The 65,382-nt window shown below is 44.2% G+C and overlaps 2 protein-coding genes across 2 annotated transcripts; both read left to right on the forward strand.

The window, feature by feature from the left end:
- Positions 1 to 1,240: 1,240 nt before the first annotated feature.
- LOC139028273 (uncharacterized) lies at positions 1,241 to 3,647 on the forward strand. Its single transcript, XM_070445283.1, has 2 exons — positions 1,241 to 3,188; positions 3,520 to 3,647. Exons 1-2 carry the CDS (start codon positions 1,241 to 1,243, stop codon positions 3,645 to 3,647), a joined length of 2,076 nt encoding a protein of 691 aa, XP_070301384.1.
- An 8,266-nt stretch (positions 3,648 to 11,913) lies between these two features.
- Positions 11,914 to 42,047, forward strand: LOC111969020 (latent-transforming growth factor beta-binding protein 2-like). The gene is made up of 3 exons (XM_023994998.2): positions 11,914 to 12,833; positions 21,158 to 21,231; positions 41,767 to 42,047. The coding sequence occupies exons 1-3, from the start codon at positions 12,370 to 12,372 to the stop codon at positions 42,045 to 42,047; spliced, it is 819 nt and encodes a 272-aa protein (XP_023850766.1). The 5' UTR covers positions 11,914 to 12,369.
- Positions 42,048 to 65,382: the final 23,335 nt, after the last annotated feature.

Raw genomic sequence — 65,382 nt, forward strand, 5'->3', positions numbered from 1 at the left:
GTTACTCCTCCCATCCCACAGCACAGGCACTCCCCCATCCACAGCACAGTGCACTCGCCCCATCCCACAGCAATGGGAACTCCCCCAGCACAGGAACTCCCCCATCCCACAGCACAGTGCACTCCCCCCATCCCACAGCAATGGAACATTCCCCAGCACAGGGCACTCCCCCATCCACAAGCACAGTGCACTCCCCCCATCCACAGCACAGTGCACTCCCCCATCCCACAGCAATGGGAACTCCCCACAGCACAGGGCACTCCCCCATCCCCACAGCACAGTGCACTCCCCCCATCCCACAGCAATGGGAACTCCCCACAGCCAGGGCACTCCCCATCCCACAGCACAGTGCACTCCCCCATCTCACACACAGGGCACTCCCCCCATCTTCACAACACAGGGCACTTCCCACAGCACAGGGCACTCCCCATCCCACAGCACTTCCCCCATCCCACAGCACAGCGCACTCCCCCATCCCACAGCACAGGCACTCCCCCATCTCACAACACAGGGCATCCCCATCCACAGCACATTTTGCAATTTTTGAATTGCAAAAATCTCTGAAGTTGGAGACTTTTATCTCCCTCAACAACTTTAAACATCTGCTATCCGAGCAGCTACCGATCGCTGCAGCTGTACATAGTCCATCGTATATAGCCCACCCAATTTACCTACCCCCCCCCCCATACTGCTTTTATTTCCTTTTCTGCTTTTTTTGCACACCATATCTTACTTGCACATGACCATCTGATGATTTACCACTCCAGTGTTAATCTGCTAAATGTAATTATCTGATTTATTGCCTACCTCCTCATGCCTTTTGCACACATTGTATATAGATTCTTTTTTTCTTTTTTCTACCATGTTATTGACTTGTTTATTGTTTACTCCATGTGTAACTCGTGTGTTTGTTTTCTGTTCACACTGCTATGCTTTATCTTGGCAGGTCGCAGTTGCAAATGAGAACTTGTTCTCAACTAGCCTACCTGTTAATAAGGTAAAATAAAAATAAATAAAAACGGGAACTCCCCACAGCACAGGGCAACTCCCCATCCCACAGCACAGGGCACTCCCCCCACCCACAGCACAGGAACTCCCCACAGCAGGGAACTCCCCACAGCACAGGGACTCCCCCATCCACAGCACAGTGCACTCCCCCATCCCACAGCACAGGGCACTCCCCATCCCACAGCACATTGCACTCCCATCCCACACACAGTGACTCCCCCATCCCACAGCAATGGGAACTCCCCACAGCACAGGGCACTCCCCCATCCCACAGACAGGGCACTCCCCATCTCACAACACAGGGCACTCCCCCATCTCACAACACAGGCACTTCCCACAGCACAGGGCACTCCCCATCCCACAGTACTCCCCCATCCCACAGCACAGCGCACTCCCCATCCCAAGCACAGGGCACTCCCCCCATCTCACAACACAGGGCAATCCCCCATCCCACAGACCAGGGAACTCCCACAGCACAGGGCAATGCCCCATCCACAGCACAGGCACTCCCCATCCACAGCACAGGGAACTCCCACAGCACAGGAAACTCCCCACAGCACAGGGAACTCCCCCATCCCACAGCACAGTGCACTCCCCCATCCCACAGCACAGCACTCCCCATCCCACAGCACATTGCACTCCCCCATCCACCGCACAGTGCACTCCCCCATCCCACAGCACAGGGAACTACCCCATCCACAGCACAGGGAACTCCCCCCTCCCACAGCAAAGTGCACTCCCCCATCCCACAGCACAGGGCACTCCCCATCCCACAACACAGGGCACCCCCATCCACAGCACAGGGAACTCCCCATCCCACAGCAAGTGCACCTCCCCATCCCACAACACAGGGCAATCCCCCATCCCAGCACAGGAACTCCCCACAGCACAGGCACCCCCCATCCCACCGCACAGTGCCCCCCCATCCCACAGCACAGGAACTCCCCCATCCCACAGCACAGTGACTCCCATCCAAGCACAGAACTCCCCCCATCCCACAGCACAGGGACTCCCCATCCCGCAACAGGCCTCCCCCATCCCACAAGCACAGGGCACATCCCCCATCCCACAGCACAGGGACCCCCCCATCCACCACACAGGGAACTCCCCATCCCACAGCACAGTGCACTCCCCATCCCACCGACACAGTGCACTCCCCCATCCCACAGCACAGGATCCCCCCAATCCCACAGCACAGGGCACTCCCCCATCCACAAACACAGGGCAATCCCCATCCACAGCACAGGAACTCCCCACAGCACAGGGCACTCCCCATCCCACCGCACAGTGGCACTCCCCCCTCCACAGCACAGGGAACTCCCCCATCCCACAGCACAGTGCACTCCCCCATCCACAGCACGGGAACTCCCCCCATCCACAGCACAGTGCACTCCCCCATCCCACGCACAGTGTTGCACTCCCCATCCACAGCACAGGGCACTCCCCCATCCCACAGCACAGTGCACTCCCCATCCCACAGCACAGGCACACCCCACCACGCCAGGGAATCCCCCCATCCCACAGCACGGGCACTCCCCCATCCACCGCACAGTGCACCCCCCAGTCCACAGCACAGGGAACTCCCCCCATCCACAGCACAGTGCACTCCCCATCCCACGCACAGGGAACTCCCCCATCCACAGCACAGTGCAGTCCCCATCACATGCACAGTGCACTCCCCCATCCACAGACAGGGCACTCCCCCATCCACAGCACAGTGCACTCCCCCATCCCACAGCACAGGCACACCCCCATCCCACAGCACAGGGAACTCCCCCATCCACAGACAGTGCACTCCCCATCCCACAGCACAGGGAACTCCCCCATCCCACAGCACAGTGCACTTCCCCATCCACAGCACAGGCGCACTCCCCCATCCCACAGCACGGGCACTCCCCATCCCACAGCACAGGGCACCCTCCCCGGATCCAGGCCCACAGCACAGGGTCCATTCCACAGCACTCCCCATCCACAGCACAGGGCACTCCCCCATCCCACAGCACAGGCACTCCCCCATCCACAGCACAGGGCACTCCCCCATCCCACAGCACAGGCACTCCCCATCCACCAGGCACAGGGCATCCCCCATCCCACAGCACAGGGCACTCCCCATCCCCACAGCACAGACAGGGCACTCCCCATCCCACAGCACAGGGCACTCCCCCACCCACAGCCAAGAGGCACTCCCCCATCTCTTCTTCTTTTTTCCCACAGCACAGGGCACTCCCCCATCCCACAGCACAGTGCACTCCCCCATCCCACAGCACAAGACACTCCCCCATCTCACAACACAGGGCACTCCCCCCATCTCACAACACAGGGCACTCCCCCCTTATTTACTAGTTTAGTAAAGTCATTTCTCTATTGATTTATGCTTGACTGATTCTATGTGAGTATGAGAGGAAGGCCTCTCATATATGGAAAATGTATACTTGCTGGAAAGTTATGTCAGCAGGGTCTTTCTTGGCCTAATTGGCTGCCAGCGTGATCCGCCCTTTGAATTGGTTCCAGTGGCATTTATCAACAAGGGCCAAGACATCATGCAGAGCTTTGTTTATAAAGTGGACACTTCTAAATCAAATTTCCAGAGGCATGAGGACTGTCTGCCTTCCCCACCATGTGCAGCAGAGACAAGATGAGGTGGTGACTTAAGAACCCATTCACAATTAATGTGTTTGTTTATTTCCTGCCTGGCTAGAATGGAAATGTTGATCTGAACAGAGATGTTTTAAGGACCCACCTGGGTTGCCATGGACAAAATAACTCTGATGTGATAAATCTGAGACAACTATGAAACAGTCCTCTTCATGTTGGTCTGGTCTATGTCCGAGGTTCTGCTGCCCTTGATCCAAGTCCCCTGGCCCAAATCACACTTCACTTCAGCAGCTGAACCAAAACCAGATGAATGAGGAGGGCATGGAGCTGGGCAATTAAATTTCAAGCACCTTAACATTGTGATTTATGCTAATGAGAGGCAGATGGCCTGATCACATTTCAAATTTCAGTCGTTATGTTTGGTAAACGAGCTTCTCGGAGTTGGGCCGACAGAGCTGGATGGGACCGGCGGGAGACCCTGTTCACCTTCAGCCCGTTGCATTCCAGCTTACAGATGAGTTCAATCTCTGCAGGGAAGGGCCGGCAGGCGGCCCTCATGGGGCTCTCCATGCAGACCGCTCAGGAGGGAGAGTGAGAGAAGAGAGTCTATGAGGGAAGCCTGGCTTGTTGAAACACGGGCTCCATGTGTTAAAATATTGGCTTCCTCTGATTTCAGAGTAAGGGCCCCGTCCACTATAGACACAGTTTATTGCACGGCCAGAAGACACACAAACAGAGTCGCTGAGCCCCTGCCGTGTAACCCCAAACATCAGAAACAAGACAAAAACTCTGAGCGCTATCCACACAACACATAGTCCCCCTCAAGTCCCCCGCAGAGACCTTACTGATCAGCCTCAACCAACACTGGACCCTGGATGGTCAGTAGGGTCATTGAGTCATACGTACGTATACCTAACAAACACAGACTCATAACACATGGAAAAATAAAGTTTGGTGGGATGAATTGAGTCCTTTTGTGCTGCAGAAAGGCCCTGACTTCAGGCCTTACCTCATTTGCTGCAGCTGGCCCCTGGATCCCTATAACACTGCCAGGAGTCATCCATATCACACACTTTGCTGTGGGAGTAGCATGTGCATTATGTACTGGCAGTGCCTTTGCCAAGAAGATGTTAAGAGCAAGCACTTGTCCAGTGATGAAGGTTTGGGAGGGTCAAAGGGGTGATTTTCATTAAGAGGTTGTGGATTTGAGGGAGCTCTACTCGGAAGTTCTTAATCTGGTCACGTCATCTCTGTGTGGCTAGTGCATGAAGTCTTTGTTAACCTTAAACAACTCATACCCGCAAATGAATGAAACAATCATTCAGCTGTGAAATAATGCAGTGTGGATGTAATGCTAGTACTGGATGACATACTTGAAACTCATTGCCAAGGGTGCTGAGTTCTGTGTAACTTTGAAGTGTTACTAGACTCCCACTCTCATTTTAACAGAGTTGAGAAATGTTTCCACTTCTTCTCCACAATCCAGGAACTGAACAATGACACACGCACACAAACACAAAGTCTATATCGGTGTAGTGTAGTGCTCTCTCAAGCCAGTACTCGCAATTCCACATAAAACATTTAAAAAGCCAAGTATGAGTATCATGAAAGGAGAAGTGGCTGTCTTAAAGGCAGGTTACCGTTTTTCGTCTTATATCTTGTTCTGGAGGCAGCTCTGCAGAGTGGTCACAGGTTGGCACAACCACAAAGTCATACAATTTTGACTTTGCTGCTGGCCCATCTCGTGGAAATTGCTCTGTTCTACCTCCAGGACAAGACTCATCCCAATAAATGTCAACCTTCGCCCATGTGACCTAGTTCCATTGCCCCAATCTGACAGCACCTCATTCGTGCAGTACAAGCTGGGGAGGACACCTCAGTCTAAGCACATTACAGTTATCTTCCACCGCTTCCTTTTGGTCAGGGACTGGCTCTTTTATGTAAAGTTTTTACGATGGAGGTCTAAAATGATATCTGCTCCAAGGAGAAGCTGTAAAAAAAAAGATAATTAATAGAATGGATATTCTATTTAAGCTGTTCCAAAATGTTATTCCATCAAAACGAGTCCCATTTCTCTTTAGCTTATAAGATTTGTATTCCCTCCCCTTTTCCCCGGGTCTTGACTGCTGCCCAGCCTGAACAATATCTGTATTATGTCTGCAGTTGGGCAGATAAAAGGGAGCTGAGGACCTTGGTACAAATGGCAAAAGGTAGCTAAGAGATTGACATTCTACATGGTCTCCTCCATCAAGGGTAGTCACTGAGGCTGGTTCAAATTGAACACTTACAATTCCGGAGCCGTGGCTTAGAATGTACTGTTGATACTTGATTACAATGAGGACCCTACATTCTGAGTGTAATGATACTGTTTGGGTTTCTAATGGGAACACTTGAACTCTGACCCCAAGGCAGCACTCTAATGGTGACGGCTCATTCAGTCATTGTGCCTCTGACCAAACTAACACAAATGTGTCACTACTGGAACAGTTCCACTGACAGGCAAATCCTTCAGTGTTTGTTCCCGGATAGAATTGATTAGAAGGTGTCAAATCCATAGAATATGATGACTCAATGGCCCCACAATGCTGACACAGCCTCAATGGCCTCTCATTTCACAGCACAGAGTGATCATTCAAGGGAGGGATCAGTGAGGCCCAAAGCAAAGGCACAAAGACCAGCCTGGCCTCAGAGCCATACAAAGCATACTTTACATATTCCTGAGCACCTCCAAGACGTATGCCACCTACTAATGGTCTAGTTACTTTAGACAGAAACAAAAGTAGAGAGTTGGTCGGGGAGGATGGATGGGTGTAATCCGCGACAAGCTAGCAATCTGAAGGTTGCGTGTTCGAGTCACGTTAGGGACAGCTGTAGCATTTTAGCTAACCCTTCCCCTAAACCCTTATTCTAAACTTTACCAAATTCACCTAACCACCATGTTACGCTCGTTGAAAGATGAAGACCAAGGTGCAGCGTGGTAGACGTACATTTTACTTTTATTTAAAATTACACAAAACAATACAAAAAAAATACAAAACGAACGTAAAGCTCTGTAGCGCTAAACAGCAACTATACAAAGACAAGATCCCACAACTGAAGGTGGGAAAAAGGGCTGCCTAAGTATGATCCCCAATCAGAGACAAAGATAGACAGCTGCCTCTGACTGGGAACCACACCCGGCCAACAAAGAAATAGACAAACTAGAATGCTCACCCAAATCACACCCTGACCTAACCAAATAGAGAAGTATAAAGGCTCTCTAAGGTCAGGGCGTGAGAGTACCCCCTCCCCCAAAGGTGCGGACTCCGGCCGCAAAACTTGACTCTATAGGGGAGGGTCTGGGTGGGCATCTATCCTCGGTGGCGGCTCCGGTTCGGGACGTAGCCCCGCTCCGCACGCTGATCCCTCCGCTTCCGTGGAACCGGACTGTGGATCGTCGCCGGAGACTCCGGACCGTGGATCGTTGCCGGAGGAACCGGACCGTGGATCATCGCCGGAGGCTCTGGACTTGGAACCCCCGCTGGAGGCTCTGGACTGCAGACCGCCGCTGGAGGCTCTGGACTGCAGACCGTCGCTGGAGACTCTGGAATGCAGACCATCTCAGGAGGTTCCATACTGTGGACCGTCTCAGGAGGTTCCAGACTGTGGACCGTCTCAGGAGGTTCCGGACTGTGGACCGTCTCAGGAGGTTCCGGACTGTGGACCGTCTCAGGAGGTTCCGGACTGTGGACCGTCTCAGGAGGTTCCGGACCGTGGACCATCACTGCAGGCTCCGTGCCGTGGATCATCACTGCAGGCTCCGGGCCGTGGATCATCACTGCAGGCTCCGGGCCGTGGATCATCACTGGAGGCTCCGGGCCGTGGATCATCACTGGAGGCTCCAGACCATGGATCATCACTGGAGGCTCCGGACCATGGATCATCACTGGAGGCTTCATGCCATGGATCATCACTGGAGACTACGGGCCATGGATCACCACTGGAGGCTTCGTGCGTGGAGCAGGCACAGGACGTACTAGGCTGGAGACACACACTGGAGGCCGGGTGCATGGCGCTGGCACAGGATATACTGGACCGTGGAGGCGCACTGGAGGTCTGGAGCACAGAGCTGGCACAAACCGTCCTGGCTGGATGCTCACTTTAGCCCGGCAAGTGCGGGGCGCTGGCACAGAACGCACTGGGCTGTGAAGGCGCACTGGCGACAGTGCGTAGAGCCGGTGCAGGATATCCTGGACCGAGGAGGCGTACTGGAGACCAGGAGCGCTGAGCCGGCACAACCCGTCCTGGCTGGATGCTCACTTTAGCCCAACACGTGCGGAAAGCAGGCACAGAACGCACCGGGCTAAGGGTGCGCACTGAAGGCACGGTGTGCAGAACCGGAAAACATGGTATCTGAACCGTGACCAACTCCTCATCGTAATTACAGGGAGTTGGTTCTTGTTCCCACCTTTGCTCCACTCGCCACCCCGTGTTGCCCCCCACTTTTTTTTTGAGGCTGCCTCTCTGGCTTCCGTCGTCTCCTTGATTCCTGGTTTCGTCGCCGTTCCTCTCTCGCTGCCTCTGCCTGCTTCCATGGCAGGGTCTTGTCCCCTGCCATAACCTCCTCCCATGTCCATGATGTCCTCTACTCACTTTTCTCCCGGGCCCAGGATCCCTGCTCCTCCTGACCACGTTGCTTGGTCCTTTGGTGGTTGGATCTCCTGTTACGCTCGTTGAAAGATGAAGACCAAGGTGCAGCGTGGTAGGCGTACATTTCACTTTTATTTAAAATGACACCCCCAAAAAATTTAAAAATTAAAACGAACGTAAAGCTCTGTAGCGCTAAACAGCAACTATACAAAGACAAGATCCCACAACTGAAGGTGGGAAAAAGGGCTGCCTAAGTATGATCCCCAATCAGAGACAACGATAGACAGCTGCCTCTGATTGGGAACCATACCCGGCCAACAAAGAAATAGACAAACTAGAATGCCCACCCAAATCACACCCTGACCTAACCAAATAGAGAAATAAAAAGGCTCTCTAAGGTCAGGGCGTGACACACCATTTATTTCCCCCCCCATACTTCTTCTTTGTTGTTACAACGCAACAAGGTTCTTAATGAATTTCTGAGGTCCTTAATGATCTTCTTGACCTTCCTTTGACACCGGGTGCTGTAGATGTTCTGGAGGGCAGGCAGAGTGCCGCCGGTGATGCGTTTGGTTGCATGCACCACCCTCTGGAGAGCCATGTGGTTGAGGGTGGAGCAGGCGGTGCTGCAGCCCGACAGAATGCTCTCAATGGTGCACCTGTAGAAGTTCATGAGGGTCTTAGGGGGCATGCCAAAATGTATGATACGTAACTTACGTCATCCAATTCATATGCTATTGTACAACCAGGTAAGATATTTTACGACCGCTATTCCATTCATAATGTAACCTAACGTAACATATCATACTGAATGGAGTATTACATATTTACATACATTATAATACGAAATGCACTGAGACCATGTTGCAGAGACAGACATACTCTCACACGCATGCACACATGCATAGGTTATGTAATACATGTATATCAATTTGTATTTGTATAAAAAATAGAAACAGTTATTTATGTGTATTTGCATTTATAACATGACTCTTGGTTGCAGTCATATACTACTAAATAGTGCACTGTTTGTATTGTAATTTATGTTCTGAGTAACTGTACTGTTTGTCTACTGCCAGCTATCATTTTGTTTTCTGTTTGAAAATTGATAGGAGTGGCTTGGTTGTCATGCTGGAGTTTTTTGAGGACTCTGTGGAAAAGCTTCAGAGAGATCGAGAGACTCCCTTCTAGAACAACACACTCCTACAGAGCAGCAAAGACAGTAGCAGAGAAACCCCTCACTAACTGACCCTCTGAACTCATATCAAAGCTCAACAGACACAACACTCAATCCACCAAACTCATTGAGCGCATGTACAGTAGGCTATGTTATAGACCTAGCAATTACCACCAATGCTTTATCAGATGATAGTGGTCAATTAGCCGGGGAGTGTTTACTGCATAGACAATATAACATGTTCTATATCTATGATGTTAGGAGCAACCTTAGGAGCCTCCCAGACAATAGAGGCCAGGGGCAGGCCAACCACCCTGACGCCCAGGGCAACACACCAGGGGATCGGAATGAGCACCATCGAATCAACCCCAGAGTCATAAGACAACTGCAGCTTCCGCTTTAATTAGATTTCCCATGGGCAAGAGGAGGAGAAGCGCTAATCAGCTCCAGTATATCTCCACTACACAGCCCATGTCAGCCCTGCTCTCCTCTCCTGACACACTGGACAGTACACAGCCCTGGTCAGCCCTGCTCCCCTCTCCTCACACACTGGACAGTACCCACAGGCCCATGTCAGCCCTGCTCTCCTCTCCTCACAAACTGGACAGTACACAGCCCATGTCAGCCCTGCTCTCCTCTCCTGACACACTGGACAGTACACAGCCCTGGTCAGCCCTGCTCTCCTCTCCTCACAAACTGGACAGTACACAGCCCATGTCAGCCCTGCTCTCCTCTCCCACAAACTGGACAGTACACAGCCCTGGTCAGTCCTGCTCTCCTCTCCTGACACACTGGACAGTACACAGACCTGGTCAGCTCTGCTCTCCTCTCCTGACACACTGGACAGTACACCGCTCTGGTTAGCTCTGCTCTCCTCTCCTGACACACTGGACAGTACACAGACCTGGTCAGCTCTGCCCTCCTCTCCTGACACACTGGACAGTACACAGACCTGGTCAGCCCTGCTCTCCTCTCCTGACACACTGGACAGTACACACCCTGGTCAGCTCTGCCCTCCTCTCCTGCACACTGGACAGTACACAGACCTGGTCAGCCCTGCTCTCCTCTCCTGACACATTGGACAGTACACAGACCTGGTCAGCCCTGCTCTCCTCTCCTGACACACAGGGCAGTACACAGACTGGTCAGCCCTGCTCTCCTCTCCTGACACACTGGACAGTACACAGCCCTGGGCAGCCCTGCTCTCCTCTCCTGACACACTGGACAGTACACAGCCCTGGGCAGCCCTGCTCTCCTCTCCTGACACACTGGACAGTACACAGCCCTGGTCAGCCCTGCTCTCCTTCCTCACACACTGGACAGTACACAGCCCTGGGCAGCCCTGCTCTCCTCTCCTCACACACTGGACAGTACACAGCCCTGGTCAGCCCTGCTCTCGTCTCCTCACACACTAGACATGTTTGGGTTGGAAATTATCATGACTCTGAAGGGGAGAAGCTGAGCAGAGCATGAGCGAGCTCGGTGGGTCCAATGCTCCTCTGTCAGCTGTTACTCAGAGGAAAGACAGCTGGCTTTGCTACTCCCAAACACACAGTGAAGTTATGATGATTGTCCTGCATGTAGTAACTTCTGTTCATTAATTCCCAAGAAACTAGGTCAAAGAAAGACAAACATAGCCTACTTCACTTACGTGGGATAGAAAACAAATGGACAGACCATGCATGCTAACCCAACTAGCCATTTACTGTTGTGATTTTTGGAAGATGTGTGTAACAGTAATGGTGTTGGCATGGTGGAGACAGGAGAGGAAAGACATACTGTATAAGTGTATCATTGTGGTTTGGATGGGATGATGCGGCCAACTCTCTATTGGTTGTTTAAGATCTTATGGGAGAAAATAAATGTTGCTTCCAGACAGTCAAGGACAGGGAAACTGATGATGCAGCATGAATGAAAGGGGAAGATGAATGGGATTTGTTATATAACCTCTAGTTTTCCAAGAACTCAAATTGAGCTTTAATTATGTGTGCATTACCCATATCCCCCACATTGTGTGACACAAAGATCATATTGTTATGTCAATGTTCAATTATGAGTGTTTGCTGTTCTACTACTACTCAATAGTTAGCCGTTTATTAAGTGCTATATTATACATGCATGACAAATTGACTTAATCTAGCATAGCCTACTCAGTCTAAATTTGCCTTGATTAGAATGACCATTACAAAAGACTCGCAGAATATACAATTGTCTAATTCCAAGAAAATCTGAACGCTGTAGCCTTCTGTAGTATCCAAATTGCGTGCTACACGTGCGTTTTATTCAATGGCAGAATAGACGAGCGTATTTTATTAACACACAAGGAAATATTATATCATACTGTAACTTGGTAGAAATTGCGTGGCCGCTGGGCGCTTGGACCGAGGGGGGCTGAGCGTTTGGACCGAGGGGGGCTGAGCGTAGGCATCAATAAGACCACAAAGGGGGAGTTTCTTCTTGTAAAATGCACGCAAAGCCTCACAAAAAATCCCGGTGATTTCAGATCCAAGAAGGTGGTTTTATCCATGGGAGCACCATTCAAAGTCGAGAACTTTCACTTCGAGTAGTACTGCGGCTCCAACCCTGGAATCTCATTGCTGCGCGCGCGCAAAAAAACCCATGAACTATTACAGATGGATTAAAATGTATCTGAAACAATTTTAATAATCGATTGTTTTTGTAAGTACAGGGAAGCTTTACATTTTCGATTTTATGAGCATATGTTAAACCTGCGAATTAATATACTTATATTTAAGATATTGAATCCATTCTGCGCAATGCTTACCTGGACATTATGAAGAGCATTTTGCATGCTTGGGAAAGTATAGGCCTACATTGCAGCTACATAATTCTGTCCGCTTCAATTTAACCACTTGATATCGCGCGTGGCTATCGAAAAAAACAGAATCTTGATAAATCACCAGCGTACACGCAGCGGCAATTACATTTTTGACAAAAATATGAACCGGTTGTGTTTTGCAGTTTTAGTGGTTTTAACCATTGCAGTTGTACGAATGTGTGACTGTCGGAAGGACTCAACAGGTGGTGGACAGGAGATGTGGGATCAGCTCCGGGCGCGAGCTAGGGGGCAAGGTCACTCCGCAGGGGGAGCGAACGACGCTGACCCCGCCAGACCATCCAGAGAAAGCTCGCACAGGTCCTCTCACAATGTATCGCACTCCGGTCGCGTGGCTCCAGTGAGCTCATTATATCAACGAGATAACAGGCACACGACGGTAATTAAACCAGTTCCAGCTCCCAATACAGAAGCTTCCCACCCGGCGGACGATTCCACCGTTGCACAAGATGCTGCGCGTAGAGCCGCAAGACAGCTCGGTACCCATCACTCATCACAGTACAAACACCGAATAATTAACAGAAAAAACAACAAATCCAGCTCCACGCACACCAGGCGCCTTGCAGGGTAAGATTTTGCTTGTTATCGGTTATAAAAAATGCCTACAGTAGTGGGTTTGAGTTTGTCTACAGATGTAGGATCTTAATTTGAGCCAGTATGCTACAGCAGGAAAATAATCCTTTAGGGGTTGATACATTTTTCGTAAGGGAAAATCAAGACTGATATTTCAAAGTGGAAATTACAAACTTCTCAAGCCTTTGTAAACCTCAAATACACTACAAGTCAAATACACTCCTGCAACAGTGTGATGAAATTAAGATCCTACATCTGTACCAATCATTTAAATCATTTAAAAAAAAACATAAAACCTGCTGTCTATTCCCGGGGTTGTAAAGTGAGTATAGGGTTCAGTGAGTGTAGGCCTAGGGTAGTTATGAACACCTGTATCAAGGCTACATATTCGTCATTGGTGTTCAGAGACAGTGATTGATGTTGGTGTCCTGTGGGGAATGTCATGAATAAACACAAGTCTATTAGAGTGAAACTTTTGCTTAGTTGGTAGGCATACACTTGCTGTTACTCTGCTATACAACAATGATTGTATTATACCATCGAGCAGGGTTCCCCAACTGTGGGTGATTTTATTTGAACCCCCAAGTTTTCTGAGCAAAAAATATATGAAAACAACCCAAACATTTTTTAAACATCAAATCAAATCAAATGTATTTATATAGCCCTTCGTACATCAGCTGATATCTCAAAGTGCTGTACAGAAACCCAGCCTAAAACCCCAAACAGCAAGCAATGCAGGTGTAGATGCACGGTGGCTAGGAAAAACTCCCTAGAAAGGCCAAAACCTAGGAAGAAACCTAGAGAGGAACCAGGCTATGAGGGGTGGCCAGTCCTCTTCTGGCTGTGCCGGGTGGAGATTATAACAGAACATGGCCAAGATGTTCAAAAATTACCAGCATGGACAAATAATAATAATCACAGTAGTTGTCGAGGGTGCAGCAAGTCAGCACCTCAGGAGTAAATGTCATTTGGCTTTTCATAGCCGATCATTAAGAGTATCTCTACCGCTCCTGCTGTCTCTAGAGAGTTGAAAGACCGTAAAAACACCAGCAAATCAGCTCAGAGTGATTTACATTTTTGAAATCTGTGCCAATGTATTCCCCCACGTAATAAAGAGATGTGTGATTGTATGCAAATGTAAACAAGGTTTGAAATTATTAGGTTTTAGTCAAATGTTATATTTGTTTGGAGTTCTTGTGGTCAATTTGCAATCTAAAAATTATTTGTAATTATGTTCCAGCCCCCTGACCATCCGCTCAAGAAAAAATCGTCCCACAGCTGAATCTAGTTGGTGATCTGTAGCCTATGCAGTTGTGTGCTTGCTATCTGCAAACTGGGCGCTTATATCACACATACAGGCTGGGAAACATTGCCTATATTGCCAGTGGTGTGTATTCATGGATGTCAAGGGAAGCCAGGCTTCCCCTTTGTCTCTGTATGTGTAGGCCATCTATCTGATGCTGTCTGGTCCAAAAGAGTATGACATTGTTGCGCCTCTAGCATTGAGTGCAAGGGAAGCCAGCGAGCATTTGGCCTCCCTTGATATTTTTTTTGTATAAAATAATAGCCAATCAATGTTGAGCTAAACTGAGTGAGCTCAACTGTGAATGGCCCTGGCGCACCAAAACAAAAGTGTCAAGGGAAGCCAGTTTGTATTTGGCTTCACTCCAATCACATCGCACGAGAGCATACGTTTTGACAGAAACTCTTTGCGCATCTCGTTGTGTTGTTGGCCTCCGGTGGCTAGCTAGCTAGCTAAAATTGGCCCTTTCCTAAATTAGCCATGGATGGAGATAGGCATTTGGACTCGGCCTTAGGCCTATATATCACGGTCGCAAGGCATATGAACTAACAGGTCATAGAGCAAGTAATGCAATTATCATGACACATAGGTTGTAATATGGCATTTTTTTCTGGCTTGGCTTCCCCAGTGATTTTACCCACCCACCTCTACTGTATATTGCTCTAGTCTAATCTAATTAATGAAATAACTATATATATTGAAGAAAAATATAAACGCAACATGCAACGATTCAAAGATTTTATTGAGTTACAGTTCATATAAAGAAATTAGTCAATTGAAATAAATGAATTAGGTCCTAATCTATGGATTTCACATGACTGGGAATACAGATATGCATATTTTGGTCACAGATACCTTTAAAAAAAGGTAGGGGTGTGGATCAGAAAACCATTCAGTATCTGGTGTGACCACCATTTGCCTCATGCAGCGCGATCACATCTCCTTCACATAGAGTTGATCAGGCTGTTGATTGTGTCCTGTGGAATGTTGTCCCACTCCTCTTCAATGGCTGTGAGAAGTTGCTTGATATTGGCGGAAAGTGGAACACACTGTCGTACACGTCAATCCAGAGCATCCCAAACATGCTCAATGTGTGACATGTCTAGTGAGTACAGTATGCAGGCCATGGAAGAATTGGGACATTTTCAGTTTCCAGGAATTGTGCACAGATCCTTGCGACATGGGGTCGTGCATTATCATTCTGAAACATGAGGTGATGGCGGCGGATGAATGGCACGACAATAGGCCTCAGGATCCCGTCATGGTATCTCTGTGCATTCAAATTGCCATCGAAAAAATGCAATTGTGTTCATTGTAGCTAATGCCTGCCCATACCATAACCCCACCGCCACTCTGTTCACAACATTGGCATCAGCAAACCGTTCACCCACACAACGCCATACACGTGGTCTGCGGTTGTGAGGCCGGTTGGACGTACTGCCAAATTCTCTAAAACAACGTTGGAGGTGGCTTATGGTAGAGAAATTAACATTCACTTCTCTGGCAACAGCTCTAGTGGACATTCCTGCAGTCAGCATGCCAATTGCACACTCCCTCAAAACTTGAGACATCTGTGGTATTACACATTTTAGTGTATTTTTATCACCCCCAGCCCAAGGTGCACCTGTGTAATGATCATGCTGTTTAATCAGCTTCTTGATATTCCACATCTATCAGGTGGATTAATTATCTTGACAAAGGAAAAATGCCCACTAACAGAGATGTAATCAAATGTGTGCACAACCTTTGAGAGAAATATGCTTTTTGTGCATATTGAACATTTCTGGGATATTTTATTTCAGCTCATGAAACATGGGACCAACACTTTACATGTTGTGTTTATATTTTTGTTCAGTGTAATTTCTCTTTGGTCTCTCTCTGTGTTTTCATAATTTTCAGTCGATTCGCAAGTCGCTGAATCTCACCTGAGAAATCATCCGAGCTAGGGAAACAGCACCCCTTTGTCTCAGTATGTGTAGCCCATGTATCTGATGCTGTCTGGACCAAAAGAGTATAACATGTTGTCGCCGTAGCATTTGATTGATTGATACCAGCAAGCATTTAGCCTCCCTTGATTTTTTCTAAAAGTATTAGCCAATCAGCGTTAAGCTGAGCTAAACTGTGGGTTGCCCTGGTGCAGCAAAACTTCCCCCAAGGGAGGCCAGTTTGAATTTGGCTTCACACCAATCAAATCACTTCCTGAGCAAAATGTCATTTTCAGAAAAACGTGTCTGTTTCTGTGCTGCTTATGTTTATGTCCTGCAGTAGCTAGCTTGCTAAATCGGCCCTTTCTTAAGCCATGGATGGAGATGGGGATTTGGACTTTTGACTTAATTCTCTGTACAGGCCAATGATTATGACGGCGATTCTGATCTAACCATAAATGAATATGTTGTGCCACTGGCCAAACAGAACCACCATCGGTTGTGTCCATTAAAACCTATTTATTTTTGCTAAATGAACCCTCGTGCAGCCAACTCTGTTTGTTCCACCAGACAAAGCATGGCACACATAGGAGAGAGGTGTTTACATTATAATCAGAATGGACTTTAAAAGTTCACCTTGGGTTACAGACATTACCTGAATGTTAAATGGAATATTCTTGTTTGAGTATGTCATTACAGGGCCACTCACCGAGCCCTATAGGAATCAGGTTATATATATGGCCAATTTCTGAGGGACACTTTATTAGCAATATGAGGATCCATTCTAATTGGGGGATGAAAGCACATACACTGCTGTATAGGCATGGTGAGGAATGCCTAGCGGACTCAATGTCTGACATTGAGTGCCCTGATTTCAACCCCCGTTCTGCTTTTGATATCTTGCTCAGGTAGGCTTTGTTGCTTGGTTCCAGAAAAGCAAACACAACACATACATCTATGGTTCCCATAGCCTTTCACAGGGAGATTTAGAGACACTCAAGCACCAGTGTGTTCAGCACTAGAGGTCGACCGATTAATCGGAATGGCCGATTAATTAGGGCCGATTTCAAGTTTTCAAAACAATCGGAAATCGGTATTTTTGGACACCGATTTGGCCGTTTTTTGTTGTTGTTTTTTTTACACCTTTATTTAATCTTTATTTAACTAGGCAAGTCAGTTAAGAACACATTCTTATTTTCAATGATGGCCTAGGAACGGTGGGTTAACTGCCTTGTTCAGGGACAGAACGACAGATTTTTACCTTGTCAGCTCGGGGATTCAATCTTGCAACCTTACAATTAACTAGTCCAACGCTCTAACCACCTGCCTCTCATTGCACTCCACGAGGAGCCTGCCTGTTACACGAATGCAGTAAGAAGCCAAGGTAAGTTGCTAGCTAGCATTAAACTTATCTTATAAAAAACAATCAATCAATCAATCATAATCACTAGTTAACTACACATGGTTGATGATATTACTAGTTTATCTAGCGTGTCCTGCATTGCATATAATCGATGCGGTGCGCATTCGCGAAACAGGACTGTCGTTGCTCCAACGTGCACCACTTTATACCTGCATATTTAGCTAAAAGAAATCTAGGTTAGCAGGCAATATTAACCAGGTGAAATTGTGTCACTTCTCTTGCGTTCATTGCACGCAGAGTCAGTGTATATGCAACAGTTTGGGTCGCCTGGCTCGTTGCGAACTAATTTGCCAGAATTTTACGTAATTATGACATAACATTGAAGGTTGTGCAATGTAACAGGAATATTTAGACTTATGGATGTCACTCGTTAGATAAAATACGGAACGGTTCCGTATTTCACTGAAAGAATAAACGTTTTGTTTTCGAGATGATAGTTTCCGGATTCGACCATATTAATGACCTAAGGCTCGTATTTCTGTGTGTTATTATGTTATAATTAAGTCTATGATTTGATAGAGCAGTCTGACTGAGCGGTGGTAGGCAGCAGCAGGCTCGTAAGCATTCATTCAAACAGCACTTTCGTGCGTTTTGCCAGCAGCTCTTCGCAATGCTTCAAGCATTGCATTGTTTATGACTTCAAGCCTATCAACTCCCGAGATTAGGCTGGTGRAACCGATGTGAAATGGCTAGCTAGTTAGCGGGGTGCACGCTAATAGCGTTTCAAACYTCACTCGCTCTGAGACTTGGAGTAGTTGTTCCCCTTGCTCTGCATGGGTAACGCTGCTTCGAGGGTGGCTGTTGTCGATGTGTTCCTGGTTCGAGCCCAGGTAGGAGCGAGGAGAGGGACAGAAGCTATACTGTTACACTGGCAATACTAAAGTACCTATAAGAACATCCAATAGTCAAAGGTATATGAAATACAAATCGTATAGAGAGAAATAGTCCTATAATTCCTATAATAACTACAACCTAAAACTTCTTACCTGGGAATATTGAAGACTCATGTTAAAAGGAACCACCAGCTTTCATATGTTCTCATGTTCTGAGCAAGGAACTTAAACGTTAGCTTTCTTACATGGCACATATTGCACTTTTACTTTCTTCTCCAACACTTTGTTTTTGCATTATTTAAACCAAATTGAACATGTTTCATTATTTATTTGAGGCTAAATTGATTTTATTGATGTATTATATTAAGTTAAAATAAGTGTTCATTCAGTATTGTTGTAATTGTCATTATTACAAATAAATTTAAAAAATCGGCCGATTAATCGGTATCGGCTTTTTTTGGTCCTCCAATAATCGGTATCGGTATCGGCGTTGAAAAATCATAATCGGTCGACCTCTATTCAGCACCAATGTCTTTATTACTGTAATTGAAAGCAGCGTATGAAGCACTCACGTCAACACAACACTATGGCCTTGATTCCATCATACTTTATAACCAAAAACATCTTATTTATTGTGCTTTAAGAATGCACGTTTGGATTCATGTACTCAGCAAGCCAATGTTACAAAATGTGAATAAAAAATAAATTCCAATCCATGTGGCTGTAAACATGCTTTTTCACTGCACAAACAGCAGGTGCGCAACTTTCACTGGGGACGGGGGCATGCCCCCCCCCCCCCCCCACATTCTGAAATTGCAATTTTCCCCCCCCCGGTTTTATCATTTGAATGTGATACAAAACGATGCTGCACCGGTGTGCTTTAGGACCATGCGGACGCCTCCGAGTGATCGGGTAGGCTGTTTGAAGTGTTTATCCCACTGGATAAAAAAATAAAAATAATATTATGACCCCCCCACTTCTAAAACCAAAGTTGTGCCCCTGACAGAAAGAGTGTTATTATTTGTTTATCCAGAAACCTAGTTACTAGTTTGATTGAATAGGGCACTGTGAGTCTAAGGGGGTGTAACAGTTAAGGTGCCATAAATCTTCAGAGGCATTACCCCGTGGTAATTCCATTTTTTTTCACCTCTTTCTGATTCATTAGCTTGAAATGAATCCTCTGCTGGTCGTTAGAGAGCGTGTGTCTGCATGACACATTTCCTCTTGGAATTCCCACTCTCTCCTTACTCACCATCTGGTTTCTGGTGAGCCCTCGGGGAGAGGGAGTTTCATACGGTGTACCTGTCATGTCGTCTCCAGCAAAGTCTGTCAGGAAGACCGCTGACTGCTCCAACTCAGAAAACTGCTCAACCTGGCTGCATGAAATGGGTCATGACGAGTGCAAATATGACATCATTGATATTTATATAGCTTTTATGAATGGTTTCGCTATGAAGAGCTTGGAATACTTTTACCATGCTAGTGTACTCTCCATGAGGCTATCAGGAATGATCCATCCATATCAGGGCTCTACTGTGCGACCATTTTACTCGCATATGCGCCTAAATATTTCGCTGTGCACCCTGGGATTTTAATTTAGGAGCACCAGTGTGCCTAGAAAAATAAAGAATTGTAGCTTTAATACCTCAAATATATATTTTTTTTTCTTTGATTGCGCCTGCATTTTTCAACTTAGGCACACATGTGCTCCTTCTAAAAAAGCTCAGCGTAGAGCCCTGCATATAAGCATCAACATCCCCACAGACCTGGTCTGTTTTGTGTGGTTCATATTCATAATTTATCTTTATAAAAATGTAGGACTATTTTATGGGAGGTATTGTTTTCTAAGTATTGTGTAGTTCTTGAAAAGGTAAAGGTATTTAATTACCTTCCTAGCAACTACTTTGCTAAAATCTGATTGGTCAGATGTGTATTAATTGTCAAAAGAGAACAGTTGACTTGATGCATGTTTGTGAATGTGGTCAGTTCATCATTAAATGTGCAAAAGAGTAACGGGTCACCATCCAGTGTTTGTCTACACAGAGAGTCATCCATCCACCATCTAAAGAACTCTCAAACTAGAAAAACAACAGCTGTCTGACCAGGTGATGTTAACAGAAGGCAGACAGTCCTACTGTATCCCTGTGTTTACACTCTAACAGTTTACTAGTCATCTCCTGACTCAGACCAGATATCGTACCGTATCTGCATAAGTCATACAATCACTCAGCAAACTGCCATTAATATCTTGTGGCAAGATGATGGGAGGTCGATTTATGCAAGCACTATTGTTTTAGGTTTGAATTTGCCCTGGAGTTGCTCTTGTGGTGTGGTGGCTTTTCATGTATTTGCCTGTAAAAATTGGCCAGTGCTGTTGTTACTGATTAAAGTATGTAAAGAACCCAGTTATTACAGTTTGCCTGGAGATTTATGTAATGCTTTTCCTGTTTCTCCTCTTCCCTCCTAGGCTCAGATAACCACGTATTTGTTTTCACTCTAGACTCCATGCAACACAGAGAGAGTGGTGTGTGGCTCTACACTCATAGATAGAGTTTCATGCTTTGCCTGAAAATGTTATTGCATCAAATGCAATTATGTTCGAATCTCTAAGGTGCTCCTTCAATAGGCCAACCACATTAAGGGATGTGGAACTATAGTGGGGTCAGAATTAAATCTCAGATAGGAATGTTATGGTTTGAGACCATGAACATTCAAACCATTATTCCCCTTATGAATTATGAATTGTGGGGTACTGTACTTCCTGCATGCCAGTCCATTTTAAACATTACGTACAGTATATATTACATATCCCATTTCTGTCTCTCTCTCTGCAGGCCTAATGTATGTGGAGGTCACCAGTGCTGCTCTGGATGGGCTGTGGCTTCTGGGACCAACCGCTGTATAAAGCGTAAGTATTCATATCTGCCCTTAGGTAAACAATCATTAATGATAATCTGGATCCTTTGGCATGACTGTCTCGTGATCATCTCTCTCAATCATGTCTCAAGTTGTTAACTGCTCATTCTCAGGCTTGGCCCTGCGTATGAAACACACCAAATCCAATGCCTACTAACTGTGCAAGAATATAGTGTCAGGTGGTATTACGAGTGTGTCAATATTCCCTCCATGGTCATGTTATTCATGTAGATTTGCATGCTCTATCATGTAGAGTTTTAACATGGAAATGACCGGTGCTTAGCATTTGGCTCGCTCTGTTGGACGCAAGCACTTCATTTTGGGTGTAACTGCACTATTTTTACCACAGAAATATTGGATATCTTAACTGCCATATAAAAGTCAATGGCAGATACTGGGGGTGAGTGAATAATTGCCCACTTTTTAAAACACAATTTCGGCAGAATTTTAACAGCTTACAAGTGTTACCGAGCTTTTCATTGTAACATTCTTGACATTTGCCTTTTTACTGTTCTGTGGGTTGTTAAGTACTCTGTATGCTTCCTAGTAGGGGGCAGCAGCCTTAAATAATCTATTTTGTTGAGAGAGGATTGTGATCTACAAACCAGCTCCTGGTTGCAAATATTATCAAGGCTTTTCTACAGCCTACCAAAACATTTTGAAAATGTTTTTCCTTTTATTTTTGTCTGTCATCATGTTGCAGACTGAAATATCAGGATTTATAGAAGATGCTGTTTTATAAAGAGTTATCTTTAAGCTTTACAAGCACAGAATGTGAAACCCTCACAACCTGCATTTCTAGGCTGAAACAGTTCCCACAAAGACTAGACAGCAGTACACACACACACAATACACTGTCCCACGCTACAGAAGCTGATTGCCTGTTTGCCTATCAAGTCAGTCAATAAAGTCACCTCATCCGATTACACAGCAAGCTCAATAGCCAGCCTCCTAATTATCCCTCTCTCCCACCTCTGGTTCTGCCTCTTTTTCTCAAGCCAGCCAAAGGCACACTTACAGAGGTGTCAATTACTTAGGTTGAAGCAGATTCACCTGCTAGAAAGTAACATGTCCCTTCTAAACCATTCATGTTAAACACAGTACTGTAGACCATCTAAGAAGGCAAGGTCTCCATCCCATTACCATCTGGTATCTGTTAGTAGTTTGGCCCTCACCCAGGTGTGGCTGGAGGGTAGGGTACTATCAGCTGTGTAGTGAACCCCACACCACGACCCCGGGTCAGGCCCTGGCCTGGTGCTAACACAAGCCCATGGACCCCCCTTAATGGAGAACCTCCACCGTGGTGGTGGAAACCCCTCACTAACTATCACATTCTCGTAGTGTGTTACTGCAGACCCTAACAGGGCAGCAGTAGTTGGGGGCGGCCGCATGAGAAAACATTTTAACTAACCATGGGGGAAAGAAAAGGAACAAACATGTCTGGGCAATAAGTAAAAACATATCCTCACTGAGCCACGTCGAGAAAATTCTATGTGAAGAATTTGAAGTGGTAAGTTTCACCTGGGAAAGCGGATTTGGGACTGTGAATTTGGTGTCTTGTTGTGGTTTCTCAACAATACATGCTTGTTGAATCAGGTTGAAGTCACAGCAAACACTGTATATGGCAGGAGTTAGCATGTTAGTTGTCCAGTTAGAATGCCGACAAGGATTTTGAAATGTTATGTTTATAAAAGGTCTGGGTTTCTGTGTGTCCCCCCACACATACACAAATCTCCCTCACGCAAAATTTGGTGATGTACAGTTGAAGTCGGAAGTTTACATACACTTGTGTGAAGAGTGTGAAGGAATGTGAATGAATGTGTGTGGTGTCAATATGCGTGTGTGTGTGTCAGTGTGTGTGCTGGAGTGTCAGTGTAGTATGTGTGAGTGTGTGGTTAGAGTCCGGTGAGTGTACATGGAGCCTGTGCAAGAGAGTCAGTGCAAGAAATAATAATACAGTTGAAGTCGGAAGCTTACATACACTTATACCCTGACTACACCTCTCGCGTCGCATGCGCGCGCGTTGCAAAATAAATGTAGGAATCTATGTTATTCAATTATTGCACCCACACTGCTCGCGCGCACCAAAGAGCGTCTGCGTTGCCACGGGCTAAAATAGAAGTCAGTCCTATTTCTGACGCAGATCGCGCTGCAAGTCCTGCCTCTCCCATCTCCTCATTGGTTTATAGAAGCAGGTACCCACGTGCCATCTCCTCATTGGTTATACCCACGTGGGTGATTGTAAGATGAACTGTTTTGCCGGTTGTCGTGGTAATACTATGAAAGTGTAGATGCCAATCACCATATAAGTTCAAAGATGAAAAAGCCTGGAAGGAGGAGAGATGACTAGAAACGATTTGGTTGACCGTTTTATGTGTGGATTAATTGTCGGAGTAGAGGACCTTGTGCACTTCAGGTAAAATAACAACTCAATGTTTATATCTCATGACAAATTCGCTAGCAACAGCAAGCTAGCTAAATAGGACAAATTAGCTAACAAGTGCAAGCTAACTAGCTAAATTGCCATACATGTTTAATGCTTTTCGATCTGTCCCCAAATTAATGTCATTGGTTCAGTTTGTTTTGAAATTCTAACCTGCGTGTCGTGATCGCGTTTGGTGTAGGGGGGCAAAATACATTTATGCACAATAGCGCACGATGGCGCACACACACACCCGGTTTGGGTTCTGTGTTAGGTTGGAGTCATTAAAACTAGTTTTTCAACCACTCCACAAATGTCTTGTTAACAAACTATAGTTTTGGCAAGTCGGTTAGGATATCTACTTTGTGCATGACACAAGTCATTTTTCCAACAATTGTTTACAGACAGATTATTTCACTTATAATTCACTGTATCACAATTTCAGTGGGTCAGAAGTTTACATACACTAAGTTGACCGTGCCTTTAAACAGCTTGGAAAATTCGCAAAAATGATGTCATGGCTTTAGAAGCTTCTGATAGGCTAATTGACATAATTTGAGTCAATCGGAGGTGTACCTGTGGATGTATTTTAAGGCCTACCTTCAAACTCAGTGCCTCTTGATTTTCCCATGATGTCAAGCAAAAAGAAATCAGCCAAGACCGCAGAAAAAAAATTGTTGACCTCAACAAGTCTGGTTCATCCTTGGGAGCAATTTCCAAACGCCTGAAGGTACCACGTTCATCTGTACAAACAATAGTATGCAAGTATAAACACCATGGGACCGCACAGCCGTCATACCGCTCAGGAAGGAGACGCGTTCTGTCTCCTAGAGATGAACGTACTTTGGTGCGAAAATGGCAAATCAATCCCAGAACAACAGCAAAGGACCGTGTGAAGATGCTGGAGGTAACAGGTACAAAAGTATCTATATCCACAGTAAAACGAGTCCTATATCAACATAACCTGAAAGGCCGCTCAGCAAGAAAGACGCAACTGCTCCAAAACCGCCATAAAAAGGCCAGACTATGGTTTGCAAATGCACATGGGGACAAAGATCGTATTTTTGGGGGAAATGTCCTCTGATCTGATGAAACAAAATAGAACAGTTTGGCCATAATGACCATCGTTATGCTTGGAGGAAAAAGGGGGAGGCTTGCAAGCCGAAGAACACCATCCTAACCGTGAAGCACGGGGGTGGCAGCATAATGTTGTGGGGGTGCTTTTCTGCAGGAGGGACTGGTGCACTTCACAAAATAGATGGCATCAGGAGGAAGGAGAAATATGTGGCTATATCTCAAGCCATTGGTCGCAAATGGGTCTTCCAAATGGACAATGACCCCAAGCATACTTCCAAAGTTGTGGACAACAAAGTCAAGGTATTGGAGTGACCATCACAAAGCACTGACCTCAATCCTATAGAAAATGTGTGGGCAGATGAAAGCGGTGTGCGGCAAGGAGGCCTACAAACCTGACTCACGTTACACCAGCTCTGTCAGGAGGATGGGCCAAAATTCACCCAACTTATTGTGGGAAGCTTGTGGAAGGCTACCAGAACGTTTTGCCCAAGTTAAACAATTAAAAGGCAATGCTACCGAATACTAATTGATTGTATGTAAACTTCTGACCCACTGGGAATGTGATGAAAGAAATAAAAGCTGAAATAAAATATCTCTCTCTACTTATTCTAACATTTCACATTCTAAATGAAATGGTGATCCTAACTGACCTAAGACAGGGAAGTTTTACTCTGATTAAATGTCAGGAATTGTGAAAAACTGAGCTTAAATGTATTTGGCTAAGGTGTATGTACATTTCCGACTTCAACTGTTATACAGTGTGTTACGGTCGTCATAGTCATTCTCCTCCTCAGGAGGAGGGGCATGGATCGGACCAACACGCAGAGTGGGTATGTGATGATATTTATTAAATCGAAACCGAACACTAACATGACACAAAATAACAAAATGAATACAACCAACAACAGTCCCATGGGGCACGAATACAAACACGGAAACAAACACCCACAACACACACGTGAAACCCAGGCTGCCTAAGTATGATTCTCAATCAGGGACAACGATTGACAGCTGCGCCAACAGTTGTTGCCTTCTCACCAAGCTGCTTGCCATTGTCCTGTAGCCCATCCCAGCCTGTGCAGGTCTACAATTTTATCCCTGATTTCCTTACACAGCTCTCTGGTCTTGGCCATTGTGGAGAGATGTAGTCTGTTTGATTGAGTGTGTGTAAGTGTCTTTTATACAGGTAACAAGTTCAAACAGGTGCAGTTAATACAGGTAATGAGTGGAGAACAGAGGGCTTCTAAAAGAAAAACTAACAGGTCTGTGAGAGCCGGAATTCTTACTGGTTGGTAGGTGATCAAATACTTATGTCACGCAATAAATGCAATTTAATTACTTAAATCATACATAGTGATTTTCTGGATTTTTGTTTTAGATTCCGTCTCTCACAGTTGAAGTGTACCTATGAAAAATTACAGACCTCTACATGCTTTGTAAGGAAAACCTTCAAAATCGGCAGTGTATCAAATACTTGTTCTCCCACTGTATATATATATATATACACAGTGGGGGGAAAAGTATTTAGTCAGCCACCAATTGTGCAGTTCTCCCACTTAAAAAGATGAGAGAGGCCTGTAATTTCATCATAGGTACACTTCAACTATGACAGACAAATGAGAAAAAAATTCCAGAAAATCACATTGTAGGATTTTTTATGAATTTATTTGAAAATTATGGTGGGAAATAATATTTTGGTCACCTACAAACAGCAAGATTTCTGGCTCTCACAGAACTGTAACTTCTTCTTTAGAGGCTCCTCTGTCCTCACTCTTACCTGTATTAATGGCACCTGTTTGAACTTGTTATCAGTATAAAAGACACCTGTCCACAACCTCAACACAGTCACACTCCAAACTCCACTATGGCCAGACCAAAGAGCTGTCAAGGACACCAGAACAAAATTGTAGACCTGCACCAGGCTGGGAGACCGAATCTGCAATAGGTAAGCAGCTTGGTTTTAAGAAATCAACATGTGGGAGCAATTATTAGGAAATGGAGACATACAAGACACTGATAATCTCCCTCGATCTGGGCTCCACGCAAGATCTCACCCCGTGGGGTCAAATGATCATAAGAACGGTGAGCAAAAATCCAGAACCACACCGGGGGACCTAGTGAATGACCTGCAGAGGCTGGGACCAAAGTAACACAGCCTACCATCAGTAACACACTACGCCGCCAGGGGCTCAAATCCTGCAGGTCAGACGTGTCCCCTGCTTAAGCCAGTACATGTCCAGGCCGTCTGAAGTTTGCTAGAGAGCATTGGATGATCCAGAAGAAGATTGGGAGAATGTCATATGGTCAGATGAAACCAAAATATAACTTTTTGGTAAAAACTCAACTCGTTGTGTTTGGAGGACAAAGAATGCTGAGTTGCATCCAAAGAACACCATACCTACTGTGAAGCATGGGGTGGAAACATCATGCTTTGGGGCTGTTTTTCTGCAAAGGGACCAGGACGACTGATCCGTGTTAAGGAAAGAATGAATGGGCCATGTATCGTGAGATTTTGAGTGAAAACTCCTTCCATCAGCAAGGGCTTGAAGATGAAACGTGGCTGGGTCTTTCAGATGACAATGATCCCCAACACCGCCCGGGCAACGAAGGGGTGGCTTCGTAAGAAGCATTTCAAGGTCCTGGAGTGGCCTAGCGTCTCCAGATCTCAACCCCATCATGAAAATCTCTTGGAGGGAGTTGAAAGTCCGTGTTGCCCAGCAACAGCCCCAAAACATCACTGCTCTAGAGGAGATCTGCATGGAGGAATGGGCCAAAATACCAGCAACAGTGTGTGAAACCTTGTGAAGACTTACAGAAAACGTTTGACCTCTGTCATTGCCAACAAAGGGTATATAACAAAGTATTGAGATAAACTTTTGTTATTGACCAAATACTTATTTTCCACCATAATTTTTTTTTCTCATTTTGTCTGTCATAGTTGAAGTGTACCTATGATGAAAATTACAGGCCTCTCTCATCTTTTTAAGTGGGAGAACTTGCACAATTGGTGGCTGACTAAATACTTTTTTGCCCCACTGTATTGTCAAAAGCGCAACATGACTGCTAAAGAGACAGGTTAGAATGTCAATTCTCATCAAATAAATTAGAAATCTGACAGAAATACTGAACAAATCTATTTTTTTGTTGTAAATTAGTGGTGTTTTAATTTCTATATAAAATGTGGGACATGATTATTTGTGTCACGCCCTGACCGTAGATTGCTTTGTATGTTTCTATTTTTAGTTTGTTCAGGGTGTGATGTGGGTGGGTATTCTATGTTGTAGGTCTAGGTTTACTATTTCTATGTGTTTGGCCTGGTATGGTTCTCAATCAGAGGCAGCTGTCTATCGTTGTCTCTGATTGAGAACCATACTTAGGTAGCCTGTTTTCCCACTTTTGTTTGTGGGTGGTTATTTTCTGGTTAGTGTTTGTTGCACCTGTCAGAACTGTTCGTTGGTCGTTTTGATGTTTTTGTTCGTGTATTCATCTTGATTAAAAGTAATTATGGATACGTACCACGCTGCACTTTGGTCCTCCTCTCCTTCAGCCCGCGACGATCGTTACAATTTGAATGCGGGACTGCGGGATATGCGGGATATGTGGTCACCCTAGTCTGGTGGGGGATCTAGATATGGATTAAAATTGTTTTAAGAGTTCTTGTCCTGTTGTGTGTTTGGTCCAACATGGGCTCTTGTCCCAGATTCTTCCAATAAGATCCTGATTCTGTCTCTGTGTTGTTGTAGAAGGATGGATGGTTAAGTTGTTCTTTATATGTTGTGTTGCTTAGTAAGTTGCATCTGTCTAAAAGAGTTTGGCGCTATGTAATATATATAAGCAAGAACAAGAAATATATACAGTGCAGTCGGGAAGTATTCAGACCCCTTGACTTTTTCCACATTTTGTTATGTTACAGCCTTATTCTAAAATGTTGAAAGATAATCACAATCTGCACACAATACCCCATAATGACAAAGCGAAAACAGGTTTTTAGTAATTTTTGCACATTTATTAAAAATAAAAAACAAAAATATCTTATTTACATAAGTATTCAGACCCTTTGCTATGAGACTCGAAATTGAGCTCAGGTGCATCCTGTTTCCATTGATCATCCTTGAGATGTTTTTATAACTTGATTGGAGTCCACATGTGGTAAATTCAATCGATTGGACATGATTTGGAAAGGCACACACCTGTCTTTATAAGGTCCCACAGTTGACAGTGCATGTCAGAGCAAAAACCAAGCCATGAGGTCGAATTAATTGTCCGTAGAGCTCCGAGACAGGATTTTGTCGAGTCACAGATCTGGGGAGGGGTAACAAATAATATCTGCAGCTTTGAAGGTCCGCACGAACACAGTGGCCTCCATCATTCTTAAATGTAAGAAGTTTGGAACCACCAAGACTCTTCCTAGAGCTGGGCGTCCGAACAAACTGAGCAATCAGGGGGAGAAGGGCCTTGGTCAGGGAGGTGTCCAAGAACCCAATGGTCACTCTGACAAAGCTCCAGAGTTCCTCTGTGGAGATGGGAGAACCTTCCAGAAGGACAACCATCTCTGCAGCACTCCACCAATCAGGCCTTTATGGTAGAGTGGCCAGACGGAAGCACCTCCTCAGTAAAAGGCACATGACAGTCCACTTGGAGTTTGCCAAAAGGCACCTAAAGGACTCTCAGACCATGAAAAACAAGATTCTCTTGTCTGATGAAACCAAGATTGAACTCTTTAGCCTGAATGCCAAGCGTCACATCTGGAGGAAACCTGGCACCATCCCTACGGTGAAGCATGGTGGGGGCAGTATCATGCTGTGGGGATGTTTTTCAGTGGCAGGGACTGGGAGACTAGTCAGGACCATGGTAAAGATGAACGGCGCAAAGTACAGAGAGACCCTTGATGAAAACCTGCTCCGCGCTCAGGGCCTCAGACTGGGGCAAAGGTTTAACTTCCAAAAGGACAACGATCCTAAGCAAACAGCCAAGACAACTCAGGAGTGGCTTCGGGACAAGTCTCTGAATGTCCTTAAGTGGCCAATCAGAGCCCGGACTTGAACCCGATCATCTCTGGAGAGACATTTAAATAGCTGTGCAGCGATGCTCCCCATCAAACCTGACAGAGCTTGAGAGGATCTGCAGAGAAGAATGGGAGATGTGCCAAATACAGGTGTGCCAAGCTTGTAGCGTCATACCCAAGAAGACTCGATGCTGTAATCGCTGCCAAAGGTGCTTCAACAAGGTACTAAATAAAGGGTCTGAATACTTATGTAAATGTGATATTTCCCGTGAATTGTTTTTTATACATTTGCAAGAATGTCAAATAACTTATTTTTGCTTTGTCATCATGGTGTATTGTGTGTAGATTGATGAAGGGGAAAAAGAATTTGGCAGTATGTCCAACAGGCCTCACAACCGCAGACCACGTGTCCTGAGCCCAGGTCCTCCAGCTTCTTCACATGTGGGATCGTCTGGGGAGGGGAGGGGGGGGGATTGGCTAGGCCTGGCTGCCAATTATCATGGCTGCACCCCTGCCCAGTCATGTGAAATCCCTAGATAAGGGCCTAATGAATTTATTTCAATTGACTGATTTCCTTATATGAAATGTAACTCAGTAAAATCTTTGAAGTTGTTCCATGTTGTATTTATATTTTTGTTCAGTATACATTCTAATCAGGCTTTGAAGTTCATGTTTGACGCTTTTGTCAGCATGGTCAGATCTGACCGTGGTCTGATCCAGTTGATAGCTTTCATAAGACATATAGCTCTTTGGGTATTTCTGCTTGGATTGACAGAAGCCATAAAGTGAAGCGTGATGTAACTGTGGCCAATGGCTATAGAAAAATGGCCCATTTATATTCATATTTTTTTTACAATCAGCATTTAGCCTAGCTACACCCCACAGGACCGAAATGGTGCATCTGGTTTGGGGGTCATCCTCTGTTCTCTTTACAAAAAGAAGCCTCAGTCCCAGAGAGCAAGTTGTACTGTAAAGCCCTAATACTGCTCCACACATTTTTTCCATGATAAAAAATAAGTGCAGGTTCCTCCTTTTGCCAGAACCGGGTTTAGAAATGAACTTAGTCAGTGGCCAATATTAATTTACAATCACAATTCACAGTTTTAAATCAAAGCATGAATGAATACTTCACCAGCAAACCAGTAATTCATGAAATGAACCAGGAATGGTAAGCAGTGGGAATGCAGTCCATCTTGATAAACAATTATTGCCAGAAAAAGAGAGGCTGAACATCGGATTAGTGGAATTCCTTTGCTTTGTATCGTAAACAGCCACAGTAACCTGTTTCCAAAATAGCAAACCCTCCAAATTAAATCAAATGAGGTGGAAAGAAAAGGTCACCTTGTTAGATGGAAGGACATTTATCTTTCTGATTTATTGTCACTACCGTACCAGATTTGGAATCCAGTATTTATAATTCAGTAGATAGAAATAGTCGCTTTCCTGTTCTACTCATGCTTCACTTAGATATCTCACTCTAATCTATGGACCTGTGGTATTGAAAGTAAGATTATCTCACAGTGAACATTATCTGGGCTACAGTATTACACAAAGTTGATCTGAGCCAACTGAGCATTCAGCTCTCATCTATTAGTAGTGTTTATTTCTGGTTGGTTAGGAGGTTTATTCCTATTCCTTTATTCCTATCAAAGTTGCAATTTAAATCCTGACCAACAGGTGTTTACATACTGAGTCTGGCACGTGGTGATGAAAACATGGACTTCCACCGGCCATAGAGACAGGGCTAGCCCTTAGCATCCACACCGCCCGGGTCACTATGCATCAGTGTCATTGGGTTTGAAATGGATTCTCCTCCACACAATTTAGGACAGAATGCAGAATGCCTCTCACAGGAGAGAGAGTCCCCACCGTGCACACTGTGTCCTCCTGACCATCTCACCCCAGCACACTGAGTTTACCCAGTGTCATGGCACAAAGACTTATCGATCCAGTAAGCTATTTCTGCAGTCATACTTACTGTACCTACTATAGTAAAGACACAATAGTGCATGGTATGTATTTAATTATTTCATCATTCAACAAGTATAATCAGCCATGAAAGAATGGCCCCACCATGAAAGGCATAGCATTGCCTCTTGATTTAAATCCTTAGCTGTCTTTGAGAGGGCAGATGAAAGGTGCATCATTCAAGAAAATAAATAACGTTGTTCTCAGCCTCTTAAGTAGCCGGTGATTGACAGAGTGAAATGCAGTAGAAAGGAGGTTCTTTTTGATTTTCCTTCCAGCTTTCTTTGGCCTGCTGTGCTGCTCAAGGCCCCATCCAACCCTAAAATAACTCTTCATGCAGAAAGTCTGCCTCGGTCTCTTTCATTCACCCATTCCTTGCTATTTCTCTCCCTCTTTCCAAACATAAAATTCTCACATGTGGAATGTTTCTTTAATTCCATCATATCCTCACTGCTGTTAGGGCTAGATTAAAGCCTTCCAGTGCACTTAGATTTGGAGACACCGTTGGGAATTATGTATATTTTGCGTCAGGCTGTGCTGTGCTGCCCATGCTCAGAATGACATACTTTGTCGTTACCTCATAACATAACATATGCCTATGTACTGTACATATGCTGTATGTATGAGTCGTGGGGTTGAAAACTGTTCAATTGGGGAAAATAGTCACATTTCACAGATGAATATAATATATGTGAAATTGGGTTAGTTCTTGTAAGAGTAATTTGTTTTACTGATTGAGTTCTTTCGGTCCATGTTGTAAAATAGACGGCTGGCTGTAGTGTACATGTTGTACGTGCTCTCCCACAGTGTCTTTTCTTACAACACTGAGCCCCAGTGGTTTACAACCATCCTACTGAATCCACATACCTGCCTGGATCTCTCATTGGGGACCTGTCATGAAGCTGTCATTGGGGACCTGTCATGAAGCTGTCATTGGGGACCTGTCATAAAGCCTTGGTGTGAAACAGAGTCCACTTTTAATATATGTTCCTCTCACATCAACATGTGTCCACAAGCTGGTAAAGTAAAGTATCAAGGACATACATGTGTGAGCGTTTTGTAAAGAGTACCTTCACATAAAGAGCTTCACAATCATGTTGGGTATTATAGATTAAAAAATGTTTTGGCTTGTATTAGTGGTGCTTTTTTCGTACTAAATAGATGATTGTGCTCCAGATGCAAGGCATGCATTGCAACAGTTCAAAATATGTTTTAGCGTGAAGTCTGTCTTTGCATTCAACCACTGCATATTCAAGCCTATCATTGAATCTGACAGTGTTCCTTTGCCTCCATGTCTGTGGGCCAGTTGCTCATCCTTATCAAAACCATTGGCTTGTCAGCCAAGTCACCTGTATGAGTTTTTGTTGGGGGGAATTTTTTTAATGTTCCATTCAATTGTTTGAAGAGCACACACTGCTAAATGCATTAGCTGTATGGAAGAGATATCAGGCCAATATACTGTGGAAAATGTGGTTTATATGTATTGTCATCTAGCATCACACACACATAGAGTTTAGCCTGAAATCTCTTCGAAAGGAGAGAGCATACTCAGTTTATGTATATAGGGGATGTTGATCAAATCTGCCTAGAAATGTGGCTTTAAGCCACTGGCCTCTCTGGTGATGTTGTTCAGTCAGGGGTGAAATAATTGCTACACAGACAGCCGTGTAGGCCAACTCTGCTTTACAGGCACACTGCGGATTAGCAGAGGGTTGCACAGTTCACAGTTCAGGGGCATAACTCTCCCTGGCAGTCTGGATGGCTTTATGGGCCATTAGACAGATCCTGTAATCAATACACACACCATGCTCACACAGCCCTATCATTACCCACACACTGGACACTTTACATTACTCTTCCCAAACCAGGAGTCCTGCCTTCTCCTCACCAGCTGTTGTCTGTGTGGCAATCAGGTGGCAATCAGGTTCTTTTTGGGCCTCCTCTGGCCATATGTTTTTCTAATTGCTACCATGGACCACAACATAGCTAGAATGAGTTACAATGGACCACAACATAGCTAGAATGAGTTACCATGAACCACAAAATAGCTAGAATGAGTTACCATGAACCACAACATAGCTAGAATTAGTTATTATGGACCACAACATAGCTAGAATGAGTTATTATGGACCACAACATAGCTAGAATGAGTTATTATGGACCACAACATAGCTAGAATGAGTTACTGCACTGTCTCTCCATATAGTTGTTTTTCTGTGGATGAGGAGGTGAAAGGGTTGTTTTTCTGTTTACACATTGGTTTTGGTTGGCGAGCCTCTGTTGATGTAGGGCCACTAGAGAGGGGAGGAGAGCGCTGCTACACTGCTCCAGCCATAGGAAGTCTGACCAGTGTAATACATTCTTCAATTCAATTTAGCTGTTTCTGTTTCTTTGTGTGTGATGTAACTGGTGTCATGATGCAGAGAGTGGATCTTTCAGAAATCTCTTAACTGGAGAGACTAGAGAACTGCAAGACTGCTTTTTTATTGATTTATTTAACCCTTATTTTACCAAGTAAGTTGACTGAGAACACATATTCATTTACATACATAACACCAAACAAAAAACCATCCCCACCTCTGCGTCCCCCCAACACACTATCACAGTTTATTGTGAAATAAACACAAATTACTTATTTGAAATTCGTGACACCACGTGGTTTTCTGTTTCATAACGCATTTGTGTCCAGTACACAATTTCTTCAACACAAATTCCAATTTGTTGTGGCTAAAGTTAGCTAGGTGACTAATGTTAGCTAGGCTAGGGGTTAAGGTTAGGGGTAGGGGTTACGGTAAGGGTTAGAGTTAGGTAACATGCTAGCTAAGTAGTTAAAGGGTTTTAAGGTTAGGGTTAGCTACCATGCTAAGTAGTTAATAAGTAGTAAGTAGTTTCAAAGTTGTCTATCATGTCATTTGAACACACAACATTTGGGTTGCTAGACCTTCGCGTTATACGCCTACCCATCCTCCCCGACAAACCTTCTTCCTATTGTTTCTGTCTTAAGTAACCTAATGTCTTTATCTGTGATTTAAATGCACAGTATACAACATTTTGTGATTACTTTTTTCATGTGTCTGTCACGAATTTCACATAAGTAACTTTTATCTATTTCACAATAATTTGTGATAGCCTTACACTCTCCTGCATGCCACAGTTTAGTCAGAACAACACATAGCCTATCATATATCATGCTCCCTCCGGCTCCATGGCCGTATGGAAACCGTTGTGATGTTATCCCCAGGAGAATGGAGTTTGTGGGTTTTGGTGACCACGTCTCACATTCTTAAATTACACGTACTGTAGTGGGCACACACCCCTAGATATCCCCCAGTACATTGCTCGTTATAGGCTGAAGGAGGGAGCCTGTGGGGTGCGGCGAAGAGACATAGTGTGGCTAAAGGTAATGTACACAATGTCATGGGTCAACCTCAGGTTAACTAAACCCCCCAGACAACTTGATGTGGTTGGAGAGAGAGTGAATGCCCTAACTACTGTATTAGGTTGAAAAACTGCAATGTGACAGAAAAAGTGAAAAGATATGAAAAGGGCACCTCCATTTTCTGAAAGATTACCCCTTAAGGATTTACCATAAAGGGAAAACAGCACAAAGTACCACAGAACTACCACAAAGGACCAGTCATCAGTCAGTCCTGAGCTGAGCTCCCTCACTTCGGCTGGTAATGATTAGGCTGCTAGATAGTGGTGGGTGAGAGGGATGATTCATAACTTCTGTTTTTGGATGATATATTGGGCAATGGACAGTGACAAACTCTGAAATGCTTCTTAGGGATGTTAAATGATGGTACTGAAATGTGCAAATGCTCACTTTTGAAAACAATATAACCTGTGCTATTGAATAACATACATAATCTGATCAATATCAGGGGTGCTAAAATACCAGTGTATCACAGTTCTGCTGAGACAATTCTGCAGTGTTACTTATTTGTTAGGAAACATTTTAGACATGCTTCTTTCCACTTGTAGTACATATATACTTTCCACATATACTACAAGTGGCAATATATCTAGCCGATCCCAGAATCCATAACACTTAACCTATAAATGGCTTCTGTCCGATCTCTGGTTCTTACCCTTCAATAGAAACGATTTCACCTCCCAGAGCCTGGCCTACCGTTTAATTATTTTAAAAGACATCCATTCAGTAGCAAAATACAAGAGTCCTTTCCTTAGTCAGTCCAACGTAAATAATGATGAAAATGTGCTTTAATAAAACCTCCTGGGAGCAGGTTTTTGTTGTAATGTAGAAGGTGAGAGAGAGTGGTAAAGTGAGGGCCACGTGTTAGTGTTATGACTTCTCTCTGATATCACACACATGGCTCAGTCTTCCAGAGTTTAGCATGTTTCCATTCTTAACTTTGAACAGATATTTTTCCATATATTTTGAAAGGGCCTTTGGTGGTGAGCTCTTTAGTTATTTGTATTCTCTACAAAGTGAGCCTGAATCCTAATTTGTTGAATGGCTCCTTGGCCCTAATGTTCTGAATGACACATCATTTCCTCCAACCGTAGATTGAGGGGTTCCCCAAGATTATCACGATTCCGCTGTCATTATTTATATAATTTTCAAAAAGCACCAATATCAAGTTAGCGGAGGTAGTATTGTTGACCTGTGAGATACATTTGAGACATTTTTATGTGTTTGAGTTTCAAATTTCCTGGGCTGAGAGAGAGGATTGTAAAAGTTTGTGAGGTGAGGAGAGAGGGGGCAAATCTGCAGCAAATAGTAATGGCCTGAAGACATGCACTCTGTTGGGCCCGACCCCATGCAGTGAATAGAAGGACTGGGAATTGCTAGGGACCTCACGATACGATATTATAACGATGCTTAGGTGTTGATACAATATGTATTGCGATTCTCACAATTCTATATGTATTGCAATTCGATACTGCGCTTTTTAATTTTTAATTTCACCTTTATTTAATTAACCAGGTAGGCCAGTTGAGAACAAGTTCTCATTTACAACTGCGACCTGGCCAAGATAAAGCAAAGCAGTGCGACAAAAACAGCAACACAGAGTTACACATGGGATAAACAAACTTACAGTCAATAACACAATTTAATAACCTGTATACAGTGTGTGCAAATAAAGTAAGGAGGTAAGGCAATAAATAGGTCAATAGTGGCGAAGTAATTACAATTTAGCAATTTACACTGGAGTGATATATGTTCAGATGAGGATGTGCAAGTATAAATACTGGTGTGCAAAAGAGCACAAAAACAAAAACAAATATGGGGATGAGGTAGATATTTGGTTGGATGGGCTATTTACAGATGGGCTGTTTACAGCTGCAGCGATCGGTAAGCTGCTCTGACAGCTGACGCTTAAAGTTAGTGAAGGAGATATAAGTCTCCAACTTCAGTGATTTTTGCAATTCGGTCCCGTCATTGGCAGCAGAGAACTGGAAGGAAAGGTGGCCAAACTAGGTGTTGGCTTTGGGCATGACCAGTGAAATATACCTGCTGGAGTGCGTGCTACGGGTGGGTGCTGCTATGGTGACCAGTGAGCTGAGATAAGGCGGGGCTTTACCTAGCAAGGACTTATAGATGACCTGGAGCCAGTGGGTTTGGTGATGAATATGTAGCGAGGACCAGCCAACGAGAGCATACAGTTCGCAGTGGTGAGTAGTATATGGGGCTTTGGTGACAAAACTGATGGCACTGTGATAGACTGCATCCAATTTGCTGAGTAGAGTTTTGGAGGTTATTTTGTAAATGACATCGCCGATGTCGAGGATCGGTAGGGTAGTCAGTTTTACGAGGGTATGTTTGGCAGCATGAGTGAAGGATGCTTTGTTGCGGAATAGGAAGCCAATTCTAGATTTAACTTTGGATTGTAGATGCTTAATGTGAGTCTGGAAGGAGAGTTTACAGTCTAGCCAGACACCTAGGTATTTATAGTTGTCCACATATTGTAAGTCAGAACCATCCAGAGTAGTGATGCTAGTCGGGTGGGCGGGTGCAGGCAGCGATCGGTTGAAGAGCATGCATTTCGTTTTGCTAGCATTTAAGAGCAGTTGGAGGCTACAGAAGGAGTGTTGTATGGCATTGAAGCTCGTTTGGAGGTTTTTTAACACAGTGTCCAAAGAAGGAAGAAGGGCCAGATGTATACAGAATGGTGTTGTCTACGTAGAGGTGGATCAAAGAATCACCCGCAGCAAGAGCGACATCATTGAAATATACAGAGAAAAGAGTCTGCCCTAGAATTGAACTCTGTGGCACCCCCATAGAGACTGCCAGAGTTCCGGACAACAGGCCCTCCGATTTGACACACTGAACTCTGAGAAGTAGTTGGTGAACCAGGCAAGGCAGTCATTAGAGAAACCAAGGCTGTTGAGTCTGCTGATAAGAATACGGTGATTTTACTGCAATTCGATCTTCCAAACATATTGTTGCCGAGGGACAAGAGAGAGCCATAAGAAAATGAGATTTGATCAGTCATGGGAATAATAGTGCTAAAACATGTTGTCTCACAATTTAAAAAGAAGATGGAGAACAACCTATAAAAGGAAGAATACTGGAGTTTTGGCGAAGGTACAGCTGTCTAGCGCAGAAATTATATTACAATACTGACAAAAATTATATTGTGATATATTGTCAAATTATATCCCGATCTGTAACTGTATCCATTTCTTCTCCCATCACTAGTGGATAGGGGCTGCTGCCTACCTCAAGCTTCTCTCCGTCCCACACAGGGCCTTCATAGGTAATTCAGGCCTGCTGTGCTGTGGGAACTATGAATGCTATTTGAATGCTATAAAGGTCCTATCTTATTTTAATATACACAATTTACCACTAAATCAATCAAGAACTCATACAATACAATATCTTCAAATACTGTATATGCCTGCTTTTTTAGAATGGTTTTTATGGTGTGTTTTACAGGATTATTTTGGCCACAGAGTGAATGTTGTATGGAAAGTAGGGATTCAGCAGTAGACCTCAGCTGTCATGGATTTGTTCAGGACTGTTATCCCCCTGACATCCCTCCCTCTCCCTTCCTTAAAACTGCCCTCAAATAACTTGGACTGGAGATTGGTTTTAAGGACAGAACTTGGACTGGAGATTGGTTTTAAGGACAGAACTTGGACTGGAGATTGGTTTTAAGGACAGAANGGAGATTGGTTTTAAGGACAGAACTTGGACTGGAGATTGGTTTTAAGGACAGAACTTGGACTGGAGATTGGTTTTAAGGACAGAACTTGGACTGGGGATTGGTTTTAAGGACAGAACTTGGACTGGAGATTGGTTTTAAGGAACTTGAACTGAATTTCACAGTCATACAGTTACATGTTTGAACTGAGCTCACAAAGTATAGCTGTGATTAATGGACAGTATCTGCTTGCATGGAGACTTGGAGTATATGCTTCCGTTGAATGACCAGGTCCAGTAATGTCCACGTTTATGCACTTTTCAGATGACTGGCTCTGGAATCTGTCTCTTTAAATTGCTCATTCAGTCTCAGTCATAATTAAGCACAACAATGACCCTGCCAGGAATATGTTTCGCAACTTCTGTTAGTGTTTCAAAGAAAATTAGTATTTATTATTATTCCCCAATGCAATAATTAAACCACATATTTGTGAAATAGATGGAATGTGAGGCAATTAGTTTTAATGATGTGCAAGAAAAATCTCCACGACAGCAATTACCGCGACAAAGTGTTCAACAGCCAGGCAGGCAGGCATGCCAGCCCCATGCAGCAGGACAGACCAAGGGAAGAGAAACAGACAGTGACACTGCAGCAGCCAGGAACTCTAGTAAGAGTCAAAAGGGCCAGGGTCAGTGCCCACTGCTCAGCCAAGCCCATTGTCAATTAATGGAATGCATGTTTGGTGCCACATTGTGTCACTTTAATGACTGCTGTTGGGCGACAGAGCTGAAGAGGGTCATGTATTCAGGGTCACATACACAGACTGTGATGTATATCAACCGTACAATTAGGCAATTCTCTTGGCCAGTTACACAAATTGATAAATTAGTATACATATTTGTTCCAATTCAGATGGCACGGTGTCAGAGTGGGTGTGGTGGTTGGGAGGGGTGGAATGGGAAGGGTGGGTCGCTCATTTACTGAACTCTCCCTCAAACCCTTGTAATCTTTGAGGTTGAACAGACTATGGACACGACGGTGGCAACAGGCCAGCCTCAAGTCTAGTTAGTGGATGATATATTTAACTCTTTGCCAAATAGAGACAAAGCATTTCTTATTTTATCCCATAGTGTACTAGAGAACTCAGATCACATACCAAGTTACATTTCCCTGACTGAATGTGTAGTATATTTCATCAGAAAGGGCTGGATTTTCCCCAAAGCAGTTTAAACTAATGCTCTAGCAAATGTGTGAGTTTAAATAGAATAGACTTCACCATAAACCACAGGAATATGGTCAGGGACTATTATTTAATTCCCAATTTGTTCCCTTTTGTCATCATGTTGCGATGATTGACTGTTTGTATTGCATACTCTCAATTAGCATACATCATGTTGTAAGAAAGTTGTGCTGAATTCAAAATCATGTGGTGGCAATTTTAGGTATATTGTTTGGATACAATTAGAGAGAGCGAGAGAACAAAAGACTGAAGCCAAGCTGTGAGCAATAATAATAATTAAAACAGTAAAATTAAATGTTTTGTCATACCCGTGGTATATGGTCTGATATACCACGGCTGTCAGCCAATCAGCATTCAGAGCTCGAACCACCCAGTTCATAAAGTAGAATAATCATGTTCCTTGGTGTGACAGCCAAGGACTCGGTCATCCTCGTGCCATAGAGGACACCCAGGAGGTCCATTCTCTCACAGCAGACACTCGGTCATCCTCATGCCATAGAGGACACCCAGGAGGTCCATTCTCTCACAGCAGACACTCGGTCATCCTCATGCCATAGAGGACACCCAGGAGGTCCATTCTCTCACAGCAGACAAACTGGTCCCCATGTCTGAATGGCATCATATTGCTAAAACAGGAAGCCTACAGCAGGTAGACCATGCAGCCAGTGGGGCCCTTAGCTACCAGCTCTCCTCACAGTGCCAAAAGCAGTGGAAGCTTTCCTGCCTGCGATCTGTCAGTGGCACGGCATCTGTGTCAATAGCATTCCACCACTGTTGACTGAGCACTGCAGTTTGCTTTAGCCACCAGAGGGTAGCAACCTGATTTAGTGTTTGAGAACAATGTCATCAATTCTACAGTGCTATCCAGTACATACATTTGTGTCACAAGATGGAAAGGTTGTTTGCTTTGAATCGCATGCCACAGGTCTAAGAATAGTGTTCAAGTAGCCAGAGTGAGGTGCAGGGAGGGCCTAGATTTGGACGTGTGCAGATTGTTTTGTCATAACCATGAAATTACCTCAACGATTGCTGTATTTGCAGACAATTGATAAGTATTGTTTATACATCAATCTTTGACCAGACAAGGAAAACACATCCCCTCAGATTTGGTTTATTTTTTTAAAATATAGAAATATCTGCACAAGCCATACCATATATGAAGTGTGAGGCATTTACAGACAGATTCCAGTTAGGCTCCAAGCCAGTCTGTGGAATCTAGTTTCGCATTCACAATTTTTTTATGTGCTCTTTTAATTACCTTTTTAAGCTGTTTGTCTTTATAACTGTAACAGCACACATTAGATTTGGAATCAGTGACCAAAGGAATTTCTAGGAAAACTGCTGATCATTGGAGCACCAGCAGCATTAAGCACAGCCAAGGAGCTGAAGTGACTCTTACCTTAGTGAGAAATGGGTTAAATGTAAGAGATCACATACTTTTAGACTTAACGGGGCTGTCTTGGGCTCAGGTGAAATTTAACATGACATTCCCTCCAGGCTTTGTACTATAAGGAAACCAGAGTAAAAGCAACGGCATGGACACACAACTAATTGACCCTTGATTGAATCACTTAAAGTAATGCCGGCTAGTGCTGAGATAATGTAGGCCATGTCTGGAGATGCTCTTTTATGTGAAAGGCCACATGTTCTAACATGACACCGTTAAAGATCTGCCTCCATCTCTCTCTCTCTGCCCCCTGCAGCCGACTGCCAGCCCCCCTGCCAGAATCGCGGCTCCTGCAGCAGGCCCCACACCTGTGTGTGCCGCTCTGGGTTCCAGGGGGCCCGCTGCGAGGAGGCTGCCCCAGAGCAGGTGTACATCCACACCGGAGGGTCCCTGAGGCGCATCCAGCCAGGCACCAACCCCTTCCAGAGGGAGCAGCCCAGGAGGAAACCCACGGAGAGGCAGGCCATAGACAATCCCAGCCCTAGGGCCCAGACCCCTAGACCTGAGACCACCAGACAGTCTCTCCAGCCTGTGTAAGTCCATCATTGCACTGTACCTCCTTCCTGATGGAGTATTTAGACATTTATAGATGGTTACTCACTGACCTTATTTTTCTCCGTTTAGCTGGAGGAACAATTTGTTTTCCCAACACAAGCTACACTCTTAGAAAAAGGGTTCTTCGGGTGTCCCCATAGGAGAACCCTTTTGGGTTCCATGTAGAACTCTCTGGAAAGGGTTCTATCTGGAACCAAAAAAGGTTGTTCAAAGGGTTCTCCTATGGGGAGCAGCCAAATAACCCTTTCAGATCAAATAAAATACAATTTGCGCCAAATGCAACAGGTTGTAATGATGGGGCGGAAGCAGGTAAACCATTTGAATAAAACCAAGAACACGACACTAACTTAAGGCAGACCACCGATACACAAGAACAATACCGACTGGTGAGTGAACATGGGAGAGTGACATATAAAGGGGAGGAAATTATGAAGGTAATGGAGTCCAGGTGTGAATCATAATGATTAACAGGTGCGCGTAATGAGGAGTGCCAGGTGTGTGTAATGATGAATCCCAGGACCGGTGGTTAGTACTCTGGCGACGTCGTACACCGGAGGGGAGGAGCAGGAGCAGACATGACACAGGTGTAATCCTTACCATGAAATGGTTACTTTACGAGCTCTAAACCAACAATGCATAGTTTATTTTTTATTTTATTTATTTCACCTTTATTTAACCAGGTAGGCCAGTTGAGAACAAGTTCTCATTTACAACTGCGACCTGGCCAAGATAAAGAAAAGCAGTGTGACAAAAACAACAACACAGAGTTACACATGAGATAGACAAACGTACAGTCAATAACACAATAGAACAATCTATACACAGTGTGTGCAAATGTAGTAAGATTAGGGAGGTAAAGCAATAAATAGGCCATAGTGGCAAAATAATTACAATTTAGCATTAACACTGGAGTGATAGATGTGCAGATGATGATGTGCAAGTAGAGATACTGGTGTGCAAATAGCAAAAAAAATAACAATATGGGATGAGGTAGTTGGGTGGGCTATTTACAGATGGGCTGTGATCGGTAAGCTACTCTGACAGCTGATGCTTATAGTTAGTGAGGGAGATATAAGTCTCCAGCTTCACTGACTTTTGCAATTCGTTCCAGTCATTGGCAGCAAAGAACCGGAAGGAAAAGCGGCCAAAAGAGGTGTTGGCATTGGGGATGACCAGTGAAATATACCTGCTGGAGCGCATGCTACGGGCGGGTGTTGCTATGGAGACCAGTGAGCTGAGATAAGGCGGTGCTTTACCTAGCAGAGACTTATAGATGACCTGGAGTCAGTTATAAAAAGTAAGTAATAAAAATGGGCTTAATAAACTAAAGGAAAAATAGTAAGACAATAAAAATAACAGCAACAATAACGAGGATATATACTGTAGAAGGGTTACCGGCACTGAGTCAATGTGCATGTAGGTAGGGGTAAAGGGACTATGCATAGATAAACAGAGAGAAGCAGCAGCGTGGGTGAAGAGTGTGAAGGAATGTGAATGAATGTGTGTGGTGTCAATATGCGTGTGTGTGTGTGTCAGTGTGTGTGTTGGAGTGTCAGTGTAGTATGTGTGAGTATGTGGTTAGAGTCCAGTGACTGTACATGGAGCCTGTGCAAGAGAGTCAGTGCAACAAATAATAATACAGCTGAAGTCGGAAGTTTACATACACTTAGGTTGGAGTCATTAAAACTCGTTTTTCAACCACTCCACATATTTCTTGTTAACAAACTATAGTTTTGGCAAGTCYGTTAGGACATCTACTTTGTGCATGACACAAGTAATTTTTCCAACAATTGTTTACAGGTAGATTGTCATCACAATTCCAGTGGGTCAGAAGTTTACATACACTAAGTTGACTGTGCCTTTAAACAGCTTGGAAAATTCCAGAGAATTATGTCATGGCTTTAGATGCTTCTGATAGCTAATTGACATCATTTGAGTACCTATGGATGTATTTCAAGGCCTACCTTCAAACTCAGTGCCTCTTTGCTTGACATRATGGGAAAATCAAAAGAAATCAGCCAAGACCTCAGAAAAAAAAGTGTAGACCTCCACAACTCTGGTTCATCCTTGGGAGCAATTTCCAAATGCCTGAAGGTACCACGTTCATCTGTACAAACAATAGTACGCAAGTGTAAACACCATGGGACCACGCAGCCATCATTCCGCTCAGGAAGGAGATGCGTTCTGTCTCCTAGAGATGAACGTACTTTGGTGCGAAAAGTGCAAATCAATCCCAGAACAACAGCAAAGGACCTTGTGAAGATGCTGGAGGAAACAGGTACAAAAGTATCTATATCCACAGTAAAACGAGTCCTATATCAACATAACCTGAAAGGCCGCTCAGCAAGGAAGAAGCCACGGCTCCAAAACCGCCATAAAAAGGCCAGACTACGGTTTACAACTGCACATGGGGACAAAGATCGTACTTTTTGAAGAAATGTCCTCTGGTCTGATGAAACAAAATAGAACTGTTTAGCCATAATGACCATCGTTATGTTTGGAGGAAAAAGGGGGTTGCTTGCAAGCCGAAGAACACCATCCTAACCGTGAAGCACGGGGGTGGCAGCATAATGTTGTGGGGGTGCTTTGCTGCAGCAGGGACTGGTGCACTTCACAAAATAGATGGCATCATGAGGGGGCAAAATTATGGGGATATATTGAAACAACATCTCAAGACATCAGTCAGGATGTTAAAGCTTGGTCGCGATTGCGTCTTCCAAATGGACAATGACCCCAAGCATACTTCCAAAGTTGTGGCAAAATGGCTTAAGGACAACAAAGTCAAGGTATTGGAGTGGCCATCACAAAGCCCTGACCTCAATCCTTTAGAAAATTTGTGGGCAGAACTGAAAAAGTGTGTGCGAGCAAGGAGGCCTACAGGAGGAATGGGCCAAAATTCACCCAATTTATTGCTACCCGAAACGTTTGACCCAAGTTAAACAATTTAAAGGCAATGTTACTAAATACTAATTGAGTGTATGTAAACTTCTGACCCACTGGGAATGTGATGAAAGAAATAAAAGCTGAAATAAATTATTCGCTCTACTATTATTCTGACATTTCACATTCTTAAAATAAAGTGGTGATCCTAACTGACCTAAGACAGGGAATTTTCACTCTGATTAAATGTCAAGAATTGTGAAAAACTGAGCTTAAATGTATTTGGCTAAGGTGTTTGTAAACTTCCGACCAACTGTAGATAAAGTAAAGGGGTCAATGTAAATAGTCTGGGTAGCCATTTGATTAACTGGTCAGTAGTCTTATGGCTTGGGGGTAGAAGCTGTTAAGGAGCCGTTTGGTCCCAGACTTGGCACTCTGGTACCGCTTGCCGTGCAGTAGCAGAGAGAACAGTCTATGACTTGGGTGGCTGGAGTCTATGACAATTTTTATGGCATTCCTCTGACACCGTCTGGTATGTAGGTCCTGGATGGTAGGAAGCTCAGCCCCACTGATGTACTGGGCCGTACACACTACCCTCTGTAGCGCCTTGCGGTCGGATGTCGAGCAGTTGCCATACCAAGCGGAAAGACAGGATGCTTTTGATGGTGCAGCTGTAGAACTTTTTGTGGATCTGAGGACCCATGCCAAATCTTTTCAGCCTCCTGAGGGGGAATAGGCGTTGTCGTGCCCCCCTTAAGACTGTGTTAGTGTGTTTGGACCATGATAGGTCCATAGTGATGTGGACACCAAGGAACTTGACACTCTCAACCTTCACCAATACAGCCCAGTCGATGAGAATGGGGCATGCTTGGCCCTCCTTTTCCTGTAGTCCATGATCAGCTCCTTTGTCTTGCTCATGTTGAGGGAGAGGTTGTTGTTCTGGCACCACACTGGCAGGTCTCTGACCTCCTCCCTATAGGCTGTCTCATCGTCGTCAGTGATCAGGCTATCACCGTTGTGTTGTCGGCAAACGTAATGATGGTGTTGGAGTCGTGCATGGCCATGAAGTCGTGGGTGAACAGGGTGTACAGGAGGGGATTAAGCATGCACCCCTGAGGGGCCCCCGTGTTGAGAGTCAGTGTGGTAGAGGGGGCGGCCCGTCAGGAAGTCCATTATCCAGTTGCAGAGGGAGGTGGTCATTCCCAGGGTCCTTAGCTTAGTAATGAGCTTGGAGATCACTATGGCGTAGTCAATTAACAACATTCTCACGTAGGCGTTCCTACGGGGCAGTAGTCATTTAGGCAGGTTACCTTGGCTTTCTTGGGCACAGGGACTATGGTGGTCTGAATTGATTTAGCATTGATTTGATTTAGCCCGTCTGTTAGGCTGGCGTCACTGGGCAGCTCACGGCTGGGTATCTATTTGTAATCCGTAATGGTTTGCAAGCCCTGCCACATCCGACGAGCGTCAGAGCTCCTGTAGTGGAATTCGATCTTAGTCCTGTATTGACGCTTTGCCTGTTTGATGGTTTGTCGTAGGGCATAGCAGGATTTCTTTTAAGAGTCCGTATTAGTGTCCCGCTCCTTGAAAGCGGCAGCTATAGCCGTTTTTCTCAGTGCGAATGTTGCCTGTAATCCATGGCTTCTGGTTGGGGTATGTACGTACAGTCACTGTGGGGATGACGTCCTCGATGCACTTATTGATAAATCCAGGGACTGATGTGGTGTAGTCCTCAATGCCATCGGAAGAATCCCAGAACATATTCCAGTCTGTGCTAGCAAAACAGTCCTCTAGCTTGGCATCCGCTTCATCGGACCACTTCCATATTGAGCATTTTGCTGTTACTTCCTGTTTGAGTTTTTGCTTGTAAGCAGGAATCAGGAGGATACAGTTATGGTCAGATTTGCTAAATGGAGGGTGAGGGAGAGCTTTGTACGCGTCTCTGTGTGTGGAGTAAAGGCGATCTAGAGGTTTTACCCCTAGTTGCACATGTGACATGCTGGTAGAAATGAAGTAAAACGTATTTCAGTTTTCATGCATTAAAGTCCCCGGCCACTAGGAGCGCCGCCTCTGGATGAGCATTTTCTTCTTTGCTTATGGCCTTTTACAGCTCGTTGAGTGTGGTCTTAGTGCCAGCATCGCTATGAAGAATATACAGTCGTGGCCAAAAGTTGCGAGAATGACACAAATATACATTTTCACAGTCTGCTGCCTCAGTTTGTATGATGGCAATTTGCATATACTCCAGAATGTTATGAAGAGTGATCAGATGAATTGTAATTAATTGCAAAGTCCCTCTTTGCCATGCAAATGAACCGAATCCCCCAAAAACATTTCCACTGCATTTCAGCCCTGCCACAAAAGGACCAGCTGACATGTCAGTGATTCTCTCGTTAACACAAGTGTTTGTTGACGAGGACAAGGCTGGAGATCACTCTGTCATGCTGATTCAGTTCGAATAACAGACTGGAAGCTTCAAAAGGAGGGTGGTGCTTGGAATCATTGTTCTTCCTCTGTCAAACATGGTTACCTGCAAGGAAACACGTGCCCGTCATCATTGCTTTGCACAAAAAGGGCTTCACAGGAAAGGATATTGCTGCCAGTAAGATTGCACCTAAATCAACCATTTATCGGATCATCAAGAACTTCAAGGAGAGTGGTTCAATTGTTGTGAAGAAGGCTTCATGACGCCCAAGAAAGTCCAGCAAGCACCAGGACCGTCTCCTAAAGTTGATTCAGCTGCGGTGATCGGGGAACCACCAGTATAGAGCTTGCTCAGGAATGGCAGCAGGCAGGTGTGAGTGCGACTGCACGCACAGTGAGGCAAAGACTTTTGGAGGATGGCCTGGTGTCAAGAAGGGCAGCAAAGAAGCCACTTCTCTCCAGGAAAAACATCAGGGACAGACTGATATTCTGCAAAAGGTACAGGGATTGGAACGATGAGACAGCCTATAGGGAGGAGGTCAGAGACTTGGCCGGATGGTGCCAGAATAACAACCTGTCCCTCAACGTAACCAAGACTAAGGAGATGATTGGACTACAGGAAAAGGAGTTCCGAGCACACCTCCATTCTCATCGACTGGGCGTTAGTGGATCAGGTTGAGAGCTTCAAGTTCCTTGGCGACCACATCAACAAACAAACTAGAATGGTCCAAACACACCAAGACAGTCGTGAAGAGGGCACGACAAAGCCTATTACCCCTCAGGAAACTAAAAAGATTTGACATGGGTCCTGAGATCCTCAAAATGTTCTACAGCTGCAACATTGAGAGCATCCTGACTGGTTGCATCACTGCCTGGTATGGCATTTGCGTACGGCCTAGTACATCACTGGGGCTAAGCTGCCTGCCATCCAGGACCTCGACACCAGGCGGTGTCCGAGGAAGGCCATAAAAATTGTCAAAGACCCCAGCCACCCCAGTCATAGACTGTTCTCTCTACTACTGCATGGCAAACGGTACTGGAGTGCCAAGTCTAGGACAAAAAGGCTTCTCAACAGTTTGTACCCCCAAGCCATAAGACTCCTGAACAGGTAATCAAATGGCTACCCGGACTATTTTCATTGTGTGCCCCCCCCCAACCCCTCTTTTTACGCTGCTGCTACTCTCTGTTTATCATATATGTATAGTCACTTTAACTATACATTCATGTACATACTAGCTCAATTGGGCCGACCAACCAGTGCTCCCGCACCTTGGCTAACCGGGCTGTCTGCACTGTGTCCCGCCACCCACCGCCCGCCAACTCCTCTTTTACGCAACTGCTACTCTCTGTTCATCATATATGCATAGTCACTTTAACCACATCTACATGTACATACTACCTCAATCAGCCTGACTAACCGGTGTCTGTATGTAGCCTCGCTACTTTTATAGCCTCGCTACTGTATATAGCCTGTCTTTTTACTGTTGTTTTATTTCTTTACTTACCTATTGTTCACCTAATACCTTTTTTGCACTATTGGTTAGAGCCAGTAAGTAAGCATTTCACTGTAAGGTCTACACCTGTTGTATTCGGCGCACGTGACAAATAAACGTTGATTTGATTTGATTTCTTCACTTTGCAGTTTATCCACAATAATAACATCATCCTCCTCTGCTGGAGAGCTGGAGGCCCTTTACAGTGGGACCTCGCTAGCGTGACCATGAAAGAACATCTTTTTAAGAACATCTGATGCTACAGGATTGCCTTTTTAATTTTTCTACGTTTGGGTTTGGTAAAATTACATTTGAAGTGTCTCACTCTCTGGGAATTTCTGCCTGTGTGAGTCAAGTCAACTTCAAATTCCAAGCAGAGTCTGACAGACAATGAGTAATGGAATGGATTTAACAGCCTTCCCATATAGTGGTAAAGTGAATGAAGTGCAGGCCGAATTATGACTAAAAGAGGTCCATTATGACTAATATGGCATCACCATGTTGTTTAGACAGCGGTAGCCACAAACCCAAGCATGGCACCAAGTGACAGAACTACCGATCAGTGACACCTGCTGGCAGGGCAATTCCTAAGGAACTGTCCATCCGCTGCAGTGAAGAATTCAGCGTTCCACCTGCTGATGATAGCCAGTCAACAAAGGTGGAAACAGAGACAAACCCTGATGCAGAATGTTATTGGCATGGTTACAGTAAAACATGTCATCTGCAAACATCATGAACACACTTTTCTTTCCCGAGTGGCCTCTTTTACTACTCTACACAGGCCTTCTGTAAATTGAGTAAAATGCAGCAAAAATCTACACCTGTTTTACTGGAATGTCTTACAGACCGTCCCGATATTCCCAAGTGTTGACAAACCACTTCACGAAATACAGTAGACAGTATGCTTTCCCCATCTGCTGCTGACGCAGTGCACACAGGGTGATTTCATTACCGAGGGAGGCCAACTGGCAGGTCTGGAGAGCAGGCCGTCTGGACTCCCAAACCACTCCACGTCAGCCAGCCAGGCGACTCCTCATGCCCTTATCACTGCTGGCCAATTTGGCCCACCTTAAGCCCAGCTCCGCTTGAAGACGCTAATAAAAATGCCCCCATTGTCAGTGCACAACCCAACAGGCAGTACAGGCAAAGTCAGCAACTAGGTGCTACTGGCGTAACCACCCAAATCTGTTTCCCAGACATACCTCACACCTTCCCTCTTGTGGAGAACAGGAAATGCCTGCACAGGCTGGACGCAGGAGAGGAGAGGCAGCAGAGGCAGGGGTCTGGGGATGTTGTGCCCTTTCTCCAAGCCAAGAGAGGAGAGAGGGCAAAACCTGCAGGACGTTCTAATCTTTGCAGAGACGGCTACCCTGACTCGTTAATTTGGGCTTGGCACCGCTTTACACTCTCTCAGTGACCTCATATTGCTCCTACACCTTTGGCCACAGCACAACCAAAACCTGATATCTAAGACAAAGACCGAGGTCCCCTGATGATCCAGGGGTAAATTGCTCCACCTCTGGCTTCCAACAGAGCCTGAGTGGAGAATGTTGCTCACTAGAACTTGACCAACAGAATACATCACATAAACATCTTCTGAGAACCAGCTCTCTACTAACTAAATACAGACACATGTGAATCTCCCACATGAAAAAATACTATAGTATACTATGGTATAAATACTATAGTATTCACTGTAGAGTTTTTGGAGACTTTAATGTAGTTTTCACTGTAGTTTTTTTCCCAGACTAAAGTCAGCAAAAACACGACAGCGAATACAATAGTAAATACTCCAGTAAAAGAACTAGAGTACATACTATAGTAATTAATGTAGTATTTTTGTGGATTGTAGTATACTATAGTATTTACTTTAGTGTTTTTGTGGACTGTAGTATACTGTAGTATTTACTATAGTATTTTTGCAGACATTCCTGTGATATTTACCCAATTGTTTTTTAGTGGATAATACTGTAGTATTTACTATAGTATTCCACAGTGTACTACAACATTCTATAGTAAGTACTAAACATGTTCGAGGGATAATACAGTGTGTATTTAGTATGGTATTCTACAGTATACTACAGTTTATTATAGAATTCTATAGTAAGTACTGTAGTATTCTATAGTAAACTATAGTATTTTTTCATGTGGCCTGGCACTCTCCGAGTGGGCTATATGAATAATATTTTCCAAATGTCCACACACACTGTTTTCTATACTTCTCATAGTTTGGCCCTGTTTCTGTCTTCAAATCCTATTTTTTTCTAAATGGCTGGGTTTGCCAGCGCGTCCACAAGCTTTCATTTGAGCGGGCTTGTGTTGTGGAATAGGAAATGGCTCATCTTCAGATTAACAGCACCTGCTGAGATGTGTTAGTCAGCTCCATTAGAGACAAGAGAGATCAAGCTGCACATCGCTTGGTTGTGTGTGACTCAGTAATGGTGTCTGCCTCTTCTAATGTAAAATGTGCAGTTTTGCTCTCTTATTTGTCCCAGATCTGTGACTCAGGCTACAAATATTTCCACTAAATGAATATCAAAGCAAACATATGCATAGCAACTGTGCACTTCTGACACACGCCTTGCATTGATTACATACTAAAGATTTATCGTGACTAAGAAACAATGCAAGTGAAAAAAGAGAAACTGTTTTAGGAAAACATCTGCCAAAACATTTACTTGGGTTACTTCAAGCTACTACAGGCATCAGAGGGGTTTTGCCAGAGTAATTCCATAACACAGAAATACGATGTGACATAACTACGTAAAAGGCACTCGTTATTAGAACATACTGGACCATAAACGTCAACTGTAATCGAATAGAATACGGAGTTTTCAGAGAACGATATTACCCAGATGACACTTTGGCTGAAAATGAAGGGTGACCTCAGTGCTCAAACTAATTATGGCACTTTATACAACTGCCTGAGGATTAGAAAACTATTGGGCTCTCATCCAAGGCAGAGAAGCATTTGACAAGATAAACCTATCCCATACATAGCAAAAAAATATGCCTGAACAGTCATAGACACAAACAAGCATCACCTTTCAACACCCTCAGTCAGAAATATGGTTCAAACCATAACACAACCTTAATCAGAAGATTTGGCAGTGACCTCCAGGCTTAACAATGTCCTTAAGCAAACAGCGGAGGGAGGAAAAAACTCAATATTGTGAGCAGAAAAATGCTTTTGAGTTTCATTTCCAGAGTAATTGCGACAAAAATAGACTGCTGTCGAAGCCAAAAGTCTGATGCCATTCTCTGGTTTGATTAATGGTCTTCTGAGAGTAGCTGAATGTGCTGTGAGAAGGCCTAGTCTGACCAGTTGTCACGCTATGTGCATCGGTAGTCATTGTTAGTCCAGTCCAATGAGTCGTAGAATAAATGTCATTTTTTATAGTGTTACACAAACCCAAAGAAAATACATTATTCATTCAAATCAGATTTATATATTCATAGCAAATGGCAAGCGTTACTGTGACTTTCCTATCTGGCCAATCAGACGTTGTTTCCTTTCATTCTACATGTTGATCATCATGGTTTTTCAGCCATGGAGCAGCTCTTTTCAATGGTGAAGACGGAAAGACATGCTAGGTTGTTCAACTCTGGTTTTACACAGCATTAAGTGTCAGGACCCGGTGCGAGAAACAGTCACTAATAATTGGCAGAACCCAGAAGATGAGGCAGACACAGCAGTACTAGAGATGGTGGTTTAATAAAAAATAGATATCTTCCAAAATACAAAAGAAAATCCACAAAGTGGTAAAAACAGCAAGGGAAAAAACAAACCTCAAAAGACCAATCCAAAAATACACGAGAACAAAACCAGAGAACCTCTGGAAAATCCAACAAGAGAAAAATGTTCACAAAGGCTGGGGCTGGGTGCTAACATACAAACACTGAGCAAGGAACTAAGGAACACACAGGGTTTAAATACTAACAAGGGAATGACTTACAGGTGCAAACAATAATTAGGGCAAGAAAAACAAAAGGTACAAAAAAGGTGCAAGGGGGACATCTAGTGAACAAAACCAAACAGTCCTGGCCAAAACCTGACAATTAAGCATTAAGTATTACACATTTAACATATGGACCCGCTCATCTGGTTTGATTCAACCAAATAACAAACACAAATCATAATGCAAACCAGAATAAAAAACTTCTGTATGCCGTATGTTGTACATACACATCACAGAGAATATCATTGCACTTGCTTCTCATGACAGCATTTATTACATTGTCTATGTAACTGTTGTTGTAGTGTAACTAATGGTGGTGGGTAGAGTACATTGCCTTTCTACTCCCTTTACTTACTCCTGTCAGAATAAGGCTGATTTTCATTAGTTGAGAAAAAAGTATTATGTGTTCGTACTTTATAAATGAGGAGCTTAGAGGCAATAATAATTTTTATATGAGAAACGTTTATCAGAATAAACCGCAGAATCAACACTTGAATCGAAGTTTGACTGAGACAAATTCCATGTTCAAATGAAGAAGGATATCAGTGTGCCATGACTCCGGCCAAAAACATTTCAATACGCCTCGGGGTTGGCATGCCCACATGTCAGACTGCCATCATAGATCAAAATAAATGGCATCGGAGGTTTAAATCCTCTTCTGAACAACAATAATATAAACAAATCTCAGATGTCAGTGATCTAGAACATCAGTATTGATTAGTCTACTGTGATAGCAAAATAGTCCTGTAGTTTAGCATCTGCTTCATCTGACCACTTTTTTATAGACCGACTCACTGATGCTTCCTGCTTAAATTTTTTGCTTGTAAGCAGGAATAAGGAGGATAGAGTTGTGGTCGGATTTATCAAATGGAGGTCGAGGGAGAGCTTTGTACGCGTCTCTGTGTGTGGAGTAAAGGTGATCTGGAATTTTTTTCCCTCTGGTTGCACATTTAACACGCTTCAAGATTGCTTCGATCACGTGGACTGGGATATGTTCCGCATAGCGTCGGACAATAACATTGATGAATATGCTGATTCGGTGAGCAAGTTTATTAGCAAGTGCATCGGTGATGTTGTAAACACAGCGACTACTAAAACCTTCCCCAACCAGAAACCGTGGATTGATGGCAGCATTCGCGCAAAACTGAAAGCGTGAACCACTGCTTTTAATCAGGGCAAGGCGACCGGAAACATGACCGAATACTAACAGTGTAGCTATTCCCTCCACAAGGCAATCAAACAAGCTAAGTGTCAGTATAGAGACAAAGTAGAGTCGCAATTCAACGGCTCAGACACGAGAGGTATGTGGCAGGTCTACAGTCAATCACGGACTACAAAAAGAAAACCAGCCCCGTCGCGGACCAGGATGTCTTGCTCCCAGACAAACTAAACCACTTCTTTGCTCGCTTTGAGGACAATACAGTGCCACCGACACAGCACGCTACCAAAACCTGCGGGCTCTCCTTCACTGCAGCCAACGTGAGTAAAACATTTAAATGTGTTAACCCTCGCAAGGCTGCCGGCCCAGACGGCATCCCTAGCTGCGTCGTCAGAGCATGCGCAGACCAGCTGGATGGTGTGTTTACGGACATATTCAATCAATCCTTATCCCAGTCTGCTGTTCCCACATGCTTCAAGACGGCCACCATTGTTCCTGTTCCCAAGAAAGCTAAGGTAAATGACTATCGCCCCGTAGCACTCACTTCTGTCATCATGAAGTGCTTTGAGAGACTAGTCAAGGACCATATCACCTCCACCCTACCTGACACCCTAGACCCACTCCAATTTGCTTACCGCCCCAATAGGTCCACAGACCACGCAATCGCAACCACACTGCACACTGCCCTAACCCATCTGGACAAGAGGAATACCTATGTAAGAATGCTGTTCATCGACTACAGCTCAGCATTTGACACCATAGTACCCTCCAAACTCATCATTAAGCTTCAGACCCTGGGTCTCGACCGCGCCCTGTGCAACTGGGTCCTGGACTTCCTGACGGGCCGCCCCCAGGTGGTGAGGGTAGGAAACAACATCTCCACCCCGCTAATCCTAAACACTGGGGCCCCAAAAGGGTGCGTTCTCAGCCTTCTCCTGTACTCCCTGTTCACCCATGTCTGCGTGGCCATGCACGCGTCCAACTCAATAATCAAGTTTGCAGACGACACTACAGTGGTAGGCTTGATTACCAACAACGACGAGGCGGCCTACAGGGAGGAGGTGAGGGCCCTCGGAGTGTGGTGTCAGGAAAATAACCTCACACTCAATGTCAACAAAACAAAGGAGATGACCGTGGACTTCTGGATACAGCAGAGGGAGCAGCCCCCTATCCACATCGACGGGAGAATAGTGGAGAAGGTGGAAAATGTTAAGTTTCTCGGCATACACATCCCGGACAAACTGAAATGGTCCACCCACACAGACAGCGTGGTGAAGAAGGCACAGCAGCGCCTCTTCAACCTTAGGGTGTTGAAGAAATTCGGCTTGTCACCAAAAACACTCACAAACTTTTACAGATGCACAATCGAGAGCATTCTGTCGGGCTGTATCACCGCCTGGTACGGCAACTGCTCCGCCCACAACCGTAAGGCTCTCCAGAGGGTAGTGAGGTCTGCACAACGCATCACCGGGGACAAACTACCTGCCCTCCAGGACACCTACACCACCCGATGTCACAGGAAGGCCAAAAAGATCATCAAGGACAACAACCACCCGAGCCACTGCTTGTTCACCCCGCTATCATCCAGAAGGCGAGGTCAGTACAGGTGCATCAAAGCAGGGTACGAGAGACTGAAAAACAGCTTCTATCTCAAGGCCATCAGACTGTTAAACAGCCATCACTAACATTGAGTGGCTGCTGCCAACAAACTGACTCAACTCTAGCCACTTTAATAATAAAAATTGGATGTAATAAATGTTTCACTAGCCACTTTAAACAATGCCACTTTATATAATGTTTACATACCCTGCATTACTCATCTCATATGTATATACTGTACTCTATACCATCTACTGCATCTTGCCTATGCCGTTCGGCCATCGCTCATCCATATATTTGTATATACATATTCTTATTCATTCCTTTACACTTGTGTGTATAAGGTAGTTGTTGTGAAATTGTTAGATTACTTGTTAGATATTACTGCATGGTCGGAACTAGAAGCACAAGCATTTCGCTACACTCGCATTAACATCTGCTAACCATGTGCATGTGACCAATAACATTTTATTTGACAACATGTTGATAGAAATTTGGTAGAACTGATTTAAGTTTCCCTGCATTAAAGTCTCCAGCCACTAGGACCGCCGCCTCTGGGTGAGTGGTTTCCTGTTTGCTTATTTCCTTATACAGCTGACTGAGTGGAGTCTTAGTGCCAGCATCTGTCTGTGGTGGTAAATAAACAGCCACGAAAAGTATAGCTGAAAACTCTCTAGGCAAGTAGTGTGGCCTGCAATTCATCACAATATACTCTACTTCAGGCGAGCAAAATCTAGAGACTTCCTTAGATTTTGTGCACCAGCTGTGCACCATATACAAATATGCACAGACCGCACCCCCTCGTCTTACGGAGTGTGCTGTTCTATCTTGATGGTGCAGAGTATATCCCGCTAGATGAATATTTCAATTTGTAAGTCGCTCTGGATAAGAGCGTCTGCTAAATGACTTAAATGTAAATGTATTCATGTCGTCATTCAGCCACGATTCCATGAAACGTAGGATATTACAGTTTGATGTTCCGTTGGTAGGATATTCGTGATCGAACCTCATCTAATTTATTGTCCAATGACTGCACGTTGGCGAGTAGTATTGTTGGTAATGGCAGCTTTCCCACTCGCCTTCTGCGGGTCCTGACGAGGCACCCCGCTCTGTGTTCTCTGTACCTGCATCGCTTCCTCTTGCAAATAACGGGGATGTGGGCCCCGTGGGGTGTTTGGAGAATGTCCTGTGCGTCCTGCTTGTTGTAGAAAAAATATTTGTCTAATCCGAGGTGAGTGATCGCTGTCCTGATATCCAGAAGCATTTTTTTGCCGTGAGATACGGTTGCAGAAACATTATGTACAAAATAAGTTACAAATAACGCAAAAAACCCCCACATAATAGCACAATTGGTTGGGCGCCCGTAAAACTGCTGTCATTTCTTCCGCCGCCATTTTATGAGTGACAGTCAGGGGGTATCAGTGCTGAGTCAATGTGCGGGGGTACAGGTTAGTCGAGGTAATTTGTAAAGTGACTATGTATAGATAACAAACAGCAAGTAGCAGCAGTGTAAAAACAAAGGGGGAGGGTGTCAAGGTAAACAGTCCGGGTGGCCATTTGATTAATTGTTCAGCAGTCTTGTGGCTTGGGGGTAGAAGCTGTTAAGGAGCCTTTTGGTCCAAGACTTGACCCTCCGGTACCACTTGCCGTGCGGTAGCAGAGAGAACAGTCTATGACTTGGGTGACTGGAGTCTTTGACCATTTTTTGGGCCTTCCTCTGACACTGCCTAGTGTATAGGTCCTGGATGTCAGGAAGCTTGGCCCCAGTGACGTACTGGGCCGTACACACAACCCTCTATAGCGCCTTACGGTCAAATGCAGAGCAGACCTGACAGAGGTTCAGCGGAACGCAAGAGGAGCAGACCTGACAGAGGTTCAGCGGAACGCAAGATTTCCTGTGGGGGCCTTTGCTCAGCTTAAGTAGTGAAACTTCCTTTCCTGCCAGCATGAGATCCTGGTGGTCACAGCCAGTCTGTCAGCCCATTTTATGAGGGTCAGGGCCAGCCATGAACCGCTCAACTCCAGGCCCAGCTGAATCGGTGATAAAGAACGGCATGGAGGACACATTCACTGCCTCCCCTGGGTCCTTCCTCTCTACCGTCCCTCTCTGACATCAGGCCTCCACAGGAAACAGGCCAGGCCAGGGGCAGAGCAGGATGTGTGTGCAACATGCACTGACATCTCTCCAAAGGTGATTTCTCTCTGTGCTCCATGATTACATAATCACACATGGAGGGAGGAGGAGGAGCAGGAGGAGGAGGAGGAGGAGGGACCTGGATCCTACTACATGACATCCCAAATAGCAATCTTTCCACTTGTGCTAGCTTATCTGGACTAATAGAAATATATGTGCTAACTGCAGGTTGCATTGTTGGAGCAGGTATTGCATTCAAAGCTAAATCTTTACTATAATTCTCTACAAAAACACAATGGGAACCTTCCTGGGATCCATGCAGAGCTGTTTCACTTGTGGTAGCTTACTCATTCAGCCGTCTCCCAACTCCAGTCCTCAAGTACCTCCAACAGTACACATTTTTAACTAATCATCAAGCCTTCAATTAATTAAATCAAGTATGTTTGTTCGGGGCTACAACAAAAATGTCTGCTAACCTGCTAACTTATTGGAGTGATGTTAAGGCCAAAATGACCCTTAAGTAAGTGATGTTGATATATTTACACTACCGTTCAAAAGTTTGGTGTCACTTAGAAATGTCCTTGTTTTTGTTTTCGTCCATTAAAATAACATCAAATTGATCAGAAATACAGTGTAGACATTCTTAATGTTGTAAATGACTATTGTAGCTGGAAACGGCAAATTGTTTATGGAATATCTACATAGGCATACAGAGGCCCATTATCAGCAACCATCACTCCTGTGTTCCAATGGCACGGTGTGTTAGCTAATTCAAGTTTATCATTTTAAAAGGCTAGTTTATCATTAGAAAACCCTTTTGCAATTACGTTAGCACAGCTGAAAACTGTTGTGCTGATTTAAATAAGCGATAAAACTGGCCTTCTATAGACTAGTTGAGTATCTGGAGCATCAGCTTTTGTGGGTTCGATTACATGCTCAAAATGGACAGAGACAAATCATTTTCTTCTGAAACTCGTCAGTCTATTCTTGTTCTGAGAAATGAAGGCTATTCCATGCGAGAAATTGCCAAGAAACTGAAGATATCGTACAACGCTGTGAACTACCTTCACAGAACAGCGCAAACTGGCTCTAACCAGAATATAAAGAGGAGTGGGAGGCCACGGTGCACAACTGAGCAAGAGGACAAGTACATTAGAGTGTCTAGTTTGAGAAACAGACGCCTCACAAGTCCTCAACTGGCAGCTTCAGTAAATAGTACCCGCAAAACAGCAGTCTCAACGTCAACAGTGAAGAGGCGACTCCGGGATGCTGGCCTTCTAGGCAGAGTTGCAAAGAAAAAGCCATATCTCAGACTGGCCAATAAAAATAAAAGATTACGATAGGCAAAAGTTCCTCTGTCCAGTGTCTGTTCTTTTGCCTATCTTAATAATTTATTTTTATTGGCCAGTCTGACATATGGCTTTCTCTTTGCAACTCTGCCTAGAAGGCCAGCATCCCGGAGTTGCCTCTTTACTGTTGACATTGAGACTGGTGTTTTGCGGGTACTGGGTTGAGCCTGTAATCGAACCCACAAATGCTGATGCTCCAGATACTCAACTAGTCTAAAGATGGCCAGTTTTATTGCTTCTTTAATCATAACAACAGTTTTAAGCTGTGCTAACGTAATTAGAAAACGGTTTTCTAATGATCAATTGGCCTTTTAAAATGATTCACTTGATTTAGCTAACACAACGTGCCATTGGAATACAGGAGTGATGGTTGCTGATAATGGGCCTCTGTACGCTTATGTAGATATTCCATAAAAAATCTGCCGTTTCCAGATACAATAGTCATTTATTACATTAACAATGTCTACACTGTATTTCTGATCAATTTGATGTTATTTTAATGGACAAAAAATGTGCTTTTCTTTCAAAAACAAGGACAATTCTAAGTGACCCCAAACTTTTGAACGGTAGTGTATCTTACTGCAGGCAGTAACTGTTTTCCTCATATCGGCCCACCTTTGTTGCTGGTTGACTAATAGCCCCAGTGGTTACAGAGCTTGTTGACTCGAGGCTTTACACTGACCCACACAGTCACTTTTCAGAGGAAACTGTGGTCAGTGAGGGAGTTCTCCATGTTAATCATGGAACAGTCATTCCTTTTAGCCTAACCCCAGACAGACCACACCACTCTCACTACTGGAAGCTACTGTCAACATGCCACCGTAGGTGTTTACGGAGCTGCCAGAAAGTATTACTGTTTCCACATAAAAAAATACTATAGTGTATACTATGGTAGGAATATTATAGTATTCACTTTAGTGTTTTTGCGGAGTTTACTATAGTATTCACTGTAGTCCGCAAAAACCCTACAGCGAATACGGTAGTATTTACTGTAGTATTCTGTAGGCAGGTAGCCTAGCGGTTAAGAGTCTTGGGCCAGTAACCGAAAGGTCGCTGGTTTGAATCCTCAAGCTGATTGGTGAAAAATGTGCCCTGGAGCAAGGCACTTAACCCTAATTGGTCCTGTAAGTCAAATCACATTTTCAAATCAAATTGTATTTGTCGCATGCGCCGATACAACAGGTGTAGACCTTACAGTGAAATGCTTCCTTACAAGCCCTTAAGGGACTCTGGTGAATACAGACAAGCTCAGATTTCTGACTTCCTGTTTTGATTTCAACTCAGGATTTTGCCTGCCAATATGAGTTCTGTTAATCTCACAGACATAATTCAAACAGTTTTAGAAACTTTGGAGTGTTTTCTATCCAATACTAATAATAATATGCAAATATTAGGAACTATGACTGAGGAGCAGGCCGTTTGAAATGGGCACCTTTCATCCAAGCTACTCAATACTGCCCCTTCAGCCATAAGAAGTTAACCAACTACGCAGTTTTAAGAAAAATAAGTGTTAAGTAAGTCACTCTGGATAAATGACTAAAATGTAAATGTATACTGTAATATTTACAGTAGTGTTTTTCTGGACTGTAGTACGGTATAATGTAGTATTTGCTGTAGTGTTTGTGTATACTGTAGTATTTACTGTAGTGTTTTTCTGGGCATTACTTTAGTATTTACTGAAGTTTGTTTTATTATCTTTGACATACGTGGGGGGCTTTCTCCTACTGGAGAAATACTAAAAGAGCAAATGTTCCATAACGTGTAGGTAGGACAGGGTTGTGATCAGAGAGTTCAAAGCTTCTGCTCTTTTCTATACCCATAGGGAACAAAATATATGGTGTGTATATACTTTGAATGTAGGCTTCTCATGTATGTGTGGCACAAACTGGGAAATGGGGGAGGGGAATTGGCATGGAATATGCAAATTAAACACTGTAGTATTTTCTATAGTAAAATGTTTTATGTTTTTGGGGACTGTAGTGTTTTTGCAGACATTTCTGTCGTATTTATTACAGTGTTTTTGGGGGGATAATACTGTAGTATTTACTATAGTACTCTACAGTATACTACAAAATGATTTACTAAGTACTATACTACACAGGGGGATACTACAGTGTGTAGTATAGTATTTGCTGGGAGGCCTAGTGAGGGTGATATAGATGGTTTTTCAGTACACAACACACTGACGTCAGGCTCGGATGTGCACACATCAAGGATGCAGAAAGAGCGCCATCCCATCTGCCCCCATTTAACATAGCTTACATTTACGCAATTATTACTTTAAAATAAAATAAAAAACTTTTGGGGGTTCTGATATGCTTACAATGTTGTTTTGATTATTGCTTGAAAAGTCACTAAGATTATATTTGGCTGTCATCTTTGCAAAATACCTATTTTGAATGCAATTGTTAGCTAGAATGCTAACGGTCATTGACATAGGCTGTAGCAAATGCAAGCCAAAGAGCCATTTTACTGGTTGAAGTTGTTTTGAAGTGTAATGAAGTTGATTTGTGATGATGACACAAACATTATTTTAAGCAGGACATTCATACAAGCCTTAAATTCAAATTATAATCCAAAAGTAGTGTGAAGAGCACTCATAAGCAACATGTACATGGCACTCTATGAGAACTCCTGTGTTCTGCCATTAACATGGCACGCATCGCTCTCATTTACAAACACAGAAAGGGGTCTATTAGTGGTGGAATGGCAGCTGTAATGTTGAAAGCAAGGAAATACATTTTTCCTCATAACTACAGAGTAGGGAAAAATGTCAAAGAGCAAATCCCATGGTAGCTTTAGTTTAGGTCTCTGATACTCTTGGCACTTTCAATCCTGTATGCTCTTTATGCTAAGCCGTTCTGCCTGGGAAAGTTATCCTGCCATCTGGTAGTCAGCTATCCTAATCAGGGAGGAAGACCAAGAGTCATCCCCTTGTCTCCAGATTCTGCAGCCAAAAGAGTATGCCTTGAGCTGGGGGAATAGAGGGCTATGGAGGGGGAATTCGGGAATCAGTGTTAATTCCCATATGTCATAACTGTTTAACCTTTACCCATTTCAGTTCAATCTGTTTTTTCTAACCTCTGCAGGGATAGACTGTAGGGTGTGGATCCCTGATCTGTTTCACTAGTCTGGGTGTGAATGAGCTTGAATGAGGCCTGGGCAGGGTTAGTGTGCAGTGTTAGGGAGGGAGGGACAGGCTGTTTGTCTTTGTGCTAATGCTACAAACTTGACCTCTGGCTCGACCCTGGTCACCGATGAGCACTTTCACTTGTGATGTGAATGGATAAGGGCATTGTGTTTCTCTGCTAACACTGGATTATAGAACGTCACATGGCAACGAGTGCTGACTCTGCTCTGGAGGCTACTTTGTCCTCACATGAACCCTTGTGGGGCTTAGGATGTGAAGGTGTGGGGATGTTTGGAATTGGTACAAACCAGCTGACACATTTAAAGTTACTTGTTTCTGCATACTTGTTTGTGTGTTTATGTTGGTATTTTATGGAAGAGCTGGTTTCTTGTATTTCAGTCAAAGTTGACATTTTACATGAAATTGAGGGAAACAAAAGAATGGGAAACAGGAAATTAGAATGTTTCTGGTGATATTTACATTATAATTATATAAGCATGTACTAACTACAGTGTGGGTATACAATGCTACATACTTTTGCTACATACAATGCTACATATACAATGCTACATACAACTATTACAGGGTTAGATGACTGATTTGGGAGATGGAAGTCAACTCAACACAAAGAAAGCAGCATTTAGCACAGACACAGGGATATTGGCAGAGTAAGACTGAAGATTACAGTTTGTTCCCCTGTTGCAAAGATAAGCCCAACAAAGACCCATGAGTGGTTGACTTCCTTGTCAGGCCACAGGAAACAAGGTTCTTAGAAAGCGCTGCAGCACGGAACAGATATGGCTCTATGTTCGCCAAGCTCTCTAGGGCCTCGTCAGACACCCACTTACTGCCACAGTGCCGGCCCAGCCTGGCCCGGCCCGGCGGGCTGTAGGTTCCAAGCCAAATCCTAATCCACCACATCAATCAGCAGGCCTCTCTGATGCAGCTGTCGTTAGCAGAGACAACAACAACAATTTATGGGAAACAAAGTGTCCCTCCCACACTGCACTTCACCATCCAGCACAACATCGGTCTGAGTTCCCATGATGGGGCTTGTTGTTGAAAACAGGAATTATCAGTATGGCTGTGCATGCATGGGACCAGTTAATCTGCAGAGGTTAGAGCGCTGAATCCCTGGGGACTAAGGTCGTGTCCACACTTGACACTTACATGCGACTTCTGCTATCAGAATCCGAAGATCACATTGAAAAGACGGGTCTAGACACATAAAGATCGCTTTGTAGTCGGATTGTGTTCAGATCTGGCTGACCACTTCAGGAGGTGGTCATGGATGCATTGTGTGAGGATTTCTCCTCAGTCTGGACCCAATCAGGCTACCGAAAGCGCATACAGTGGGCGACGTCATCAGCATTCTTCCCACAAGTCTCCAGAAAACTGGCATTTTGGGACCTATAAGCACCTTTTAATTATAACGTTGGAGGAAATACGTTCCCAGCGTGTGAGGAATGTGTTTGCTGGCCTCATAAATGCTAGCCAGCTAGCTAATATTACGATTTTTTTTTTGGGCTGGAGTTATACTAACCCGTTTGCAATCCCTTTAGCATTGCTTGCTAGCTTGCTGGCTAGCTACATAAGTTAGCTGGCTAGTTAGCTACAGTAGTTAGCTACTGCCATCAGTTGTTGTTGAGTTAATATCATATTTTCCCTATTCTACCGTTTGTAGAATGCACACTGGCATTTTAATATAGCACTGGAAAAGGGAATTCGGATACACGGTAGACACATTTAAATGTAGGTGTAGACACATAACGCGCTTGGAATTTCATGATCAGAACTCAAAACAAATCAAAATCAAATCAAACGTTATTTGTCACACACTCCAAATACAACAGTTGTAGACCTTACCATGAAATGCTTACTTACTTATTTAACCAACAATGCAGTTCAAGAAATAGAGTTAAGAAAATATTTACAAAATTAAAAAATAAATTAAAAAAAGGATAAAAAGTAACACAATAAATAGCAATAACGAGGCTATATACAGCGGGGTACAGGTTAGTCGAGGTCATTTGTAATATGATCAGAATGCTAAAGCTGCATGAACTGTCAAGTCTAGATACAGCCTGAGGCAGTGGAGCGCAACTTCCAGCTCAAAATATCTAACAATGTCAGCCTCTGGTCCTTGGTGAGCACTAGCTAGTTTATGTGCTGCTCAATAGGTAATTACATACATATCTGACATGTGTGGGTCCCCCAACTGAATTTTTTTATTTATCGCCGGTTCTTGTTTCCAGATGTCGGAAAACGATTTTTGTTGGACATTTTTGCTGTTTTTAGGTTGTTCATGGCTGTGCATGCATGGGACCAGTTAATCCAGGCAGAGGTCAGAGAGCTGGATCCCTGGGGACTGAGGCAGTAGAGCACAACTTCCAACTCAAAATATCTAACAATGTCAGCCTCTGGTCCTTGGTGAGCACTAGCTAACTTATGGTGTGCTGCTCAATAGGTGATTACATACATATCTGATGTGTGTAGGTCCCCCACTGAAAAATATAATTTATCGCTGGTTCTTGTTTCCAGATGTCGGGAAAAAATAAATCTGGCCTTTTTTGCTGTTTTTAGGTCGTTCTCAGTATAAAGAAATGTTTTGTATTGCTTTTAAATTAACTTCCTCGGGCCGTATCAAAATCCCCTTCATCAGTCGTCTTGTTTGTGCACCTGCTAAGCTTAAAGGGCCAATTAGCAGTTGAAACAATAACAAAGCTTTTTCCCCGCCACCGTTTCAGTAAACACTGAGGGATGGGGGTGGAGAAATGTAATCACTCTCAAATTCATAGACACCTATGGATGCAAGGACTGACCATCCATGATATCAACATAGTTTTAACTAGGCTATACAGTGTTTGTTTACATTTACTTTGTTTACAAAAATTGGAGTTAAACAAGCTTATATTTTGGGTTAGGATGGGGAACGACAGTTTAACTAAGCTCATGAGACATTTTTATTTTTTATTTTTTTATTTTAAATTTTTATCCCCTTTTCTCCCCAATTTTCGTGGTATCCAATCGCTAGTAATTACTATCTTGTCTCATCGCTACAACTCCCGTACGGGCTCGGGAGAGACGAAGGTCGAAAGCCATGCGTCCTCCGAAGCACAACCCAACCAAGCCGCACTGCTTCTTAACACAGCGCGCCTCCAACCCGGAAGCCAGCCGCACCAATGTGTCG

The sequence above is a fragment of the Salvelinus sp. IW2-2015 genome, linkage group LG9 (assembly GCF_002910315.2).
Source record: "Salvelinus sp. IW2-2015 linkage group LG9, ASM291031v2, whole genome shotgun sequence".
NCBI classification, from domain to species: domain Eukaryota; kingdom Metazoa; phylum Chordata; class Actinopteri; order Salmoniformes; family Salmonidae; genus Salvelinus; species Salvelinus sp. IW2-2015.

Excerpts from the sequence above, each read along its gene's own strand:
- LOC139028273 (XM_070445283.1), top strand. The coding sequence starts at position 1,241 with ATGGGAACTCCCCACAGCACAGGGCACTCCCCCATCCCACAGACAGGG. Across the intron at positions 3,189-3,519 it reads CCCCCACCCACAGCCAAGAG|TGGCATTTATCAACAAGGGC; the intron begins GCACTCCCCCAT and ends AATTGGTTCCAG.
- LOC111969020 (XM_023994998.2), top strand. The coding sequence starts at position 12,370 with ATGAACCGGTTGTGTTTTGCAGTTTTAGTGGTTTTAACCATTGCAGTT. Across the intron at positions 12,834-21,157 it reads CACACCAGGCGCCTTGCAGG|GCCTAATGTATGTGGAGGTC; the intron begins GTAAGATTTTGC and ends CTCTCTCTGCAG. Across the intron at positions 21,232-41,766 it reads GACCAACCGCTGTATAAAGC|CCGACTGCCAGCCCCCCTGC; the intron begins GTAAGTATTCAT and ends TGCCCCCTGCAG.